A 72,089-nucleotide genomic window follows, 5' to 3' on the forward strand; every position below is an offset into this window, starting at 1 on the left:
AGAAAAACGCCAAAAGTCATAAGACTCACAATAAAGCCATATGATTTGGCAACACTGGTATTTGTTTTTCTTAGCCTGCTTTCAGTTAATACTTATTCTGTATTTTCTGTTCTCTGCTATTAAATATCCCTTTAAAAGTCATGATTCTACTGCAAAGTATTAAGATAAAATTCGCTGTTGGGGGGTGATGTTGTCAGGGACTCTAACCCCCAGACGGCAAAGTTCGTTGTCTGACCGTGAGAGAGACAGGCAACACCAGCAAGGTCCGATCAAAAGCTCTTTACTGACAAGTGCACGCATCAATAGAGAGCAGCTCATCTCCCGAGAGAACCAGCCTGCTCTTTACATCTTAGTATAAGCCTATATAGACAGTTCCGTCGAGTCATAAATTATTCACTGGAGCAACCTACCCCCTTCTTTTAACAACTAGAAACTAGACACCTTTAGTATACATGCATGCCTAAAGTTAGAAATGTAGGGGAGTTAAAAACAAACAAAGAACAAAACCAGGGAGTGAAAACAAGGAGGCTGGGAAACTAGGGCTCTTATCAGTTCTTCGAAGGAGCTGCCCTAACACAGCACATCTGGTACTATGCCAGGAATGCAGCTTCTCTCTTATTCCACTTTTTCCCAGTGCTTGTGAGACATGCTGCTGCTTCTCAGTGTTTTCCACTCAGGGATTACCCACAAACCTCTGTTTGCCTGACTTTGGTCAGGTTGGCATACCTGGTTTTGTCTGCTATATCTTTATTCAGGCCTAACAATGTGGAGAGAGAACCTCAACTTTCTTTTATGAGAAGGATGAGTCAGCAGTGGAGTGGAAGGCATGAGCACCTGGCCAAGGAGAACTGAGGTTTATGCTTTATTCCTGAAAGGTTCCACTGAGGGGCAATCTGGGCACAGGGAAAGCCAAACAAGCTGGAGGGGGCAAGGCCTGTTCCAGTCATATGTATTTTTAAATACTTTTCACACTCTCTACAGCCCATTCCACCAAGTTTACAAAACTGTGTAAAATGTTCTAGCACAAATATAAACCTTATACTAGTAAAGAAGGTTATTTTCACTAGATAATGTTCTGGCATTTAACATTGTTAAAATGTATTGGAGTAGGCACTGAAATGGTATGGTCTGCAGGCCCCATCAAATATAACAGGATGGACATAGTGATAAAGAATGTTAACAGTATGAATTGCTTTCTAATTCTCCTGAGGGAAGCTGCAAGACTCTGCTCTTGTTATCTGAAGATCTTGTGTGCAGTACACATGTGAATTTATCAACAGCCAGGCCTGGCCCTAGATTGTTGTTTCTAAATGTGTGAACATTTTCCCTGATCTTTGAAAGAAATGACTTATTGCACTGGTTGCAGAAATAAAACCACAGTTCAGCAAGAGAGAAATCTTTAACACATTGCTTTTCTGAACTCTACAAGAGATTTCTAGCAAAGTTAGCATCCTGCTGCCAGTAATAATAGGTCCTGTCCATGCTATCCTTATTCCCCCTCTGGTCGATGCATTGAATACTTGCTACCATGGTAGTTACTAAGCTGCCAATGCTTCTTCCCTGCTTTGCACTGTGCCATGTGTTATGAAAGAGTAAATGTTTCCAGAGACTGTGGGTTGCACTCATTCTTTTTTGTTTTTATTTATTTATTTAAAATGGTGTACTTTTTATTGCTGTGATTCTTAAGTATCTGGCCTTGTCTGCACTAGAGACTCTATCATATGGCGTCTCCCTTGCATGTTTGTAATGTACAGTGCATCCCCACACAAAATCACTTCTAGATGTGCACAAAGGATCACATTATACTTTAGATTGCACTTGCTCTGAGCAAAGCTAGGTACTGTGTCATCCACTGCCATGACAGTGTCCACTAGTGCTGCTCTACTGCTGACGTCTTGTTGGCAAAATTAGTCCACTCATCATCCTTCCACAGTGCAATGTCTCCTTAGGTGGGTTTTCTGAGTTTCTGCAGTTTGGGGTCAAGTTTTCTGGAAGCGCCTTACTTATACAAATTGAGCTGTACAATTGCCCTCCTGTTCATAAAATCATAGGGCTGGAAGAGCCTTCAGAAGTAAAGTCCAGTCCCCTATGCTGAGGTAGGACCAAGTAAACCTAGACCATCCCTGGAAGGTCTTTGTCTAACCCTGTTCTAAAAAACCTCCAGTGATGGGGATTCCATAACATCCTTGGAAGCCTATTCCAGAGATTAACTACATTTATAATTAAAAGGTTTTCCTAATATCTAATCTAAGTCTCCCTTGGTGCAGATTTAGCCCATTATTTCTTGTCCTAACTTCAGTGGACATGAAGTACAGTGGATCTCAGTCATCTTTGTAATAGCCCTTAACATATTTGAAGACTGTTAACAGGTTCCCCGCCCCCACCAAGTCTTTTCTCAAGACTAAACACGCCCAGTTTTCTTAACCTTTTCTCAGAGGCCAGGTTTTCTAAACCTTTTATCACTTTTGCTCAGTTGTGGACTTTCTTTAATTTGTCCACATTTTTCCTACATTGTGGCACCCCAGAATTGGATACAGAACTCTAGCTAGGCCTCACCAGTGCTGAGTAGAGCAGGTCAATTACCTCTTACGTCTTACAAACAAGATTCCTGTTAATACACCTGTGATGCAATGTATAAACCCCACACTAGGGAACAAAGGGTTAACGAGCAAATCTGGGCCCAGAAGGCCCTGCCCAGCTGTGCCTGCTGGGCATGTTCACAACAGAGACAGGGCTCAAAAGAGAGTGGCCCAGTTCCATTAGGGTGGACAGAGCAGAGGAGCAGTCCTATGCTGGTGTCTCCTGCAGAGAGGCCACAGGAACTCTACACCATCAGGACCAGACCCCACTGCTGAAGACACCCTCCCCTTCTCTCCCCGTATGGAGACTGGGAACAGCAGGCTATGACCAATGGCAAAGACCCTGGATCACAGTCAGTGAGGACTCTTTCCTCCCCCACCTTCTGAGAGTCCATAAGCATACCCTGTGATGACTTGGAGGGTCAGGGGCTGTGGTGGGAAGTGACTCAAACAGGCTTGGAAGCATTCACCTCCAGTCCACATATCCGACTTGCCAGTCACAGGGCCCTGGCTTGGAATCTGATGGAGCAGGGATAGCCTAGGTTCCTCTATTGCTGGCCTCACAGACTTTCATCCATAGGCAGCATGGCCACAGACTCTCGCCACTGGGCAATACCGCTGGACTTTGGACACAAACCGTCTGACAATAACCCAGAATGATATTAGCCTTTTTCACAAGTGCACCACATAGTTGACTCATATTTCATTTGTGATCCACTCTAACCCCCAGATATTTTTCAGCAGCACTACCATGTTTTTTCTCCATTTTGTATTTGTTTTTTCCTTCCTAAATGAAGTACTTTGCACTTGTCTTTGCTGAATTCATCTTGTTGAATTCAGACCAATATTCCAACTTATCAAGGATGTTCTTCCAGCATTGACTTCTTTGCAGTTATGATGTTGTCAGTCTAGTTTTGGAGTATATCTCAGAAATTACCTCATAAAAATTCTACAAGCAGGGCTAAGACAGATACTGGGGCACTTGTGGACATCAGGGATGAGAAAAAGATATAGTCCCAGCTGAACTCTGTAGTTTGAAATGTTCTGGTCTATGTCCAGAACTCTGAGAATCTTGCTCAGCAGGGTATCACTCACTCTGAGAATCAGAGTTGGGACAAAAATAGAGGGCCTGAAGGCCCTCATAACAATACTTGGGATTCCAATAGTTGCTCCAATAAAGTGAAAAAGATTTGCCCCTTTTAAGAGGAACTCAGTCTTATTCAATCAGTTGGTAAGCATCTAGAAGATAATAAGGTGATTAGTAACAGTTAGTATGAATTAGTCAAAAACAAATCATGTCAGACCAACCTAACGTCCTCCTTTGATATGGCAACAAGCCATGTGGGTGGGGGGGAGCAGTAGATATAATATATCTCAACTTTAGTACAGCTTTTGATACTGTTTCACATGAACTTCTCATAAGAAAACTAGGGAAATATAACCTAGATGAACCTATTATAAGGTGGGTCCACAACTGTTTGGAAAACTACTCAGGGAGTAGTTATCAGTGGTTCACAGTCAAGCTGGAAGGGCATATCAAGTGGCAATCCACACGTACCTGTCCTGATTGTGGTTCTGTTCAATATCTTCATACATGATTTGGAAAATGGCATAAAAAGTACACTTTTAATGTCTGTGGCTAATTCCCTCCCTCTGTGGGAGGGATTCCAAGAACTATGAGTGTCAGGATTAGAATTCAAATGATCTGGACAACTGGAGAAATGGTCTGAAATAGGATGAAATTCAACATGGACAAATGCAAAGTACTCCACTGAGGAAGAAATAATCAGTTGCACAAATACAAAATGGGAAATGACTGCCTAGGAAGGAGCACTGCAGAAAAGGATCTGGGGTTTATAGTGGATCACAAACTAAATATGAGTCAATAATGTAATACTGTTGCAAAAAAGGCAAACATTGGGATATATTACCAGGAGTGTTGTAAACAACACACGAGAAGTAATTCTTCCAGCACTCTACTCAGCACTGATAAGGCCTCAGCTGGAGTACTATGTCTAGTTCTGGGCATCACACTTTTGGAAAGATGTGGACAAATTGGAGAAAATCCAGAAGAAAGCAACAAAAATGATTAAAGGCCTAGGAAAAAATGACCTATGAGGAAAAATTGGAAACACTGGGTTTGTTTAGTCTGGAGAAGAGAAGATTGGGGGAAGACATGGAGAAGGGGGACATGAGAAGTCTTCAAGTAAGTAAAAGGTTGCTATAAAGAGGAGAGTGATAAATTGTTCTTCATATCCACTGAAGATAGGACAAGAGCAATGGACTTCAATTTCAGCAAAGCAGATTTAGGTTAGCCAATAGGAAAGACTTCCTAACTCTAAGGGTAGGGAACACTAGAACAAATTATCTTGGAAGATTATGGAATCTCTATCACTGAAGGTTTTAAGAACAAGTTAGACAAACATCTGTCAGGGATAGTCTAGATCAGGAGTCTCAAACTAAATTTACCTTTGGGCCAGTGCCAGTCCTCAAATCCTCCCAGCAGGCCAATAATATTAATGAAGATGGTGTTCAGAAAATAAAATGTTTATATTGTATTTTTTATTTTGAATTTCTTAGAAATAATAAAACTATCATACAACTTTATACAATTCTTTGCCTGTCAGAGAGTTTTTAGTGTTTGCCAGACACCTGGCAACACTTCAGTTCTGACAGTTTGTTGATGTTTGGCCTCAGTGACTGAGCAGTTGAAACCTTTAGGATTGCAGTAAGGTGTGCATCAGATAGTTGTGTTTGGTATTTTGACTTGTTTGTATTCATTAAGTCATTGATGAAAAAAGTGACACTGACTCTGCTTGGCAACTAATGATGCTTCCTCCATAGCTGGCTCTGCCCAGTGACTAGTGATGGTATCTCTCTCCCTCTCACCCAGCCAATGGGATCTGCAGGGGGCGGTGCCTGCAGCAGACATTGCCGGCAGTGTGGCTGCAAGCATTTCTGCTCCGCGGTCCGCAGTGGGATCCCTGGTCTAGATAATCCTGCCTCAGTGCAGGGGACTGGACTAGATGACTTATCAAGATCCCTTCCAGTCCTACATTTCTATGACTCCCCGCATTTGGCTTTAGACTCCAGCTTTGCAGGTTTTTGACATCACAGGGGCATTCGTTAAAGAGTGGAGGAGCAAGGTTCAGGCTCAGAGTCAGGCTACAGACTAGAACAGGGATTGGCAACCTTTGGCATGCAGCCCATCAGGGAAATCCACTGGTGGGCCGGAATGGTTTGTTTACCTGCAGCATCTGCAGGTTTGGCCGATTGCAGCTCACAGTGGCTGCGGTTCGCCGTAACAGACCAATGGGGGATGCGGGAAGTGGCGTGTGCTGAGGGATGTGCTGGCCCCTGCTTCCCGCAGCCCCTGTTGGCCTGGGACGGTGAATTGCGGCCAGTGGGAGCTGCGATTAGCCGAACCTGCAGATGCCGCAGGTAAACAAACCATCCTAGCCCACCAGTGGATTTCTTTGACGGGCCGCGTGCCAAAGGTTGCCAATCCCTTGACTAGAACATCACCAAAACTATGCTGAGGTCTCCAGAATGTTTTGTGAAGGCAAAAGGTGAAAGGATGGCAGTGGAATTGATAGTTGAATGGGTTTGAAAAACTTAGAATTCTTAAAATTTGCCTAATCTTGACCCTTTTCTCCAAAATTCCCCATGGACTCCCAGAATCCCATTCAAAATCTCCCACAGGGCACTGCTTCAAAGAGCTATTCCAGGAGCTGTAGTATAGATACCTAGAAGGGCTATGTGCCTACAACATTTGCTGCAGTGCTGCTTGTGGTAGCGGGGTACAACTGAACATGAGCTACAACTGTTAGTATGGATGTTGTGTACAGTTGCTATTTAAACTAGTGTAATCCCACTGATTCAATTAACAATTCTCTAGTGCAAACACACCATGTTAGTATTATTGTTGACATATCCTCAGCGTGCAAGTGTATATTTCACTGTCCATCACTCTGTTACACATAATTGTGTTATAAATGTTTTGACTTTTCTGCCTTGTATGATTATTTTAACTATGTATTGGAGAAAGAGTATCATTAAATCACTACTAATCAGTTATTTGTTCTATCTCGTACAATTAATGATTTATTTTTCAGTGACTGCAGAATGTCAGAGTTATAGGCCTGGAAGCTCTGCTTTTAGCCACCAGACAATTACAGCAAGTGCAAGCTTCTGCGCATTGCCCAACCAAAATGCCTCATCCTTCTTCTGGAATGGCCATCTTCCAGCAATGAAGTATATGAGTTCCAACTCCATGTTCAATCAATCTGTGGCCTCCAGGCTGAGACTTCAAACAAGGTTTCCAATTACTGCCAACTGTGATGGTTGCTTTTATTGTGAGTGTACTAAGACCACTTACAGATTTGCTAGAATGTCAGCTGGAAGCCCAGTTGTGCAAGTAGGCAATAAAAAAAGTGATTCAGACCAAAGACAAAAATTTTAGGAGAGGAATAACTATTGGGCTCAGTACAGGGGTAATGGTGAAATTCTATGCTCTATGTATTCAGGGGGCTCATACTAGATGATCTAATGGTCTCTTCTAGCCTTGCAATCTATGAATCTGTGAATAAAATGTGGCCAGCAACAAGTCCCTTGTTGGAAAGGATGATTAGTACCCACAGGCACTAATATGTTGAAAGTGTATCCACTAGATTATAAGGTTGTATCTATATTACAGAACCTATGCCAGCATAGCTCCCTAGTGTAGACACAGTGTATATTGACAGAGGGAGATTTCTGTCCGTCTTCCCTCCAAATGATATTAGTTATGCAGGCAGAAGCATTCTTCTGTTGGGATAGCTACATCTGTGCTTGGGGTTTTGTTGCCATAGCTATGTTGGTCAGGGGTATGTTTTCACACCCCTGACTGACATAGCTGTGCTGGAATATAAATTTTAAGTATAGATCAAGCCTAGGCAAAAATCTGACCTGACTGAAATTCTCTCCTCTCCCTAGCCGTGCAGAACAACTATTCATACCGGTGGGAGTTTTGCACAGTTAAGCACAGCAGGATCTTGCAGTCAGGATTTTCCATGCACATCTGAACACAGAAATTTGTCCAGGGTCCATAGTACAGTTACATATTTTTCCTCTCTCTCTCGTTTTATTTTTTTTATTTTTTTTGGTATCTGCTCCCTGGTACTTTCCAGGTTTCTTCCTTTCATGCTCTGAGAGTGTGGTGTTGAATATAGATGACACAATAGTTAATCCAAACCCAGGCACATTTTTGTTCAGGTAATTACTCACAACCATAGCAGCACTTAAGAGCCCTTATGTCCCGGACTGAGAAACTGACTGATTGAAAGATTAGGCCTGGCAGGCATTTGCTGGCAACCTGGTAAAAAAGAAAGAAAAAAATATAGACATACTAGTAAGGAGTTTATTTCTGTATTTGGGGAGAAATCCTGGTTGTTGTGGCAAAGCAAAGTACATGTGTTTGATCTAGGCTGATTATGTGAAGATCAAGTATCAGAGGGGTAGCCGTGTTAGTCTGGATCTGTAAAAGCAGCAAAGAGTCCTGTGGCACCTTATAGACTAACAGATGTTTTGGAGCATGAGCTTTCGTGGGTGAATACCCACTTCTTCAGATGCATGTGAAGATCAGCAGGAGAGAGAATCTTTCCATCAGGCTCCAGAATGATATCAGAGCCACTCTGTGATTGTAGTGGCCCTTACCTTTCCTGGGACCAAATAGTGCTCCGCTACCTCAGAGTAAATCTGGAGTAGTAGAATTCTTCCTCCAGTGAAGTCACTGAGTTATTTGGCTTGATGTGTCACTTGTTAAAGACATTTTACATAAGAATGCCCATACTGAGTCAGACTAATGGTCCATCTAGCCCAGTATAGTGGCTCTGATAGTGGACAGTGCCAGATGCTTCAGAAGGAATGAACAGAACAGGGAAGTTTCTACTGATATATCCCTTGTCATCCAGTCCAAGTTTCTGGCAGCTGGAAGTTCAGAGACGTCTGGAGCATAGGGTTGGCCAAGAGTCGTCCATGAACTTATCTATCGGTAATTCTATTTTGAACTCATTTATATTTTTGGTTTTCACAACATCCCATATGCAATGCATTCCACAGGTTGATTCTGCAAAGTGTGACTGTTGTTTGTTTTAAACCTACTGCCTATTAATTTAATCAGGTGATCACTAGTTCTTGTGTTATGTGAAGGGGTAAGCAATACTTCCTTATTATCTTTCTCCACACCAGTCATGATTTTATAGACCTTTAACATATCCCTCTTAGTCATCACTTTTCTGAGATGAACAGTCACTGTCTTTTTAATCTCTCCTCAGATGGAAGCTGTTCTATCCTAGTAATTTTTGTTGCCTTTCTTTGTACCTTTTCCAATTCTAATATATTTTTATTGAGATGGGGTGACCAGAACTGCACAAAGAATTCAAGATATGGGAATGGATTTATATAGTGGCATTATTATTTTTTTATTTATTATCATCTATTCCTTTTCTAATGGTTCCTAAAACTTAACTTTTTTTAACTGCTGTTGCACATTAAGCATATGTTTTCAGAGAACTATCCACAATGACGCCAAGATCTTTCTCTCAAGTAGTAATAGTTAATTTAGACCTGATCATTTTGTATATATAGTTAGGATTATTTTTTTCAATGTGCATTATTTTGCATTTATCAGCATTGAATTTCATCTGTAATTTTGTTGCTCAGTCACCCAGTTTTGTAAGATCCCTTTGTAAATGTTCACAGTCTTCTTTGGACTTCTCTATCTGGAGTATTTTTGTATTGGCTGCAAATATTGCCACCTCGTTTTTCACCCTCTTTTTCAGATTATTTATGAATCTGTTGCACAGCACAAATCCCAATATTGATAGTTGGGGGACCTTATTTACCCCTCTCCAGTATGAAAATTGACCATTGATTCCTACTCTTAGTTTCCTATCTTTTAGCCAGTTACTGATCCATGAGAAGACCTTTCTTCTTATCCCATGACTGCTTAGTTTGCTTAAGAGTTTTTGAAGGGAGACCTTGTCAAAGGTTTTCTGAAAGACCAAGCAGACCACATTGACTGGTTCACCCTTGTGCACATGCTTGTTGACCACTCAAGGAATTGTAATAGATTGGTGAGGCATGATTTCCCTTTACAAAAGCTGTGTTGACTCTTCCCCATATCTTCCACATATTATTTTTATCTATGTATCTGATAATTCTGTTCTTTGCTGTGATTTCAACCAATTTGCCTGGTACTGAAGTTAGGCTTACTGGCCTGTAATTCCCATAATTGCCTCTGGAACCTTTTTAAAAAAATCAGCATTACATTAGCTACCTTTCAGTAACCCAGTACGGAGGCTGATTTAAGCAGGGGTGAAAGTAAAATACAGCTGTTACCAGAAGAAGCGGGGCATCAGACAGAAGGGGCAGGGCCAGGGTGGAAGTAAGTTACATTTCTTATCCGTACAGTCCAAACACAAGCAACCCACCTCCCCTACATACTTCATGGATCCCTCCCCATTGCATGACTTAGATATAGAAAATAAAGCTACTATTACTTCTACCACCAGTTGTCATAAACAGATAGCTAAGGGTTAATGTCTTTTTCACCTGAAAAAAAAAAGTAACCTGAAGCACCTGACCAGAGGACCAATCAGGAAACAGGATTTTTTCAACTCTGGGTGGAGGGAAGTTTGTGTGTGAGTCCTTTGTTCTTGGTCTTCTGCCTGTATGCTCTCTTGGCTATGAGGGGATTTCTATTTCTTGCTTTCTAATCTTCTGTTTCCCAGTTGTAAGTACAAAGGATCAGCTAGTGATTTATATTTTTTTTTTGTATTTACATGTCTATAGTTGCTGGAGTGCTTTGAATTGTATTCTTTTTGAATAAGGCTGTTTATTCAATATTCTTTTAAGCAAATGACCCTGTATTTGTCACCTTAATACAGAGAGACCATTTTTATGTATTTTTCTTTCTTTTTATATAAAGCTTTCTTTTAAGACCTGTTGGAGTTTTTCTTTAGTGGGGAACTCTAGGGAATTGAGTCTGCAGCTCACCAGGGAATTGGTGGGAGGAAGAAGTCAGGGGGAAATCGGTGTGTGTTAGATTTACTAGCCTGACTTTGCATTCCCTCTGGGTGAAGAGGGAAGTGCTTGTGTTTCCCGGCTGGAAACGGGGGAGGGTGGAATCCCTCTGCTTAGATTCACGGAGGTTGCTTCTGTGTATCTCTCCAGGAACACCTGGAGGGGGGAAGGGAAAAGGTTTATTTCCCTTTGTTGTGAGACTCAAGGGATTTGGGTCTTGGGGTCCCCAGGGAAGGTTTTTGTGGGGACCAGAGTGCCCCAAAACACTCTAATTTTTTGGGTGGTGGCAGCTTTACCAGGTCCAAGCTGGTAACTAAGCTTGGAGGTTTTCATGCTAACCCCCATATTTTGGACGCTAAGATCCAAATCTGGGACTAGGTTATGATACCAGTACTGTCTGTAATAAAACTTTAGTATTGGAATAAGCCTGAAAAACTGAAAACTCACTGTCACATTTTTCTCCTTGTCTTCCCTCCTCCTCCTGCTGCTTGCATAAGAACAGTTTAAACTTAGCCGTTCCTGGGATTCGGGGCTATTTCTGGCATCCTTGTTAATTTCACTCACGGTTGTTGTATCATAGATTTGAACTTGGAAATGGTTCCTGATTTTGATTGTATTTTTTGTGTATTATATTATTGAAGATCGCCTCATCCAGGGGGCAGAAAACAACTGCCTCGGTTTTGGTCACCCCGCACCCCCAACAACCATGAGTGAAATTAACAAGGATGCCAGAAACAGCCCCGAATCCCATGGTTCAGACCGTGGAGTGAACAACAAAGTTTAAACTGTTCCTATGCAGGCAGCAGGCTACCTAGGGAGGCTTCTCCCTCAGCCAGTCCCCCTGCTCCCTGCTCCAAGTTAGGGGGAGCCCCTGCAGCCCCTGCTGAGTGGGAAGGTCAGGGGAACGCAGAGCCTAGCTGCGTCGGGCAGCCTGGCTGGAGGAGGAGAGGGAGAGAAACAACAAACAAATGTGACAGTGAGTTTTCCCTTTCCAAGCTTTTATTAGCTTTGAGTTTGAACTTTGTTATTTAGCCAAAAGAGGTGAAAGTGAGCCAGTACTGAATGTTCCACTTATTTGCCGGTACACTACTGCACCTTTTTTTTCTTTACCAGTACTCTGTACTGGGCCTTAATAACTTACTTTCACCTCTGGATTTAAGTGATAGGTTACATACCACAATAAGTAGTTCTGCAATTTCATATACGAGTTCCTTCAGAACTCTTGGGTGAATACCATCTGGGCTTGATGACTTATTGTTTAATTTATCAGTTTGTTCCAAATCCTTCTCTATTGGCATCTCAGTCTGGGACAGTCCCTCAGATTTGTCACTTAAAAAGTGGCTCAGGTGTGGGAATCTCCTCCATTATCTCTGCAGTGAAGACCGATGCAAAGAATTCATTTAGCTTCTGTGCGATGGTCTTGTCTTCCTTGAGTGCTCCTTTAGTACTTCAGTTGTCCACTGGTCCTATTGATAGTCTGGCAAGCTTCCTGCTTCTGATATACTTATTTTCTTTCTTTCTTTCTTTCTTTTTAGTTGTTGTTGCAGTTTTTGTGTCTTTAGCCATTTGCTCATCAATTTTTTTTCTTAGCCTGCCTTACTGTACACTTATACTGGACTTGCCAGAGTTTATGCTTCTTTCTATTTTCCTCAGTAGGATTTGACTTCCAATTTTTAAAAGCTACTTTTTTGCCTCTAACTGCCTCTTTTGCTCTGTTGCTTAGCCATGGTGGTATTTTTAAAATGTTTCCATGTAATTTACAGGCTTTTCACTCGTGACAGTTCCTTTTATTTTCTGTTTAAGTAGCAACTTCATTTTTGTGTAGTTGCCCTTTGTGAAGCTGTACCAGTAATGGATTACTTTCCCCTTCCATGCCAGCTGAGCTGATCCATGTTTCAGATGTTTGTGTGGAACAAAAGCTCCATCTATTGCTGATGCGCACCTGCCCTCCCCTGTGTGCGTACTGGGGGGTAGAATCTCTGTTGAGGCTGCTTTTCTTCCTCCTTTATGCTGTGACCTTGATGCAGGAAGCCTGTACAAAGGAGCAGGAGTGGGCAGGGCACCCATTTCCTCCTTGGCATGCTGTTATAAGGGTAACTCACAACCCTCCCCTTTCTAATTTCATTGCCATCAATTTTTTCTTGTTTTCAAAAATCTGTTCAATCTTTTGGAATGCACAGATGTGAAGTTATGAGTAAGGCTAAGATTATGTCATGGAGGTTACAGAAGTAATGGGATCTGACTTCCAGAGACCCTCCCATAACATTTGTCCACTTCAGCCCTGAGGTGGCAGGGCTGGAGCTGTTATTCGGGGCCCTCCTGCACAGGGCCGGCTTTAGGAAGTGCGAGGCCCAATTCGAACATTCGGCGGAGCCCTGGCAGGGATGACTTAAAAAAAAAAGTGGAAAAAAAAGCCTTTCATTTCTTTCATGTATTATTTACTTTCCATAACTATATAAATAATAAAATTATAAAGTATGTACATTGCATCATATATGCTGTTGATTGGTTATTAATGACTGCTGTTTCACATGTGTGGGTCCCAGCTGCTCCCTGCCCACCTCATTGAAGCAGGTGTTCAGGGTTACTGTCCTGGAACTGCAGGGCAGCAGTGGACATGGGGCTGGCTGAAGGCAGGGCAAGGGGAGCGGGGTTGGTTGGAGATAGGGGGTGTGTGGGGCGGGCTGGCTTCAGGCAGGGCCGCGGGGGGATGCAGCAGGGGTTGGCAGGGCTGGAGACAGAGGCAGAGACTGGCTGGCTTCAGGCAGGGGGATGCAGCAGGGGTTGGCTGGAGACAGGGCAGGGTGTGCAGGTCTGGTGCGGGCAGCAGTGTGTGTGGGGCTGGCTGGCTTTGGACAGGGCCACGGGTGTGTGGCAGGGGTTGACTGGAGACACGGCAGGGGGTTTGACAGGGACTGGCTGTGGGCACAGGGTGCAGAGCTGGCTGCAGGCAGGGGGAGCGGGGCTGGTGTGGGCAAGGCAGAGGGTGCAGCAGAGGCAGCTGGAGCCCCAGCCCTTTAAATAGCCCCTAAGCTCCCTGCTATCCCAGGGCTTTGGGGGCTATTTAAAGGGCCCAGGGCTCCCCAGCTTCTACCCTGCCCTGGACCTTTTAAATAGCCATGGGAGCCCTGGGGAATGCATGGGTGGCGGGGCTCTGGCGGCTATTTAAAGGACCGGGGTGGCAGAGGCAAGCAGCCGGATCCCTGACCCTTTAAATAGCCCCCAGAGCCCCTCACTACCCCAGGGCTCTGGAGGCTATTTAAAGGCCCGGAGCTCCCACCGGGAGACCAGGGCCTCGGGGCTTGCGCTCCGGCCGGGGCTCCAGCCGGGAGAGCGGGGCTTGCCGTGCTCCGGCTGGAGCCCCGGCTGGGAGAGCGGGGCTTGCCGCGCTCCAGCCAGGACTCCAGCCGGGAGGGCGGGACTTGCCGCGCTCCGGCCGGGGCTCCAGCCGGGAGATCGGGACTTGCCGCGCTCCGGCTGGGGCTCCAGCCGGGAGAGCGGGGCTTGCTGCGCTCCCGCCTGTGCTTTGCTCAAGGGAGTGGGACCACGGAAGACCCCTGAGCAGATCGCAGACAGGGACCTGGGGTAAGTTTAAAAAAAAAAATGTCTAAGGTGCGGGGCCCTCTTAGGCGCGGAGCCCGATTCCTGGGAATCGGGCGAATCGGCCTAAAGCCGGCCCTGCTCCTGCAGCTCCCAGCCACTAGGCAGACCTTGCAGACCCCAGGTGCTGTGAGCAGCAGGGAACCCTGGAACTGCAGAGCAGTGGGTGCTGGAGCCCCTGCTTCTCCATTTTGTCACAGTTATTTTTAGTAAAAGTCAGGGATAGTCACTGGCTTCCAAGAATTAGTGTTCATTGCATGTGACTTTTACCAAAAATAATCATGACGAAATCTTAGCCTTAGTTAGGAGATGAAGTTATCACTTCTCCTGTATACTATGTAGAAGGAACCCTTGTCCATGCAATCTGGAGAGCAAAGAAAGGCATCAAGCTTACAATCATATGAGCAAAAATGGTGCAACATAAATTTTCAGTATACCCCTTTTTGTAACCTTATTAAACGGAGTTAGTCCCAAAGCTATGGCATGCATTGGATCAGTTATACAGTTTTAATACTAACCATCATGAAACCGAAGCTTTATCTTTTCACTTCTTCAAACTACTAAATAACTTGGAAGCAACATTTGCTTCAAAAAGACAAGCTCTCCTATAAATGACTATTAGATGTACAAATTATGACAAATGGTCAGAATTGTTTCAGTTGAATTAGAACACTAGTTCTCCAAAAAATACTGAAGAAATGGAAAGCAGGAATGGTACAAAGAACATAAAGATTTCCAATTTTTATCTTAGCTAGCAAGTGTGAAAGTCTGTTTCATGCTACCCACCATGATACCCAATTCCTATTTTAAAAAAATCAAAACACACAGCAGAATGCCTGTAAATAAATAAACATTCCCAAACCTTTGTTTTATATCAGTCTCAAGAAAAATCTAGATGTGACTGGTGTGGAGACAGTAAATACAGAAGTGTTATTTACTCTCTCATAACACAAGAACTAGGGGTCACCAAATGTAATTAATAGGCAGCAGATTTAAAAGAAATTATTTCTTCACGCAACACAGTCAACCTGTGGAACTCTGTGCCAGAGGATGTTGTGAAGGCAAAGACTATAACCAGATTAAAAAAAAAAAGAACTAGGTAAGTTCATGGAGGATAGGTCCATCAATAACTATTAGCCAGGATGGTATCCCTAGCCTCTGTTTGCCAGAAGCTGGGAATGGGTGACAGGGAGTGGATCACTTGATTACCTGTTCTGTTCTTTCTCTCTGAAGTGCCTGGCATTGGCCACTGTTGGAAGATGGGGTACTGGGCAAGAAGGACCTTTGGTCTGACTCAGTATGTCCGTTCTTATGTTTATCTTAGGTTAGTAGTCACACACTTCACCTTCTAGTCTTAGCCCAAAACAGAAAAATATTTGATTTTTATCTTTTAAATCTATAACAACAAGGGGAAAAAAAGAAACTTCTTGAGTCCTTTGTTTCCCACTGAATTATATAGCAACTGCTCTCAAGAAAAATGTTTAATCTCACAGCCCTTCACTTTTCAGTTCTTAACTGTGTGGATAAAAAAAAATTCTACAATACTAATAAACATTCCCCACCACTACCTTATTCTCTAGACTTTATGCAAAGTATATCTCTTCTCCATGCTTAATTCATGAAAAGGTTTTAACCAGTGACAGAGGTAGGGTATAATTCAGTTTTGTCTAAAAAAAGATATTAAAAGTACATCTCTAAAGCAAATTCAAATGTTGTAACTGCCCACTGTCTCATTGTGTTGGACTCAGACAAATTGTACAGTGTTTGTTTAAAAACAATCACAAAAAAGCTGTTTTGTCAGTGGATGACTTTTGGAAATATTTGTCAGTGGATTACTTTTGGAAAGACCCTGTAATGGTTAAGTCTAATTTCTAAGGGCCAGATTCTGATATCCTTACTCATATGAATAGTATTTTACTCCACAATAGTTGCACAGTGGGAGTACACATGAAGTAAGCTGCTACCAATAAGAATAACAGAATTTAGCCCTAAAGATTTTATATTTTATTACTTTTGAATTGCTATTCAATTAAAACAAACAAACAAGCTCACAATGATGGCTGATGGGAAAGGCACTTTAGTTTACCTGATCAAGAAAAATTCTGAACCAAAATACACAAACATTCTCACCAGATGTCAGTTAGTACCTTATCTTATCATCCAGTCTAAGATTCTATACAGATATACCATCCCAGACAGATTTCACAAAATGGATGCGGAGATAGTGATGTGGAATTCCTTTAAGGAAAACTTCTCTCATTAAAGAGAAAAATAGTTTCTATCTGTCTATGTAGGCTGTTTTACGGCACTCAGCCTTGAGGCAGGTAAGTGTCTCTCATGTAGTAATTTTCAGAAGCCATCCTATGGGATTTAATAATTGTATTCATGCTATAGAATTCTGCTGGATGGGTCAAAGATTTGTTTAAGAAAAATGAAGTGCTTAGAATTGGAGAATGTCTCCTGACCAAAAACACTGTGCGGGGAGAGTCTCACTCCTGCTTCAGTCTTCTTATGCCAATTTAAAGGGCCAGAACAAAGTTAAAGGGCCTCAAAAGCGCAGGTGCCCACTGGGGTTGATAATTGTCAGGCCACCTTCTGAGAACCCTCTTGCAAAGAGGCATGGGGTGTGCTGGGGGCAGGGCTGAGAATGGGAGGGAGTCTATTGGGGAACAGTGCACGGAGCTGTATAGATTCCAGGCAGAGCTGCAGCCCACAGAACAGCCTGGGGAGGCTACCATAATGTGGAAGTCCAGAACAGAATGTCACCCTGCAGCCAAACACTCCAGGTTTTGGGGTAGTGGTTCAGAACCTCGATCAGAATGTCATATTTAGCTATGTATCTCTATAATGGGCTGAACCAGAACCTCAGATCTGAACACCCCTGAAAGTGAGGCTGTGTGTGTAGCAATCAGGACTGAAATCTGCAGGTCAGGCTTATCTCTACCTAGAATGTTATTCTGTTAATTATTTATTAAGTCTGACAATGTGCTTAGCACTGTACAAGATGAGAGAGTGTGTCCCAGCCCCAAATGTCATACAGTATAAACAAGATAGGGAGAGGAGGGAATCGCTAGGAATTTTTTTTCACATGATGTGTCCTTTGTAGCAATGGAATGGGTTTCATTGCTTTATAGTATTATCTAAAACTACAGCCCTGATTTTCCAATTAGTTGTGTATGTTTCCTTGTGCAGTGTGTGCCACTGGCAAAGTAAATGGGACCAGCACTAAACATTACTAAAAGCTGCAGCTGGCTGACAGTTGCAACTTTACACAAACATATTTTTTTTGTAGAGTACACACGGATATGGGTTTCAGCAGTACTTGCCTGCAGCCTGTTTCAACTTTTCCATTTAATTAAAAAACTTAATTGGGAGTAATAAAAACATCCAATTAAGCTTTTTAAATAAAAACTAAAAGCTTAAAGTGGCTGTGGTTTTAGATAGCTGCTATTGAAATCCATAACTGGCAATTTCTCTTGCAGAAGGCTTTTGTTTTACTACATTAAATGTCGTGGTTGACTATGACTTTACACCTGTGAATTAGAAGAACTGGACTTTCTAAGGGTATGTCTACACTTAACATGGATCAACGCTGGGGCGATTGATTCACCAGGGGTTGATTTAGCCAGTCTAGTGAAGACTGGCTAAATCGACTGCAGATCGGTCTCCTGTTGACTCCGGTACCCCACTGGAACAAGAAGCATAAGGAAGTCGATGGGAGAGTTTCTCTCGTTGACTCAGTCTGTTGTAGACACGGCAATAAGTCGACCTAAGCTATGGCGACTCCAGCTACATAATTTAGGTCAACTTAACCCCCTAGTGTAGACCTGCCCCAAGTCTCACAAAAGCAACAGCACACATTTGTGCTATATCCCAGCCTACTTGTGAAATAAAGGAACACTTTTGTTAAGTGCTCTGCAGACATTTGTTTCCACATAGCACTGTGAAAATACGCTCTTGAGGCACAAGCCATATGCTTTTATCACTAGTGAAAAGTAATAGTAGTAGTGATATTTGGGCTCTTTATTTTCTTTTGAATTCATGTGATTTTAAGAGCACAGGTAAAGACAAAGGAAAAGGATGCTAATGAAGAAGAAAGGAGAACTCCTCTAGTCTAGTCCATTATGTTTAACACATCTTTGTGCCAGCATGGTGACTTAGTATGGTATGGCACCATAAGAGCAAAAAAATATTGTGAAATATACCTGTGACACTGCACCCCATATTCTTCACTGTGATATTATTATATATGATATGATTATGGCATAATTATGAGGCATTTTGTACAAGACAGGTCATATGATGTGCCATTGGAAAAGTTATTTGTGCTGATGGCCCATCAGCAAAGACAATGGACACTGGAAGACCTTAAGCTTTCTGTGAACGTTCCAGATAGCCTGTAATTAATGGCTGCTACGACTCAGCAAGGTATGCAAGAGCATGTAACTAGGCCACATGACTCTTGGGATGTCAGTGTTTTTCCACAAACTGAGTTTGGGACAAAGGGTTGCTGTCATATACTAAAGCTATATAAGGCAGGGAGTGACATCATCTGTTGTCCTTTACTCCACACACAAGAAGACTCCTGGAAACACCTGAGGAACAAAGTCTGAACTGGGGGAAGAGCTTAGACACAGGCTAAAGGGATTTCTAGCCTATGTATGAAAGACCTGGTGATTCCAAGGTGTAAAGTTAGTGCAGCTTGTCCCTTAAGAATCTGCAGCCTACTTATATCATCAACTGGGGTGAGAATTTGCTAATTCATATGAACTCTATCTCGTATGTTATGCTTAGTTTGCATTTTTGTTTATTTGCTAGGTAATCGGCTTTGATCTGTCTGCTATCACTTATAATCACTTAAAATCTATATTTTGAGGTTAATAAACTTATTTTTGCTTTATCTAAACCAGTGAATTGGAATGAAGCGTGCTGGAAATCATAGCTCAAGGGGCAAAGACTGTTGCATATTCCTCTCCACACTGGGGGAGAGGGGGAGAACTCTATGAGCTTACGCTGTGTAGTTTCCTGTGGAGCTGAGAGTTACAGTGGCTTTAGACTTTCTACTTTTGGTTCATGCAGTGACTAGTCAGAAAGCCTGCATGTACCCAACTGCAGCTGGGTATGTCCCTACCTGGGTGAATGCTGGTGGAAGTGTAGCAGTACAGTGAGAGAGGAAGCTCAGACTGGTGGGTGAGAAGGCTTAGTGATACCCCAGTTCCAGGTGGCACCCTGAGGGGAACCCATCATAGTATCTTCAAAGTCCACAACAAAGCTTGTGAAGTTGGTATCCTTCATTATGCAATCAGAGCCACAGCTACAACACCTTTGTGTGAACATCCATTGGTGTGGTTAGAAAGAAAAGACACCTGATATTTGTTTCTGATCCCTGGAGGGATGAATGTAACTTTTGCAGTCAAGTTTCTGGTGTGGCTTTTCACGGAAGAGCAAGTAAAATTTGTTTCCTGATAGCATGTCCGGTAGTAATGCTCAGTTGCATGGATGGGGTGTGAATGTGGTCAAGGTAGATTCATTTTAAATTCTAATGAGTATTTGTGGGAAATGTTTTGCCTTATTTGCCCAGCTCTATTTAAAATTCATTGCTCTGTAGCAGAACATTTGGCAGAGCTATAGAAGTTATTAATCACAATAAACTAGGAAGAAAATGAAGAAGCAGCTGGTGAGAGTGAAGCCATTCCAATAAAGAGAGAGAAAGAAAGCTCCAAGTGCATATTGCAAGTCACTGCTGCATGCCAATTCCAATGGAAGTAGAGAATGGAAAACAATTTTGGAATGGAATGAATATTCTGTCCGAGTTCATGTTGATGCAAAATCTCAAGCCCATATACAGCAAAAAAGGGTCTATCAGAAAGTCATGGATAAATTTTGGACAAAGACCTCCTCCACTAACGCCACTCATCAATATGGGTTTGACCAAGCCTTAGGTCAACCAATTTCTGTGGCCGTAACCCAGGACACAAGGCCACAGCAGCAGACATTCTGCTGGAGGAGGATGCCCTCAGTTCTTGTTCAAACATAGGCTTGTAGCTGCAGAAAGAGCAGAGTGGAGCTCCATGTGACAAGTCAGCTGTGAACCACCAGTAAATGTTCCAGGGATGGTCCATGGAACAGTTTCAGAACTAAAAAATATATACTCTGCACTGGCTGAAGGGATAGACAAGAAAGCTTAATATGTTTTTTTTTAATGTCTAGCTGTTTTTATGATTCTATGGAAGTATTATTTTAACATTAAATTGACTTCAGCTATAAGAACTGCATTCATAATTTTTGTTTTAAGGATAGCTTTTTGCCTTGCATTTGATTTGCTGTGTTTTCCACTGTTTATTCTGATCTGAATTTGGGATGTTTGGCCATGCTGATTGTGTCTGCCTTGCCCAGGGCTGCTTCACCGTCTGCTTGTTGGCTGCCTCCCAACATTGGTGGTGATTTTCTTTTAATTTATTGTTAACCGATTTGTAGCTCTGCTCTATTTTTCAAAGTGTACTGTTGCTGGCTCCAGTTGCTGTTCACATTAGCTTCACAGACCTTTATCATCAGTTTGCTGGATCCCAGTGCCCTTGTCTTTCATTGCTGTTGTTGCTTTTGTTTCCATTTCCATCTGTTTGACAGGAACAAGTTTCTGAAAAGGAATTGATAACGGCGGTGTACTTTAGGTGGTCAGTACTTGAACAACAGAGGAAACATAAAAAAGCTGTTAGCTATCATTGGACATGCCTGTGTGTAAACTGTTAGCAACTGTGTTCTTTGCTTTTTACCTATTAATATTGACTAATTTATCTCATTTATTACTTGACTAAGAGTTGGTTGCACTGAAACATTTAATTTTTTTGTTGGACCACTCCCCCTACAAAAAAAAAGCCCTCAAAAACAAAACAAAACCCAAACGTTTTTTCAAATTTCAGCCAAAACCTTTTCATTTTTTGGCTTAAAACTGGAAATGTTTTTACCACATTACAAAATTTTAGGGTTTGGCTGAAAAAATTAAGTTTTCGGGTCTTCCAATGAAATATCCAATTTTTTCCCCAGGAAAGCAGACACTTTCCATGAAAATTTCCTTTTAATCACAAAACCCAATTTGCCATCAAAAAAAGTTTCAAAGTAAAATTTTCAACCAATTCAGTTGACTAATAAAGAAATACCTGATAGCTGATGTGAACAATTTCTTAGTGTTACATAGTGTCTTGTGTCACTAGGTTGCACTTCTGTCCTGCAAATTTTATTTTCCTGACACGTCAGCTAGTAGAGATTTGGGACTTCAAGAGATTTAATGGTATGCTGGACTTGCTTGGCTAGATTTAACACACTTGGAGATACCAAAATGGAATTTCTGAAGCAACAGGATTTCTGTGAGTTTTTGCTGTGTCTATTGGATCCTGGTTCTGGCTAACAGTTTTGTTCATGGAGTTCTGGCAGTTTGAATTACAAGAAGGAAAGAAATTATATTTGAACAGTAGAACTCTTTGTTTTTCTGGCTCCTTTTGGAAGCATTTTCCAGAATAGCTCACAATATCTAATAACTCAGTGAGGCATTTTAAGAGTGTATCAAGGACTTATTGAATTGTGTTATCTACCATTTCAAATCCTCTTGAAGTTATATACAAAGAATAATAGCTATATACTCAGTCTGAAGACGCTGAAGATTTTACCGACTTTGGATTAACAGAAAGATTTTCAACTATCAATGTTTAAGCTTCACCTCTCCCTCAGTCTTTCCTGACGAGGCCAAAATAAGGCACTAATGTCAGTGACTGCAGAGAGGGTGGTTTTTCATTAGTTTAGGCAGAATGTCAATTAAAAAGGTATTGAGATAAAGAAACAGCAATTAGATTAACTTTACACTCTTCACAGATAAGAAAATCCATTTATAGGTTCTATTTCACTCTGAATACACTACCCAGGGTAAAGGCTTCTTATATTACAGCCTCTAAAAGACTACTGTCAATTTCTGAAAAGATTTAACAACTGTTATGTCATAAACTTGGATGATCAGTTTTTACTACTGGAAAGAACTATTATTTCCCCTTAAAATTAATTTAAATCTTATTTCAAGGACTTTCTTAGGGAATATCACCACCTTGCACCTTTTCCATCCCTATCGCTTGACTGAATATTGTTCGCCACCTGTAAAAATTAACGAAGGCCAATAAAAATTAAAAAAAGTTGCCCTTTTGTATTTCTTCCTGCAGGTTACAAGCTGTATGTGATTTCCAGCTAAGGAGTGTGGGTCACTAAGAGAGTTGTGTGTGCTATTTCTTAATATTCCTGATTGTGTTGAACCTTTTGGCCTTGTCTAAGGTATACATTTAATTTGAGGTAACTAAAGTGCACAAGCTATCTTGAGGTTAAAACACAATGAAGACAAGGTATTTCAGTGAGTTTACCTTGTGGAGAAACCAAAGTGACTTGTCTTCATTGTGTTTTTACCTCAGGATAGCTCATGCATGTTAGTTACCCTGAGTTAAAACATCCTTTTTCTTAGCAGTGAAGACAAAGCCTTAGTACAAGGGTGGCCAAATCCGGCCTATCTAACATTTCTGTCAGTCCTGCCAGGCTCTTTGGCTGCCCCCTGGCAGTCTCTGGGCTGCTAAATGTTCTGCAGCACCCAGGCAGGCCGCTCCCACAAGCGGCTGGCTGCTACTGGCATGTCTGTGTGGGGGAAGGGGTAGCTGGCTCTGTGTGTTTCCCCCATCCCCAGCACCATCCTCGCAGCTCCCATTGGTCAGAAACCAGCCAATGGGAGCTGTGGGGGCGGGGCTTGTGGACGCTGGCAATGCACAGAGAATTGCTGCCGCACTCCCTGCAAGGGGTGTACAGAGACGTGTCAGTGGCAGCTGGCTGTAGCCGATTCCAGGAGTGGCGTAGGGCCACAGCCTGCAGGCAGCCTGCCTGAGCCCTGCTGCGCTACTGGATGAGAGCTGCCTGTGTTAAGCACCTCCCAGCCAGAGCCTGCACCTTGCAACCCCTCCTGCACCCCAACCCCCTGCCACAAGTCAGAATCCCCTCCTGCACCAAACTCCTTCCTGGAGCCCACACCCCTCACCCTCTCCTGCACCCCAACACTATGCACCAGCCCAGAGCTCCCTCCTGCACCCAAACTCCCTCCCAAACCCTCCACTCCCTCCATTAATATAGTAGAAATGTGTGTCCTTTGGTGACTTACCAAAATTCATGGAGTGGCCCCCATGTGAAAATTATTGCCCACTCTTGCCTTAGTAGGACTTTGTGAGGTCTCAAAACATCACAAATAGCACTAAACTTGAAGTAGAAACAGGTAAGGTCTGAATGAAGGCAAACCAGTCCCCTACAATCCCACTCCCACATAGGTTATGTCTATACTGCAATAAGTAGGCGTCTCCTAGCCTGGGTAGACAGACTCACACTAGTGGGGCTCAATCTAGTGCACTAAAATAACGATGTGGATCCTCTGGCCTGGGCTGGAGCTCAGGCTCTCAAGCCAATGGGGTTGGGTTGACTTGAAATCCCAACCTGCAGCCCAAGCTGGAATGTCTAGATTGCTATTTTTAGCGTGCTCGCTCAAGCCCCACTAGCATGAATCTGTCTATGCGGGCTGAGGTGCTCGCTCCCTGCCGCAGTGTAGATGTACCCATAGTATCCCACTGCTGGGATGTGTCCTTGCCCCTCCTTGGCGAGGAAGAGTGGACTTCAAAAGTAAGATGAATGGGACAGCTCACCCTCCCTGGAGGTATTATTTCAGGCTGTCTGCAAACTCAAGCAGGGTTTACTTACATTGGGTTCACATTTTCAAGCTTTTCTTTGCATCCATGAGGGCTAAAAATGTTCTTTTCACTGAAAGTTGGGATCTTGACTTCATCATGTGACTCCAGGAACTGTGGCCTTGGGAATGTGCCTAGGGTTCCTGTGACTTAATCCATCCCAGCCTTGGCCATCTTAAATAAGTAACTGATCAGTCCAGTTATTCTGTTTTTCCACAATAGTTTGAATATAGTATAGTTTCAGTATAGATGGATGTATAAAAAACCCCTCTACTGAAGTGGGGCAAATCATTCATTATGAATGCGTTATCTAAGGAATTTATCCCTTTAGGATTCTCGAAGCATTTAGGAACTAATCCTGAACAGACAAACCCAGATTTTTCTGTTTGGAAATGTCTTTTTGGGGTCCTTCTGCTGATCAGTGTTGCATTACAATAAAAATCAAGAAGTAAATGAGTGAACAGGCAACAAAATACCCACCTGCACAAACGTTGGTGGCAACTGTCATCCAAAACTGCATAAGAGACCAGCAAATTCCCTGCTTCTCCTACACTATTTATACTTGCTGACAGAATGAGTCACATTATGCTATTTTTTAATAACATTTTCACCCTCCTGGAATGAATTATATGCTTGCAGAACAGTGATGGTAAACTAGAATTCATAGCTATCATTATTAGCTTAGCAACATTTTTAACACAGGCATGACTGTTTGTATTCAGTATCAATTAATCAATGCTAATATATTTGAATAAATAATCTCTTCAGAGGGACATCAGCACTGCAGATGAAGAATAGCTAATACTAATCCTGCAGTATTGGACTAGGAAGTTGGCATTGCATGTGACTATTTGAAACAGAGATGCTAGTATTATCAGTAAGCTTTTCTTAATAAACAAGTTAGAGTACAATTTTCAAAAGCACTTAAGTGATTTAAGAATCCCTATTGGGACCTAGGTGCTTCTGAAAATTAGATTCATAGTCTAATAAATAAAGTTAGGATTGTAAATGAAGCTTTCAAAATGTAAATCAGTGAAGTATTGTCTTCCTGAGACTTCAAATGGACATGCCGCTACACTACCTGTGAAAGGTGTGAACTAGCCCAGTCTGTTAATTCTTAAACCCAGTGATGAATGCCAACAATTTTGACTGTTTCAGTGCTGACTAGATAGCAGAAACTTTCAGCTAATGTGTTCATCCCTTTTGGATACACTGGTGCATAATGGGGCAGAATGAAGTGCATGACTGGTTGCCATCAAGAGGTGCAGGTGCAAAGAACGAGTTCAAGCTCTTCTCTTCCTCTCCTGCCTACGCAGGGATGGAGAGAGGAGATGCATTCCCTCCCCATTGTTCAAGACTGAACTGCTTCCCAGGTGCACAAGAAGCTAAGACACCTACCAAATGCTTCAGCAGAACCCCTCCTCCCTCTGTTTAAAAATAAATAGCATGGAACAGTGGACTAATTGCATTAGTCTTTATATGTAATTCAATAATAACCTCCATTTCTGAATTCACATTAATCTACTGCAGACAATCCATTTGCCACAGGAAAAATGTAGGTCCAACTTGCTTCAGAACAGACAAGACATTAAATATATGCCACTGATCAGCCACAGTTGAACAGCAGAGGCAGGGTAGGCTGGCTAATAGGTCTCTTGTCCTATACCCTGGGTTCTATTTCCAGGTCTGCACTGTGACCTTGGGCCAGTTCCTTCTTCTCTTGGTACCTCTGTTCCCACTTGCCTCCCCAACCCTTTGCCTATCTTGTCTATTTAGATTGTAAGCCCTTTGGAACAGACAGACAGACTCATACTCTATGTCTGTACAATGCCTAGCACAATAAGTACCTAGCTGCTGCCTCTGGTATTATTGAGAAATGAGATAAATAATATTACTGTACAACTCTCATTTAGATCTCAAATAGTAAGTGGGATAAAATCTTCTGGACTCAACTCAGTGAAGAATGCTACACTGATGAATGAAAAAGCTTATAGACTAAGATAAGGAAACCTCTGTCAAATATGTGAGTTCACAAAATAAATAGATTTTAAATGCAAAGGGCGTTTATGTTGTTGAAATAGTAAAAATAATAATATGATGTGATGGCCCATTTGCAGAATAACATTCCATTTCTTCCAAGAGAGACCAATTTGTGTTCTGCTCTATCATTTGGATGGCACCAGTAGCCTTGTATATAATGGGATATTTCTTTTCCAGTAAATATACTGCTATTTAGCCTTAGAGAAATGATAGATTTTCAGATTTTCGAATTATATTTTATTTCTGATTTTTATAGCTTTAAAAGTTCTCTTTTTGCCCGTACCTAATGATGACAATACTTATTCTTGGAAAATTGCATCTGGCAGTATGTGTCAAACACAGATGTTATAGAATGTATTTTCATTCAGTTGCACAAGAGACTAGTTCAGCATGTGTTCTATGAAAATTTTAAAAAAATTGGCTTAATTTGTTTTATGCCGAATGATCATTTGTGTTTCTTTTATTCCTCTTAAAAGGTTAGCGATTGACTTCACTGGTTATTTGATTGTATGGTCTTCATGAACTCATTCATATTATACCAAAGAAAATGGAACACACCACTGCAAGTAGTAGCACCTCTCTAATGAGCCATACAATACAGATATAACTGCATATGCATTCCACAAATGGACCATTAATTGGGAAAAGGGTCAAAATATGGAAATAAGACTTTACAATGTATAACTTGGGAGGTGGGTGCCTCGAGGACTTAGGAACATTTGGGCATCTTGTATCAAATACATCTGTGGTATAACTCCATTGAAGTCAAGAGTGTCTCCTGGGGCCATAGAAATAATTGGTATAAAATAAATTCCCTTTTTGCCAAAATAGTCCATCGAGCTCCCCAGCATGCAGGAGGACAGTGTCCTCTGCTACAACCTTCCAGGTGTGAAGTCTGCTTTCCCTCAGTGTTCATCCCATTGCACAGGCGTCTGTGCGTGCATGTGTGTGGCCATCCTTCTTATCCCTTCCCCTTGGTACAATGCGTATTCCTGGAGAGAACGAGTGAGTGTGTGTGTGTATGTGTGTGTGTATGTATGTATATAAAGATAGAGCAGTCCCTGGACTTCATAAAGATTGCAACTCTGCCTGTACCTTATACCTAAAATGATTTGTTTTCCTCAAACCAAGAAGAGAACAGGTGAATGTTATCTGTATTAAAATACAATTTATGCATAAAATTCAAAATTTTGCTCTTAATTTGTGTTATTTCTGTTCCTTAATGCTTTTCAAAAAGTCCTGTACAAATTAAAGGTTTGACCTGGTTTTGCCACCAGAAGTTTTACTACTGTGAGTATTATCTGTGATAGATTGGGGGATGTGTCAGCTTATTCATTCCATTGTGGTTTTGTGAGCACCAGGCTATATGGGGGATTGGTCCTGCTTTGAGCAGGGGGTTGGACTAGATGACCTCCTGAGGTCCCTTCCTTCCTGATGTTCTATGATTCTATATTCCAACCTCCATTTTAAATATAGGTTTCAGAGTGGCTTTGAGCGTTCATTCTGAAGCAGAAAAGTGACACCTACTGGAGATACTATGTCTGAGCAATTATGACAGTTAAGAAGTGTCAGCACTGAATGACTCTACCCCACTGAAACAATATTTGTTACCAGCATTGTCATAACTGCCATTGATTTTGAACAACTGCCTAGAGCAGATGGGGATTGGCATCTAGAAAATCCCCAGAAGTAGCACAGGAGCAAGAAAGGTGTCAGAGGCTGTTTGAAAAAGGAATTGTTGCTAAGCCAAGAACACCATTTCACTGCCTGAAGCAAGACAAACAGACCAAGGAGTCTGGAAGGGTTGCCTGGCCTAAAGGATTTGGGCCAAACCCAGGACTTACAGGGGTTGGGAGGTCAGACTGGTGAGGGGTGTGCTTGTGGTAACTGAGTCACTGCCACATTATCCCTGAAGGGTGTAACTAGGAATCCAATGTTTTCACAGCCAGGTGGACTCTCAGAAAAATGTGTCAAAGCAATTGAAGACTCAGGAGGGCTGTGGAACTGGTTCTGGTTTTTAGCCAACAGGAGTGCAAGGTCCTACTGACCAAGAAGAATGTCAGACATGGGGTCTGACCTGGGAGAGTGCCTAAGAGGGCCAGAAGTAAGAACAATGACCAGTCACTCCCCAGACCTAGGGGGCTTAGAAACACATGGGCTACAACTGTTGAATCCAATCAGAGTAGACTGATGTCCATCTAGAGAGTAGGACTGATGTGACCACATTGTTGGAACTTATCACATATTAACTGATACAATCAAACATTGAGGCCTCAGTCCCTCATACACTTACTACTACACCTGGCAGTGTTGGCAGGATCAGGTCCTAAGACTGATTAAATCAGTTCCTACATACAGTTTTGGGGAAAGATTCTGCCACTCTCACTCAAGCTGAATACTACCTTCCAATCAAGCAGTCTTAGGGCAGAATCTGACCCTTGGTGAGGTGAACTGTTAGCTAGACAACAAATAGAAAGGAACTATGACATTGAACAAAGCTTTATAAGCACAGTCACACAATCACTTCCTCTTTCACCTTTAGAAGCTAATGATAGGGACTATCAAAAGCATTCAATGTTGGCCTAACTCTGCTCCCATTGAATTCAATGATCAAACTCCCATCAACTTCAATGGGAATAGAGTTAGGTGAACACTGAGCACATTTGAAAAATCCTGCTCTCGGTATACAATATGTACACCCATGCTTTCATTAAAGCCTGTTTCACATGACATGAAGAACAAACTCATTTTAAAAAATCTACATTTAAAAGTAAATTATTTAAATCAACCATCGATTTTATAACCATGTATGAAATTTGTAATATTTGCCACATTTCATGCATTTTTAGAAACAAGCGAGACTAGAGCAGCATTCTATAAATTTCAGTACACGACGGAGCAGCGCGGAGCCCTCCTGGCAGGTGGGGCGGCGGGAGGGGCCGCATGGCGAGCGCCCCCTTAAGGAAGCCCTGGCTGCCCCCTTCTCTCCCCCCCCCCCCCCCGCACCAGCTGGGGTGTGCAGTCCGCTCCCCGGGGTCTGCAGGGCTGGAAGTCCCCCTGCACCCGCCGCCCTGCAGGTATTTTTTTTTCTTTTTTGTTTTTTCTTCTCTTCGTTGCTCCGGCCGGGCGGTTTGTTTCACGCACGTCCCCCAGTCGCTCCGGCCGGCAGGTTTCACGGCCCCCGCCCCCCTTCGCTGCTCCGGCCGGCCCGGCGGTTTATTTCACGCGTGCCCCCTAGTCGCTCCGACCGGCAGGTTTCACGCCCCCTCCCCCTTCGCTGCTCCAGCTGGCATGTTTGTTTCACGCCCCCCCCCCCCCCTTCCCTGGTCCGGCGGGCAGGTTTGTCTCCCCCCGCCCCACTCTCCTTTGCTGCTCTGGCCCCCGCGCAGGTTGTTTTTTTTTTGCTTGGGGCGGCAAAAAAGCCAGAGCCGGCCCTGGATAATAAGATATGATTATTCCCACCAACAGAGCAGGTACGTTTAATTTTAAGTCCACCAGCCTTGACAAGAGTCCCTTTAATTTATCCTAAAGCATCTAGTACATCTTAATTATCCTTCATAGTCTCATAGGATGAATTTGATCAAGGTAAATAGGAACTATTAATTTTCAACCTTATGGTGTTAAAATAATGGATGAAGCATGGAATGAAACAAAGGAAAACTAGTTATCTGTAGTGGCAAAATACAATGCTCAGTGTCTGATGAGCATTCAGTTGAGGGATTGTACTCTCTAGCAATCTTCAGATTTTTAAATCAGTAGGAAAATGACCTTTACAGGAGTACAGGATATATGAAAATGCCTGGGAGATTTGACCTGCATAGTAGCAGCTTGCTATCAACTTTTTCCAACGTGTGTTTAAGATAAGTTCTTGCTCTATTAAATTATGTAATTTTATATATTTAGAGATAAACACATGGTATGTTATATAGGAGAAACAGAAGGTATTGTAACTAGTTAACCTACTTTATATTCTGCAACTATGTGCAACTACTATATATCCTGAAAAATATATTTATCCTTCATCTTACTATGCTGCAGAGAAACAGCATAAACAAAAGCAATAAGGTAAAATGAGCCCTTTTCTCAGACTGTGCTTGAGTTATGGCCATAAATATATATATCTGTAAAGAAGTAAGAGAGATCATGAGTGATCCATTACAGTTCTTTTGCCTCATGGGCAAGTTATAATTAGGCTTGAGAGGGTTAGATTTTATCAGTAAATGTCAGTGAATGTCAATTTTACCCTCACACACAATGGATGAAAAAATATTTCCATTGATAATAATCAATATTTACAGGTAGGGAAAGAAAGAAAAATGCTGCTTGAGAACTTATTAGAGTTTGATTTAAGGATATTTGTGTATTTTGACATGTAATGTTGACAATTTGTGTTTTAATGGTTATAAAGCTTTTTTTAAATTTAAATTAATTACTAAGCCTAAGATGTATACAGTCATTAAATAATTGTCTGAGCCCTCTCATTATGCAGGGTGGGCATCAGACAATTTCCTACAACTATGAAAATTTAAATGGATAAAAATAAAAAAAGACATAGATCCATATTATCCATCAAAATTAATAAAAATGTATTTTGACAAGCCTAGTTATAATACACCGAAAGTCTAATCCAACTCCCACGGAAGGCAATGGCAAAGTTTCCTTTGCCTTCACGTTGCAGGATCAGCCTCTTAAGAGATGAACTTTTGAAAAAGAGGTAAGAAAGGAGACTTCTGAACCATACTCTGCAATATGCATGTTTGTTAGTTCAAACCTTAGCAATGATTCACTGAAGAGAGAGCTTCATACTATGTGAACCTAAGCAGCAGTTTCTTATGCAGCAATAAATTATATATACCATGATCATTTACTTGGCAATTCAGTCAAAAGAAATCATGCTTACATTGACAACCTCTGTTGTGATATTGATAACCAGGAAAGCCAGTGACAATTTAGGATAAGATATTCAGCTGATGTAAATTGGCATGCCTGAAGTAAAGTCAATGGATATATGCTGAGCACCTAGTTATGAAAATATAGGTGAGATGATCACCCAGAACAACAACTTTTCAGTTCAGTGCTGCTAATGTGCTGTTAAAATATTTAGCCTCAGAAGCGACTGCATTTTAGAAGTGGATACCGTGCACTCTCCATCTCCTTATACTTTCTCATGAGGAGAGAGTGAGGGTTCATTGTAAAGTGGGTTGTTTGTAAAGTGTTTTTTGATCATCATCATTTTTAAAATGTGTTACTCCATAAGACAACTGGTTTTGGCTTTCCTGTCAAGTACACCCTGAGCTGAGTCCCTTGGTAAACTGATATTGCTGGCCTAAACAGAGAGCATAACTAGATGATATTCCATAATTACCACATAACTGGCATACATGCAGTCAGTCTCAAGCATAACAACAGCATCATAGAAATTAGAGATGGAAATATCCATCTCCTCAATGTTGCCTAAAATGTATCATCAATTACTTTCCTACTGTACAACAATAAGATTATGTGGCTGCTTTATTAGGATCTGGGGTTTGTTGTTGTCTTGTCAATAATTATAAAGTAAAGTAGAGATTTCTGAATTTTCTTTCAGTTAGGCAGATGGGAGGATGATGGAGGAGATGTGGACATGGAGGGAAAGGGATGAGTTAATGGGAGCACAGGAAAGGAGCAACCTGGAAATGGAGATGGAAAGTAGAAAAGAGATAGGGGAGAAAAAGAGATGTGATGCATGTTGAACAGTGGAAAGTGAGGTTGTGTTGGTGAGGGAGGGAGAGCAGGATGACAGAACTATTGACTTACATGTCAGTAATGACAGAATTCAACAATGTTACCAGAATTAAGATATAGAAAGTTTGTGTTAAAATTTAAATGACACCAGAAGGCTGACGACTTCCCCTTTGAGCTGAGGGAATCCACCATTTGGAATAGCCAAATGCTTGTAAATATGAAAACCCCTACTATTCTTTCAGTATGTATGCGAACTAAACTCATTTTGGTGTATAAACCAAAGTATTTTGTATCTCCAAATTAGTGCTCTATAACTATCAAACAGAACAGTTATTTATACTTAGGGTGAACCATCGTGAGTGATCACATGAAAATATATGTAATCAGAGTAATATGTACAGTGTACAAATGAAAGAATATATGTAATCAGTGTACATTACTTTGACCATGTTGACCTATGGGAGAATTGTGTCCACATGTTGAGAGAATGACCCCTGTGACTAACAAAGAACACTTGTTACCACAGCTGTGTGTGTTTTGATGAACAGGATTGTTCTGTGACTGATAAGGGATATGTTATTGCAAATGTTTTCTGTGATTTATGAAATGACCTGTTGAAAGATGTTTTTAACTTACTAGGAATTGCTTGTTGCCACAGATGTTCTTGCTAATAATGACTGCATTAGAAATCTCTTTAGCTTATCAATCCAGAAAACTGTGATATGATAAAAAGAGTCCTATAAATAATTAGGTAAATTAAGATATCAAAACCAGAACACATAGCGAGGTCAATTGTGGGAAAGTAGCTTCTCTGCTTCACACAATTTCTTTGTCCGACACCCTATAAAAGAGAAGAGTTTTTGGGAGTGAAGTTGGTAGTGAACAGGCTTCTATTGCTTCACCAGTTAGAGGTCTTGGTAAAGTATGCTTTTCTTTCTGTATTAATCTTTGACCAACAATCTTTGATTAAATAATTCCAGTTGTACAGATTGTCAGATGTTTTTGTCATTAATATTATCATTAAAAAATCTGAACAAGCAGCACAATGTTTTTCCAATCATTGTCCCTGAAAAGGAGAGGGTAGTGGTGGGGCAAGAATTCCAGTGTCAAGAAATGGTTCATTAAGAAACTTTGGTGGATCTCCATATGATTTGCACCTTTAAAGCTACAAATAATAGCACCGCAGGTATTCTACTTGCTTTAGCCAACCACAATGAACAGGGATGAGCACTGACATTGTTCAGTTTCAGGGAAAGCCAAAGATTGACCATGCGTTACTAAGTTGGTGACTGGGGGACATTGCAGGTGTCTATTATCTAGGTAGGACTCAAATAATTCAATAGGAGTCAACTAGTGGTAATAGAGGTGTGTCAATGAGGAATATGCAATGTGACCTATCTCAAAAGAGGGGGATAATTTCTAAATACATGATACAGTATCATCAGTACACATTCATCTCTCTCTTGTGGCCTCTGAAAATTCAACCTCTGCCCTGGAGGAATGCTGGTTAACACTACCAGCTGGTTTCCCAGAAAGACCTCATCTTCCATTCTGGGGAAATAGAAGTCTTGCCCCTGGGCAGAGATCATTGTTAGAAACATGCTTTCTCTTCAGGTTCCTGCTTATTGAAAGGAGTTAAGGTTCAGACTAGGATTTCTCTATGCAAATATATGACTTACACCCCTTCCCTGAAAAGGGAGGAATATCAACTTCAGGGTCTCTACTAGCAGATGTGTAATTTTTTTTATCTGTACTATATTTTTCCACCTTGCCATCATTGCTAAAAATATTGGTGGCAGTTTCAGGGGTATATTGCAATGATGTAGATATCTTTGAGTACTCCTGTTAAGATGTTTGCAAATGCCTACCATTTTCTCTACGTATTCTTCAAGTGGCATTCATTCAGTTGGTGATGCAGTATGATGTGAGAGAGGCAATATGGTCCTGATGGTCTCCATGTTATGAAATGCAGTTTAATTTTCTCAGCAAGGTGAAATGTTTTACATAGTGTGACACACCTACTTGGTTTTGATTCCATTGACCTATTTTCTTAAGGACCATATGATAAAATTCCACACAACCTTCCTTCACCAAACCTCATCTGAAAAAAAGCAACAGTGTTTACATGATCCAAAGAGACTTTCATTTAGACATCTTGAGCTGGACAGATGATGATCACTTGTGCAGTCTTAAGTAGGAGTAGGTGATTTACGAGAAGAAAAATTAAAGGGATTCTTTGGGCAGCATCAATAATTTAGGGGATACTCATGGAGAAAAACTCTTACTTTAGGAGTTAGTTACTTGTCTTTCTGTTGTTCTCAGAGAAAGTGGTACTCTTCTTAAAGAAATATCTAGTGTGAATTAACTGATGCACTGAAAATGACCTGAAGAAGAGCTCTGTGTAAGCTTGACTCTTTCACCAACAGAAGTAGGTCCAAATAAGGTATTATTTCACTTACCTCATCATACTGAAAATGTGCATTTAGGGTTAGAGTTGTGTGTGTGTGTGTGTCTGTCTGTCTTACACTAAATACTGTTTCCTTCAAGAACCTGTCGTCAGCACTGCTCATTCTCAAAGGAGAAATTTGAACAGTATGGATTAACAATTGCTCAGTAGCCCTGGAATAAGACAAGGGGAGTTATTTGTACAGGTAGGAATGAAAAGGGAGATAGTGTGTGACAGTCCCCAGGGTACAATCTGGATGGCTGAACAGTGGTGTCTCCTGAACTCTATAGCTTGGGGTGCCTTTTACTTTGCTTTACTGCCAGAACAGCCACTCCTGGTCTTCTCATGCAGCCTTCAGCATGCAAATTCACTTCCAGCTAAATACATGAATGCTCTCCCAGCCCTTCATGAACTACATACAGGGTGACACCCGCAAATTCTTAGTCCCAGTCTTGTTCCCCAGAAATGTGCATCTTGTACCATTCAGTATTCTCCTGGACAGTGCAAACTCATTTAGTCCATCATTCCAATCATTGTATTCTCAAGCAGAAGTTCCCCAACACTGCAATCCAAACACACTGGATTGGATAAAAGAATAAGACACATTGAATAACATTTACTACATAGATTTTCAGTGATTACAAGTGATAAGGCATACAAGTCAGAATTGGTTACAAAAGAAAAAAGATAAACACAAGTTAATACCTACATGAACTTAAAAGCAAAAAATGTCGCACAAAAGTGCAACAGTTCACAAGCTGGATTTCTTTTTCAGTCAGGGACCTTCCCTCTGTTAAGAGTTCTTTAAATGCTCATTGATGTCATGAGCAGAGATTGTGGGGGGAGTGGAGGCCACTGTTTTGCATACTTGTACACCTCTCTCCTCTTTGAGAATTATCCCATGTACGTGAGGACAATCATAAAACACAAGAATGGGCAGAAGAGTGATCCATCCCCTGTTGCTCATTCCCAGCTTCTGGCAAACAGAAGCTAGGGATACCATTCCTGCCCATTGATGGGCCTATCTTCCATGAATGTATCTAGTTCTTTTTGAACCATGTTATGGTCTTGCCTTCACAACACTCTGGCAAGGAGTTCCACAGTTTGACTGTGCATTGTGTGAAGAAATACTTCCTTTTATTTGTTTTAAACCTGCTGCCTATTAATTTCATTTGGTGACCCTTAATTCTTGTGTTATGAGAAGCAGTAAACACTTCCTTATCCACTTTCTCTACACCAGTCATGATTTTATAGACCTCAATCATATCTCCCCTAAGCTGTCTCTTTTCCAAGCTGAAAAGTCCCAGTCTTATCAATCTCTCCTTATACGGAAGCTATTCCATAGCCCTAATAATTTTTATTGCCTTTTTCTGAATCTTTTCCAATTCCAATACGTCTTTTTTGAGATGGGGCGACCATACCTGCACACAATATTCAATATGTGGGCATACTATTGATGTATATAGAAGCAACATGATATTTTGTCCTATTATCTATCCCTTCCTTAATTATTCCCAGCATTCTGTTTGCTTTTTTGACTGCCACTGCACACTGAGTGGATGTTTTCAGAGAACTATCCACAATGACTCCAAGATCTCTTTTCTGAGTGGTAACAGCTAATTTAGTCCCCATCATTTTTTATGTATAGTTGGGATTATGCTTTCCAATGTGCATTATTTGCATTTATCAACATGAAATTTCATCCACCATTTTGTTGCCCATTCACCCAGTTTTGAGAGATCCTTTTGTAGCTCTTCGCAGTCTGCCTGGGTCTTAACTATCTTCAGTAATTTTGTATCATCTGCAAATTTGGCCACCTCACTGTTTACCCCTTTTTCCAGATCATTTATGAATATGTTGAAGAGGACTGGTCCCAGAACAGACCCCTGGGAGATACCACTATTTATCTCTCTCCATTCTGAAAACTGACCATTTATAACTACCCTTTGTTTCCTATCTATGAGAGCACCTTCCCTCTTACCCCGTGGCATCTTACTTTGCTTAAGAACCTTTGGTGAGGGACCTTGTCAAAAGCTTTCTGAAAAATCTAAGTACACTATATCCCCTTGGTCCACATGCTTGTTGACCCCCTCAAAGAATTCTAGTAGATTGGTGAGGCATGATTTCACTTTACTAAAACCATGTTGACTCTTTCTCAAATTATGTTAATCTATATGTCTGACAATATTGTTCTTTATTATAGTTTCAACCAGTTTGCCCACTACTGAATTCAGGCTTACAGGCCTGTAATTGCCAATTTTTAAAAAGGTCTACAGAGGTGGTCCTGGCATCACATTAGCTATTCTCCATGCATCTGGTATAGAAGCTTATTTAAATGCTAGTTTACAGATTAGTTAATAGTTCTTCAATTTCACACTTGAGTTTCTTCAGAACTCTTGGGTGAATACCATCTGGTCCTGGTGACTTATTGCTGTTTAATGGATCAATTTGTTCCAAAACCTCCTAACAATACCTCAATCTGGGATAGTTCCTCAGATCTGTCACCTAAAAAGAATGGCTCAGGTTTGGGAATCTCCCTCACATCCTCAGCCGTGAAGACCAAGGCAAAGAATTAATTTAGTTTCTCTGCAATGGCTTTATCTTCCTTGAGTGCTCCTTTAGCACCTCAATCATCCAATGGCCCCACTGGTGGTTTAGCAGGCTTCCTGCTTCTGATGTACTTGAAAAAAATTTGCTATTACTTTGAGTCTTTGGCTAACTGTTCCTCAGATTCTTTTTTGGCCTTCCTAATAGTATGTTTACACATCATTTGCCAGTGTTTATGCTCCTTTCTATTTTCCTCACTGGGATTTAACCTCCACTTTTTAAATAATAAAACATCTGAGATGAATTGTTAAATTTATTGTGTACACTGTCCTGGTGCTGAAGAACGGCTGCTTAAGCCGGTGATAATCTTTAACACCTTTTTGTCTGTCTTCGAAAAACAAGTTTGGACCGGCTTGTCCTAACCATATGATAAAATGATATATAGTAGAATCTAATAACTTCTCATACAATGTTAATACACATTTTACCAGAATATTAATCTGATTGAGTTTTCAAATTATCTCTCACAAGGCATACTTTGTGCGAAATTTATCATAATCTTGTAAAAGTGATGACCATAATAGTATGGATCATCATAAATGGATATTTGTGTAGTCTGATGATATAAACCCTATTTTCAGTTAGTATTATAGTATGTCTGCATACATTCCATAACCCTTTCAGCACTTCAGAAATTTACCCAGCCACTGAATGCACACTAATCTAATACTCTTCATTTTCATATGCTTTCTGTACTACATTAAGAGTGTTTAGCTTTCATAGTTTATTTTGTTACTTTCAACAGTGCTATTAATCACACTCTCACTTTCTTTCACTGTTGGGATTTGACAAGGATTTTCTTTCACCTTGAAAAGCTGTACATAATTTCTGTGCTATTCTCCTGTTCGCTTAACATATCCTACTGAGTGAATGATTGGTTCTGCTTAGTACTTCTTTCTGAAGGATGGTTTTAAAAACCATGAGTTTGATCACTCTCTTGATATTGAAAAAAACTCACAAATAAATAGAGCTCCCAAATTATTTTTCTATTACAAGTCTTTATGATTCCATCCAAGAGACAATTGGACTAATTCAATATGCAATGGACCATAATTTAATGTTAATTTTTATTGTTAAAATTTTTTTACTATTCCAGATCAAGATGCTACCCATTTTTTATGATCACCTATATTTCTGATTACACCAGAAAAGCTTTCTAATAGTACCCTGTGACATTGCACCCCATATTCTTCATAGCGATATTATGATATGATTCAGGCATAATTATGATGCATTTTGTAGAAGATGGATCATGTGAGGTGTCATTGGAAAAAATATGATTTACTGCATATGATTATTCTATTTGCATATGTAACAGGTCATGACTCACCACCGCAGCACCTCCTTCTGGCTGTCCAGAAAATTAGCTTAGTTCACTAGTGTGCCTTCCTCTGGTGACATCTCACCACTGTCACTTCTGCTCCAGGACCCATGTCACTCCCAGGACTGCAGCATCCTCTTCCAGACATAGCTCTTCAGCTGTGCCCCACTCAGTTCCCTCCCTTCTGGGGGACCAGCACATCCACTGTCCAGCCACCTCCTCTTCAGTGGCAAGTGGCAGCAAGAGAGGGGTGGGGGAACCTGGTCTCACCCACTACTCTGGATCCCAGCCCAGGGACCCTATAATTGGAAGCCACATGCTGCATCCCCTCCAACCCTGCAATCTATTTCCCTGGGCCACTTCCCCACAGCTCTAGCATGTTCTCCACCCCTGTCTCAGGGCCTTGGTCTGTCACTGGGCAGCCAGGAACTCACTCCCATTCCCCTGATCCTACCCAGCACTGCTCTGTCCTAGGTGTTGTCTTCCTTCCACAAGACAGCCAGTTCTCCCTCCTTGAGCTCCAGAGAGTAACTGAAGCTGCTCTGCCCAGCAGCCCTTCTTATATGGCACAGCCTGGTCCTGATTGGCTGCCCCATAAGCCCTTTCCTGGTTGGCTACCTCCTGTACAGCCTCCAAAGGATTGCTTTACCTCTTATGCGCCAGTGTGAAGCAGACACCCCAGCACAGTATGCATGTATCATTTTTGTATATAAAGTTAGGAATATTGGCTATGTAGCTGTATTTCAAATGTAGTTACACCTCGGTGATGCCTGCTAGGTAAGAGGCTTTCAGTCTAGATAGCTGATTGGGAAGGGCCTATTCAGGGTAATGAGCCATTAGGGGAAAGCAGTAGGCTTAAGAACTTATCTCCCACCTGGTGAGCCTTCTTGAGAATGCTCCTGACAGCCAATAAGTAATGGTTGCTATGACTCTACAAGGGCATGTGACTAGATCACATGCTTTTGGATTCCATTTTGGGGTGTCTGTATTTTCCCGGGAACTGGTTTTAGAACAAAGGGTTCCTCCCATATGCTAAGCTATATAAGGCAGGGAATGACATCGTCTTTTCTTCACTCCCCACACAAGAAGACTCCTGGAAACACCTGCAGAACAAAGATTGAACTGGGGGAAGTGCTATACCCAGGCTAAAAGGATTTCTAGCCTGTGTATGACAGACCTGGCGATTCCAAGCTGTAAAGCAAATGCAGCTTGTCCCTTAAGAATCTGTAGCCTCCTTGTACCATCTCTCAGAGTGAGAAACTGCTAATTCATATCCAATCTATTTAGTATGTTATTCTTAGTTTGTTTTTTTGTTTATTTACTAGGTAATCTGCTTTGATCTATTTACTATCGCTTATAATCACTTAAAATATATCTTTTGTAGTTAATACACCTGTTTTATGTTTTAAGCTAAACCCAGTGTGCCTTTAAGTGAAGTGTCTGAGGAAAAATCTCAAAAGCTTGGTCTAGCAAAGGCTTTTGAATTTCCTCTCTAAATTAAGGGGGAGGCAATCTGGATAATAAATTCATACTGCTTGGGGTTTTGACCAGGGCAAGATGGTACATCTCTGGGGTCCTGTACTGGGAAGCTGGTGGTTATTTTGGCTGAAGCCTCTCTATTGTTGTTTCATGCAGTGGCTGGTCAGAGAGCCTGCATGTATCCCTCCCTGTGTGAATAGTTGGAGGAAGTGTAGGACTGGGAGTGGTTTTGCAGCTTGTCACAGCAGTACAGTGTGAGAAGGAACCCAGGCTGGTGAGTCAGAGGACTCAGTGGTACCCCAGTTCCAGGTGGCACCCTGGGGAAAACCCATCACATACCCATGATTGAAACATGTTGACTATAGCAACATCCAAGACAGGAGATATAGCAGGTATACCATGCCGAATTACAAAGTAGGAGATCAAATGAATTGCAAAGGACTTGCTGGGGAAAGAAAAGAAATTGTTGGCTAGAATTTTCAAACAGCACAGCTGTCTGATTGTCCCATGAGCAGGCTCTGGAATGATCTTGGAAGATGGATGCCAAATGCTGATGAAGAAGGGAGTAAGGGATGTGAATTGTTAGAAACGGAAATGAAAATAACAATAAAGTTCATTTGTGGTAGGGACCGAGGCGCTAGCTATGTGTATACCTTTGTGTAAACCCTTGGTATCTTATGTTGGCATGTTATATTTTACTCACTATGGGTAGGGAATGAATTGTTTGCCCAAAGTAGTACAGTGTCTAATGCACTGAACTAGGAGTTGAGTGACCTGCATTTCATTTCCAGCACTTTACCTGCTCTCTGACCAGGAGCAAGTCTCTCTATTGCTGTGTGCCTCAGTTTCTCATCTCATCTTTGTTTCTCTTATCTACTAAGAATGTTAGGACTTCTTGGCGGGGACTGTCTCTTATTATGTGTATATAAAGTTCCTAGCAGAATGGGTCCCCGGTTTTGATTGGAGCCTCTAGGTTCTACTGTACTATTGTTACTACAAATAATAATTGATTGATTATCCGTTAGCAAGGTACCAATTTAATTGATTATAAATTCACAGTTTGGTTTGTTAAACATCACTGAATGTGAATATATAACCTTCTCCATCAGACTGGATTAGGTCCATTATCCTGCCTCCAGCAGTTGTTTTGCCTTGATGTTTCAGAGGAAGGCAAAGAACTACCATAATGTAGCTTGCCAGTTGTGCAAAGGTTTCCCATATGGGGAAAATTTGTTTTCTTATTCCTGTGGATTTAGCTGTTGCTCAAAAGCATGAAGTTAGAGTACTCCATTTTAGTAGAACAAAGTAAAATTTTTATTATGGATCAGGAAAAATTATCTGCCCTCTTTCAAAGTCCAGTATTGAACTATGATTTCCTGCAGTAGCAAATTTTGTAGGCTGGCAAGACACTGCCTGAAGTTTGTCTTTATGCTTTAAAATAGCTATTATATAATTGCTGGGTTATTTTACATTTGAGACTAAGTATGGAGGCTCTCTAGGCCAAATTCTGCTTTCAGCTACACTGGCATAAATCTGAAGTAACTCTAGATTTATACCAGGGTAACAGAGAGAGGAATTTGGCCACGTGTCCTACATTAGGAGACTTGGTTGAAAATAGGATAATTATCCCTGATGAAGGATTTTGCAAGAAAAATGAGGAGGTCAGAGGGATGGATTTGTGAAAGATGCTCAGTTCCTGGACCTTCTTTTAAAACATGTTCATCAAAGTGGTAGTCTGCACCACTGTTTGCTGGTAGTAGCTGAAAATTGCACTAGAATTTCCTCTTTGATACACTGCTAGTGAGTCATCCTACCAGGGAATTACATAACTATCAAATATTCAGTTTTTGCCTCTTATTCACAGTGGATAGTACCTTATTACATTCTGAAATGAGACTTCTCCTATAATAAGGTATTATCCTAACCTGATAGAATTCTATCCCATGGATGAAATTCACCCATGTTCAGAGAGAGGTAGGTTGCAAGACCTATGCACTATTCAGTATCACTTACCCAGGATTTTGATGACTTAAGTGATGCATTGGACTTGTGCTGGTCCTCTGTGCAGGGGTGAATTGCACCCTCAACAAGCCACTTAAGTTATGGAATAAAGAGTGGAAATAACACCACTGTCCTGCAGAAGTTTTTTGGGAATGGTACTCACGTTACTGATAAAAGCAGTAAAGAATCCTGTGGCACCTTATAGACTAACAGACGTATTGGAGCATGAGTTTTCGTGGGTGAATACCCACTTCGTCAGATGCATGTTACTGATGTACTCATCAGGAGTAGGCATAGTATTTTGCACATGTGCAATGGTGAAGTTTACAAAACGAACATGATTTTTGCTTTAATGCAAAAACTGGAACTTTAATACAGCTTTAAGACTTTCCTTAGTATATGGATTTTCAGACACCAGGTGAAATTAAAATGAATGAAGGACCTTACACATAATTTACAATAATTGGCCTTCTTTATAGTGAGACAGCCTCAAATTGGATTAAAGCTGTCTAGTCCATAAGAGCAAATCACAAAGATGTTTTTAACAATGTCTAGGATTTTACTTTTACTTGCTTGGAATACAAACTGCTGTAGTTTACTGACAGCCTGGCAGGATCCTTTAAACATATTATTTACAGCTGTTAAGTTTAAACACCATTTTCATTAATTTGTGCCACTTTATTTAATATCTTCTGTTGTACTGAGACCTCTTCCTTTAGATAATATTTTAAATTAATTTAACCAGTTTTATAGGTATTTAAAACTATCAAAGGTTAATTATTTATGCTGTTTCTTGTTAAAATGCTCTTTTAAATGGTGTATATGTGCAAGTCAGTTTTCCAGTTCCTCTGTCATCAGGAGCTTCACGAAGAATAACTGTTTCAGAACATCTGTTTTATTGTTCTTCTCAGTGAGAGAAGAGCAGCATTTTTATATCATTATAATCAGAAGGCTCCTAAAATATATTAAAGAGTGAACATGGGAAATATAAAAAGTAGGAGCTTGTTCAACTGATAGAAACAAAACTGAATGCAAGTGAGGAGGTAGTTTGAGCTTCATACTTCATAAAGGTTTAGCCTCTTTACTGACACTGGCAGGATGCCAGTTCAAATGGCCAAAGCCCACCTATTTAGCTGACATAATTCGGAGAACTGAGTGCTGACCTGGACTAAATTTGATCTAATGCCCTCCAAAGAGAAGAGGATCCATATCCCATCAAGTAATCCCCTTGAGGGTGTTAACAAAGTTAAATTTTTAACATAAACAAGGCCACAGTACTATAACAAGTGGCCAACACTGGGCCTAAGCCTGCAGCCCATGAAGTCAGGAGCATCACTCGCACACAGTTTTCAGTAGGTACAGGATCAGGGGTTATGTTCCTGTATAATGGGAAGTCAGGTATGTGATTCAAATGCTTCTATTCAGAATTTATTCAAATTTAAATGTCAAAGATAAAGAATCATCACAAGAGAGCATCAGTGAGGAGATTCACATGCTAAGCCCATAAATCCACTCCTTTATATGAAATCCAGTATTTCCTCTCTCCCACAGATAAAATTAAAATATTATCCATTCTAGTAGAAAGACCTTAATGACACAGAATAATTATTTATCATGGGATAATTTCCTTACCCTAAAAATGCCGATTTTTAAATCTATTTCCAAGACTAAATCTATTTTTTCTGATCAGTTCATTTAGTCTCATGTCCCTGGTCTCCTCCTCTGTGCCTTCATTTGCTTCTCACTTCAAGCCATTTTCAGGAGAAAGAGTGGGAATGGCCATGGAACCCACTTTACCTACCTCTGGTGTCTTGTGCCAGTGAAGGGAGAAATTTCTCTATTGTCTTGAAAGATGGAAATAAGGAGACACCAGTTAAGGGGTGGGAGCCACTTATCTCTTTGCTAGGATTTGCTGCAACAGTTCCCTTGAATTTGTGGGATGTATGTTTCTGAAACACTAACCCAATCAAACCACTGATGTTCTGGGCCTTCAGAAGCACATGAGACATGCTGGGGCACAGGATGCTAATACCTGTCATTAGAGGTGGAGAGCAGTAAATCAGGGATGAAGCAGTTTGCCATCCACCATCTCAAACAGGCCCATTCACATGGAGGATGAGAACACTGAACTAATTTAAGGCCAATGGCTGATCGATTCAAAAATTTCAGAGGTTAAGCCAGATGTGAAATTTTAAGGTTCAACCATCACTCATTATCATTTGCACTTTAACAAGAAGCTACTTAATAATTTCAGCCTAACACCATTACTGCTGTAGTGATAGAGCACAGAGAAAGAAAACAATAATAACTGCTGTGAAATGAGTTATAGCCTCTCTCTCTAATTTTATAAACATTATTGGTTTGTTACACACTACCTCTCTTGCCAGTTAAATTCATCTTTTCCACAAAAGGAATATAAATTTAGACTATATTTTCCAGATGACTTTACTTCCGTCTTATCCCCTTTCAGCACATAATGTACTGTAGCTCTAAGAAAATTAATGTTTCCAAGTGTAGATGTTTGTATGAGTCAGCAAAGCTAGTACTGAGTTGATGACACCTTGTATGCCCCAGGGAGCTGACATTCACAGCTTAATAAAGTTTTTTTCCGATCTTCTGGCAGATTATAGTGCTATAGATAAATGGGCCAATGAGTCTATTTGAAAACATTATTTTGTGCTTGCATAGCATTTATGCAAGAAAGAGCAAACATGAACACAACCCATTAAAGGCATGTCAGGAATAACCCTAGTAAATTCAGAATGCTGCAGTTTCAGCTGAACTTGTTTAACCTTTGCCAGCTTTTTGAAACAGCAGGTTTCCTCTTGCTGAACTGGGTCTGCAACTGATCCAAAGGCAGATTGAAATTGTCACAGTGAATTCATAAAGGAATTCTTTGTTTCAGTCATTCTATTTTTTATCTTAAAAGTTCCTATTATATAGCTAGCACAATATGCAACCTGGCACAATGCTGAGGTATTTTGACTTCTCTTAATATTTTCAGAACTAGTAGATCCCAAAATAAAAATCAAAGAATATAGATAGATCAAGGAATACCCACTTCAAAAAAACTCAACCCAAACCAAAACCACCAAAAATCAAACCAAACAATTCCTCCTGAACCCTAAAACTCTTCAGTGACTTTTTCATTGTTTTGTTACTGGAAGATGTGCATTTTATCCTCTGTGCAGATATTGAAATCTCAAGGATTTGAATTTTACTCCTGCTCTGGTGTGTGTGTGTGTGTGTGTGTGTGTGTATATATATATAAAATACATATCTTTGTTTTATAATTTTACTGTTATGTAGTTTATCAAGTCTAGAAGTCTTTGATATTTGGATGCCAAAGAGATCAGGACCGCCAGAGAATTCAGGGGGCCTGGGGTCTTCGGCGGCAATTTGCCGCTGAAGACCCGGCACTTCAGCAGCAGGTCCCGGGGTGGAAGGACCTCATACTGTGGGTCTTTGGGGCACTTCAGCGGCGGGTCCCGGAGCGGAAGGACCCCCTGCCGCCGAATTGCTGCTGAAGACCCGGCACTTGGGCGGCGGGTTCCGGGGCGGAAGGACCCCCCCGCTGCGGGTCTTCGGGGCACTTCAGCGGTGGGTCACAGAGCGGACGGACCTCCTGCCACCGAAGACCCGGAATGGAAGAAGCTCTGAGGGCCTGGGCCCCACAAGAGTTTTTCAGGGCCCCCCGAGCGAGTGAAGGACCCTGCTCCAGGGGCCCTGAAAAACTCCTGTGGGGGCCCCCGGGGCAAATTGCCCCGGCCCCCCCCGGGCAGCCCTGAAAGAAATTAAGCACTACTCTTATTTATCAGATCAAGACATTATGTAGTAATAAATGTCATTAAGGTCTGGCTTTAGAAAGTGGCATGCAGTGAGTGGCTACATAGGCCTTTTTGAAGAAAATATTAGATCTTAGAAATGTTTTGGAGGAAGAACCATCAAGATTTGAACACTGTCTGGGTGTGGGGTTCAAATGAGATATATAAATCATAGATAAGCCCAAGGTTTTGGGCTAGAGTGAAAGAGCGTATCTGTCCATCTCTGGAAACTGCCGTCTATGTACGTATGTATGTATGTATGGTTGAACATTTTCTGTCAAAACTGTTTTTCAGTGGAATCTTTTAGACTGAATTTTTGGCAAAGTGTCTGCTTTCTAAGGAAATTTTGACTTTTTTCAAAAAAACAAATGCCACATTTTTCCTTTTTGACTGAAAACAGAAACCTTAGTTCAGAAATGTTGAAACTTCATTTTTTTTCCCCATTTTTGATGGAAGTGAAATGCATTCACATTTTCAAATTGAGTATTTAATCTTGGGTCAGTTCAGCATTAAACCATGACCTTCTGAATTGCCACAGTACTTCAGGGAGTTGCAGTTTGGGTGCCACGTGCTCCCTCTTCCTCTATGGTCTCCAGTCCTTGGCTGAACTGTCTGTCCCAGGATGCCCTATAGCCATGCGACTCCCATGATGCACCACAATAGGTCTCCTAGAGGGATACTGTGATGCATCTTGGGAAATGTCATACCATGATGCATCCAGGAAGCCTGGTCTGGGAACATGAAGCACACAAACCATTCATCCAATGGGACACCATCGCAGTGCAGGTGGATGCAGTTGAATATTGAACTGCCCCAAAATAAAATGTTTTGATTTGGTTCAATCAGCTGAAATATTTCAATTTGGTTTGACTCAACCAGAGAAAAATATTTGCTTTCTATTTTTCTGGTGGTAATTTTTGGGTTTTGGATTAAAGTTTTCAATTTTTGGCCAAAAGTTTTCAGTTTTGGGATTTTAGATTAAAATGTCAAAATTTTCCACAAGAACAAAAAAACATTCTCTTATTCTTCCTGACTAGATGACTGAAACATCTAAAACAGGAAGATAATCATTATCAGATAAATAAATAGCATACTTTTGTTATGATTTTTAAAATTTAATAATTTATATAAAACTTATGAAATTTTGGTGATTGCATATATTTTGAATGGTTGTCTCCATGAATTATAAGAATACACAGCATGGTGCTTTTACTTGTGAAAACATTCATACCAGCATTACTCAGAACGTTGTGGGATAGGTAGCTTTCAAGCTGTATTAGATATGCAAGCAAATATAAGATACATTTGTTGTAAAAATTTAAAAAATCAGAATATACCCTTGACTCTAATCAGTCAAAAAAGCTATATACTGAGAATGAGTTTAAACCTGGACCAGAATGCAAACAGTTATTTATCACATTTTTATCAATTTCAAGGCCCAGAGAAACTCAGACAGATACACAGCTTTGAAAGACATACAAGGCTAGTCTGTCAAAGGTACAGAGAATTTTAAGTAGTTTGGCATTATCATAACTATATTAAACTGTGTTTGGTTTTATCATGTCATGTTCTTTGACATTCTGCTTCATGTGCGTATGCTGCCTGTCAGTCAGAAAATCAACATGTCATGAGGGATCTTCACTACAGAAACGGTGCTACTCAAAGCATTAAAATGAGCTGAAGTGAAGAGAACCAGGAATACATGACAGCTGAGGGAAGGATTGTCTGAAGTGAATCTCAATTCATTAAGTTAAAGTGCAGTTAAAATGCATATACGGAAACTGGATGTTTTACTGGAAATGGCTTTGAAATGTGGTTGAGATTCCTTGTGCTGAAAACACTCTCTCTTTTTTTTTCCCTTACAGATTTTGATTAGAGAGAAACGTGACATGGATAAATACAACCATCTTTTTTTACACTGAAAAAAAGAAAGTCCGCCATGTATAAGAGTTAAGTGTGTGTGCATGACCCAGTGTAAATTTTAAATTAAGTGTAGATAAAACTAAACAGAGCAATGGATTCCCTCTCCCAGCCCACATTAGGTAAAATTCGCACGTGCTGTGTATTAGTTTTCGATCAGCAACAGCACATGGAATAGTGCATATCTGGTATTGCATTTTGAATTTGCCAGTTACCCAGGTTCTTTTTTTTAATTGAAAGAGGGAGATCCCCACCAACGATGGCTTTAGAATTTGTTCATGTCTCCTGGAACTAGTTGTAACAATTCTCTATTTTTACTTGTTGAATGCACCGCTGCTTTCACTCTCTTTCCCTCCTGACATACTGAAACAACAACGTTGAGGGCCGGATTGTGGCTCTGACACTCCTACACAATGTAGTAAAGGGATACAAAACCTAGGATCTGGTTTGTAAGCTACTTGGGAAGAGACAGTTTATGCAGAGCTGCTACTCATCTTCAGACTCAAGTGGGTTGGCCAGGGAGCAGGTGAAGTCTTGACTCCATTTCCATCCCTCCAGTCCCACAATCAGGGAAAGTCTATAACAGGAATAGAACAACAGATGGGCGGAGCACTTTGAGGAACTCCTGAACAGACCAGCACCACCAAATCCACCAGATATCAACTCAGCTAACGAGGACCTCCCAATTAATTGCGATAATCCAACCAGAGATGAGATCAGAAAAGCCATCACCATGATGAAGAATAGGAAGGCGGCTGGACCTGATGACATCCCAGCAGAGGCCCTGAAAACAGACCTGGATGCTTCAGTGGAAATGCTGTACCCCCTCTTTGAGAAGATATGGGAAGAAGAAGTGATTCCGGTAGGCTGGAAAGAGGGATATCTCATCAAAATCCCCAAGAAAGGTGACCTTAGCAACTGTGCCAATTATAGAGGAATCACACTCCTGTCGGTGCCAGGGAAGATCTTCAACCGAGTCCTCTTAGAGAGAATGAAGGATGCCGTCGATCCACAGCTACGGGATGAACAGGCAGGTTTCTGGCAGAACAGATCATGCACGGACTAGATAGCAACGCTTCGCATCATAGTCGAGCAGTCTATAGAGTGGAACTCCTCGTTGTACATCAATTTTGTTGACTATGAGAAAGCGTTCGATAGCTTGGATCGAGAGACCCTTTGGAAGCTCCTTCGGCACTACGGCATCCCAGCAAAGGTGGTCAACCCGATCAAGAACTCATATGACGGTATACACTGTAGAGTGATCCATGGAGGGCAGCTTACTAACAGCTTCCAGGTGCAAACTGGAGTCAGGCAAGGATGCTTGTTGTCACCACTTCTCTTTCTTCTCATCATCAATTGGATTATGAAGACATCCACCTGCGAGCGTAGGAACGGAATCCAGTGGACGTTGTGGACCCAGCTTGATGACCTGGACTTTGCTGACAACCTTGCACTCCTTTCGCACTGTAAACAGCAGATGTAAGAGAAGATCAACGTTGTGGCAGCCACGTCATCATAGGTTGACCTCAACATCCACAAGGACAAGACCAAGATCCTTAGGATTAATTCCACTAGCAATGACCCAATCACACTGAATGGAAGCCCCCTGGAAGAAGTGCAGTCCTTCACCTACCTAGGTAGTATCATCGACCAGCAGAGTGGCACAGACGCAGACATCAAAGTAAGGATTGGTAAGGCAAGAGCAGCCTTCTTACAGCTCAAGAACATCTGGAGCTCTAGAGAGCTGTCCTTGGCAATAAAAATTCGACTGTTCAACTCCAATCTGAAATCAGTCCTACTGTATGGAGCTGAAACCTGGAGGATAACCAAAACAACCATCAGGAAGATCCAGACCTTTATAAATAGCTGCCTCAGAAGGATTCTCCAGATCCGCTGGCCAGACACCATCAGTAACATCCACCTCTTGGAGAGGATCTGTCAACTCCCAGCAGAAGAAGAAATCAGAAGGAGAAGGTGGGGTTGGATAGGACATACACTACGCAAGCAGCCAACTAACACCACCAGACAGGCACTGCGGTGGAACCCCCAAGGCAAGTGGGAAAAGAGGCCGTCCAAGAAACACCTGGCAACGTGACCTTCAGGCTGATAGCAAAAAAATGGGCTATACCTGTGTCATGGTACAATTCCCCACTCTGAACCTTAGCGTCCAAAAGATGGGGTACCAGCCTGAATTCCTCTAAGCTTAATCACCAGCTTAGAACCTGTAGCGCTGCCACCAACCAGGAATTCCAGTGCCTGGTACACTCTGGTCCCCCCCCAAACCTTGCCCGGGGACCCCCAAGACCCAGACCCTCTGGATCTTAACACAAGGAAAGTAAACCCTTTCCTTCACCGTTGCCTCTCCCAGCCTTCCCCTCCCTGGGTTACCCTGGAAGATCACCATGATTCAAACTCCTTGAATCACAAAACAGAGAGGACAATTCACCTTCCTCCCTCCTTCTCTTTCCCCCTCCCAGACTCTTCCTGAGAGAAAGTAATCCTGGCACAGAGAGAAATCAGCCTCTCTCTCCCTCTTCCCTCCTTTCTCCACACCAATTCCCTGGTGAATCCAGACCCAGTCCCCCTGGGATCTCACCAGAATAAAAAAACAATTAGGTTCTTAAACAAGAAAAACTTTAAAGAGAGGAAAATAGTAAAAAATAGCTTTGTAAATTTAAAATGGAATAGGTACAGGGTCTTTCAGCTATAGACACTGGGAACACCCTCCCAGCCTAAGTATACAAGTACAAATTAAAATCTTTTCAGCAAAATACCAATTTGAACTCCTTTCAGCCAAATACACATTTGAACTTCTTCCAACCAAATACACATTTGCAAATAAAGAAAACAAACATAAGCCTAACTCGCTTTATCTACCTCGTACTCACTATTCTGGATCTATAAGAACCTGTATCAGGGAGATTGGAGAGAAACCTGGTTGCACGTCTGCTCCCTCTGCGCCCCCAGAGTGAACAGCAACCAAAACTAACAGCACAGCGCAAAAACTTCCCTCCCTCAAGATTTGAAAGTATCCTGTCCTCCGATTGGTCCCCTGGTCAGGTGACAGCCAGGCTTACTGAACTTTGTTAAACCTTTACAGTCAAAGAGATATAAAGTACTTCTGTGCTATTAACTTTTCTTATCTGTTTACAACAACCTGGAACCAGTTAGAACGAATGGCCCAGGATAGAGGACTCTGGAGATCTGTTGTTGGCGGCCCATACCCCGATTGGGGTGACGGGCATGAGTGAATGAATGAGAGTTATATTCACCACTTCTTGTCAACTTTTGAGAATAGGCCACTTCCACCTTAATTGAATTGGCCTCATTAGCACTGACCCCGCAACTTGGTAAGGCAACTCCTATGTTTTCCTGTATGTATGTATGTATATACTACTTACTGTATTTTTCACTCCATGCATGTGATGAAGTGGGTTTTAGCCCACGAAAGCTTATGCCCAAATACATTTGTTAGTCTCTAAGGTGCCACAAGGACTCCTCGTTGTTTTTGCTGATACAGACTTACATAGCTACCACTCTGAAAGCTGAATATTTATAGGTTTTGCAATATTTAATTAAATTCCGAACTCTTAATAGGGGGAAAGTACGTTTTTCAATTAATTTCAGAGTGATCTGTGAGCAGGTCTTTAGTACACATGCTGTAAAACATTGTCTGTTCATTTTGTTTCTGGTTAGTCTTTCTACTTACCTGAACTGAAAACAACTTATCTTTACTTTAAATCCTCAAGAATGACTCATCCATTACTTTGCAGAGATTTGCACTGATTCATGTCACTGTATGTTTGACACTGTGACAGGGTGTACTTGCCCTGCACTGGACAAGAAGGGGTTAATCACACACTCTGGGCAGAGGAAGCCATTCCTCTTACCCCTACTGGGCATGCTCCAAGTGCTGCCTTAGTATAAAAAAGAGCTGTCTAGCTTATTCTAGGCTGACTGCTGGAGCAGAAGGATGCACTCCCCAGGCTCCAGTCTGGGAGCAGTCGAAGCTCCACACTGTGGGAGCCAGAGACACCGAGACCCAGGCAGACACCCAGAGATCTGTCACAGCTCATGCTTTTGGTTTTGGAGCTCTCTGGTTTAAACTCTCATGTAATGGCCAAGATGGCCACCATCACAAAACCACACATTAATAGGCACAAATCATGACAGGAGATCTGCATAGGTAGGCCTCTGCACCTGCCCAGAACTGCACTGAAGTCAGTGGGTCTCCAAGGGTGTATGCTGACAGAACAGCTTGCAGAAAGGGACTTCATAAAAGTAGCTAATTTAATTAACTTGAGTTTATAAGGGTTAATAGTAAGAGAAATATATTCAGGTCATCTAGGCCACACAAGTGCCAGGTGGTTGCTAGGCAACAGATATTAGGTCTATCTGCTTTGTGTTGCTAGGCAAAGCGTAAAGTGTGAGGGCAGAAGCAAGTCGTACAGCACCTGGATACTTATCTTTTTTACCTTAAAGATGCAGCTGGAAAAGAAGCTTCACATTTAGTATGAGGTTTTGATCATGGAGATTATGTCCTCATGTGGGTGCAATAACTAGGTAGTAAAAACCAAATGAATTGGCAGCTGGTATTTTACTGTGGGTGAGCTGATAGCTACAGGCCCTCACCAAAATAAACCCTTTCCCCTCATTTATACAGCTCAGGGAATCACTTCACGATACCAATCTGAATTGTACGAAAGCAGCTACCTGTAACAGTATATGGCAGAGAAGGAATTCACAGCCTCTTCCTTCCAGGGAGCACCTCAGAATTCCCTTCTGCTCTAGCTTATTCCTATTAAGCAGTATGGGAAGGGCAAGGTGGCCACAACCCACAAACATCTGTTTATGCCCTCAGGGTGGGGAACCCATGGTTTAAAATTTTCTTTAAAACTACTAAGTATGTTTTCTATCTCTACTAGTTCCACAGAATTCTGTCTGGTCTGGTAGCCTGATCTTCTTGATGAAACTTGAGGAGTTTTGTTGTTAGGGGGCCATTTTCCTCACCTTCACCCAGTCATTCTCAAATCAATGTTTTTTTAAAAAAATCTCAGTCCTATTAGATTTTGAAATGCCACAGTACAGAGAACCAGCTGGCCCTCTGATGCCCAGAACCTATCTCTGCTTGGGAGTCCTGTTACTCTATAGATTGTACATAGAGGGCAGAAGCAGACCTTTTGCACAGGAGCTGCTATGGGAATGGAGCAAGGGCTCCCCTGGTAGCTGCAAACTTTCTGCTCTCATGGTACTTGCAAAGGCTATGCTGGTGTGAAGGGGCCACAAAGCAAATGTAACCATGACATCTGGTGGAAAGTATGGCAGGGCAAATTGGCTGCAGGCCAGGGAGGGAGAATGCATGCCCAGCCTGTTCCTATGCCCTGGATATATCATGTTGCCTACCCTCATGATTTTATAGCATGTCTCGCAATATTTTTTTGAAAAGCCCTAGCTCCTGGAATCCTGTCATTATGAAAATATCTCAGGTTTCATTTAAAAAAAACCACCTTTCTGTATTTCTAACCCTCATGGTTTTGGAGAAACACCTGAAAACGTGAATCCCAAAGGCTCAACAACTAGAAGGCAAATAAAAAGAACCCCAAATATATAATTTTTTTTTAAAAAAACCATGATTTAAGCCAGTTTCATGATTTTTTGAGGTCAGACTCAATTTTTGAAAGCTTAAGTTTGGCAATATTTTTGGTGATGCCATTGAGACTGTTGCAGTTGTGCACAAATTAAGATAGTCCTGAGATCTATTCTAATGCACACCAGGGCTTGATTCATCCCTTGGCAGCTCGAGGTTAGGAAAGCTACATTACCTGCATCTTGGTCTCTGTGACAAGCTCAGTATTGGTGTAGGAATGACTCAGGAGTGCAAAATGTCTGTACAGGTCCTGATTTCTAAAGATGTAAAACTCCCACAATAAAGTGGTGAATCAGGACCATATTTTTAAAAATTTTAAGAGAATACACTGTGCTACAGGCAACTTGTGTAAGATGAATTACACCACTAGATCTAGATATTTGTGGCTTTGGGCTAATAGTGAACTGTCTGCTCAACATATCCCAAATGAAAAAGAGGCTTATCTTTCAACAGGATATATGCCTATTGCCAATACAGGGGATGTTTTATAGTTAGCAATGGACTCAGTTGATTTTGAAGAGGTTGCCTGTCTCCAAATATGGAGTTATTGGCCTACCCACAAGTATGTGCTATTTTCATACTATCTAGATACCAGGTCCGGTAGTAAAACTACTTTCAGACCTCTACCCCATAAATCCTGCTTTATAACATTTACATAAATCCCATGTGGTTTTGTTTTCAAAGCCAAGACAAAGACACATTCCAAAATGAATACAGTGCCAAACACAATGGAGCCCTAATTCTGTCTGAGGTGCCTGAGTGCTACTATAATATAGATAATAATAACTATAGACATTTTGATGGTAGTATACAAAGATATTCTTATTTACTAAGCACTAAACTGTATATGAGGCTTGGTACATGGCTCCTATTGTCTTCAGTTTTTTATACTCAAGTATCCAGTGGTAAAGTTTGACCAAAAGTCCTCAATGCTCCAAACATTTAGATATATGCTTAATTTGTATACATGAGTAATTCCATTGATTTCAGTGGGACTAATCTAGGGTGACCAGATGTCCCGATTTTATAGGAACAGTCCCAATTTTGAGGTCTTTTTCTTATGTAGGCTCCTATTACCGCCCCCCCCCCCCACCATCCTGATTTTTCACATTTACTGTCTGGTCACCCTAGACTAATCGCATATATAAATGCAGGAACATGTTTGCAAGATCAAGGCTTAGATTAGCCATGTAGGATAGCTGTTTGAAATCCACAAGTGTAAAAGATATGCATTAACAGTATGGATAGCTCTTTATAAAGAGAACAAAAGTGTTTTTTTATTTTGATGCAAAATTATTGCTTACTTTAATTTCCATAAGCTCTACAGAAATCAGTAGAAGAAAGACAGAAGAAACTGTCTCATTGTCTCATTTATCCACTGTACAATTACTTTATGCTTAGAATCAGTGTCTGGACAATATCTTTTCAGAATTGATGCTGAATCTTTTCAGAATTATGGTGGCACTGACAGTTAAAATGAGCTTACATATTACATGCAGAATGCATGAATAGAATTGCTATAATGTATTCCAAAAAATTACCACATGATCACTTTATTTACAATCGTTAGACTTTACAGTGTTTTCTAAAATTATATCCTATTACATGGTATGTTTTTCTCTCTGTTAAAGGTAGTACCTAATTACACTATAATTAAATGTGATTCATCAAATAGAACTAAAGACAAAACCAGTAATCAGTGATTCTTTCTCTATTCACAAAACTGTAGTGAAGGTGTATCTTGTAATTAGTTTACTGATGTTTACTCTGGAACAAGTAAAACAAAATTGTAATTATTTTTCTTCTCATCAGCTGACAGTGTATTTTGGAATTCATTTGCATAGTATTACAATGGCACTTATTACTCAGATCACAGGGCAACTATTAGAAAAGTACCAGCACAGCAATGGGATTTTAAGGGGGGAAAAATACTACCAAATTAAATAAACGAGTTCACATTTTAAGCCTAGAAATGGGAGCAAGCGGAGAACCATCATTTTTTCTGTTTGGTTCCAGTGCACATAATTGAAACACCTCTGTTTACTGCTTGGGCTGGTTGAGTATGCTGGTGTATTTCCTATTTGAAGCACAGGAAATGTCACTGGAAAGTCAAATACCATGATGCAGTACATGCCAAATTTTTAAAAATGCCACCCTGCAGAGTATACATATAAGGCTTAGTTTTCTTCCTTCACATATATTGTTTTAATATCAGTGTAACTCTGATTTCAATGGATTTACTCTGGCGTAACTGAGATAAATGGGCGATAGCCTCCTTTCATGGACAATGGTGTAAAACCCCAGAAGTTAAGCAGGTTCTTTGTCTGGATATATATTATATTGACTGAGCCAGATTCTGGGCTCAGGGGCCACAAAAGTCTGAGGGAATCACTGGTATAAAGCTGATAGAACCAGTGTCTACCACTCCGTCCTGCAGAACCCAATGGGGGAATGATGGGGCCATGAAGGTGTGGGCAAGGACAATGCCAAGAACACAGAGCAATCTGGCAGTCCCCAACTGGTGTATATGTTGATGATAGTTGATTTATGAAGATTAGATCAGCTCCCAGGTTGCTCTTACCTGCACCCAGAGCCAAGGATAGACAAAGAATCAGAGATTTGTAACCAGCTCCCTGACAGCCCTCTGCTGTGCCCAGAGCAAACTGCAAGCAGATAATTTGGCCCAATACACAAACTATGGCATCCTCACTGCTATCAAGGAAAAATAAATAGATAATTCGTTGTTTCATCTTGGCTGCTTGAAATGTACTCAGCCTAATCACATTCAAAATAGGTAATTATGGGTTTCTGAGCCATTCTATTTATTCATGCAAGCTGCCTTCTGACAGAAAAATTCTTTTTTCTCTCTGAATATGGGCCCTTGCCTATCCTACCTCCACCATTCAACATGTTGCCCATCAAGACATTTATCCATCCATGCAATCTAACTGAGACTGCAATCATTTGTAGCACAGATGATAACTCAAGGACTTTGCAGAGCAGACAATCTGAAAACAATATGTTTGGTAAGAACATAAGAACAGCTATACTAGGTCAGACCAAAGGTCCATCTAGCCCACTGTCCTGTCTTCCAACAGTGGTCAATGCCAGGTGTCCCAGAGGGAATGAACCAAACAGATAATCATCAAGTGATTCATCCTTTGTCACCCATTCCCAGCTTCTGGCAAACAGAGGCTAGGAACACCATGCTTGCCCATCCTGGCTAGTAGCCATTGATGGACCTATTCTCCATGAACTTGTCTAGTTCTTTTTTGAACCTTGTTATAGTCTTGACCTTCACAAAATCCTCTGGCAAGGAGTTCCACAGGTCATTGTACATTCTCTGTCTTTGTTCTTTGTTTAAAAGACATTTGGCTGAAAACTACTTTTTGCTCTTTTAGGGATGTTTCTGCCTCTTATTGCACATCAGAAATCAGAATCTTCACATTCTGTGACAAATTATTTCCACAACAGCCAGTCATCGTGCTACAGAGAATTATGGCTTCAGATGAGGGAAAGACAGCAGAAGCAGATCATGTCTTATAAAAACAGGACTTTTTTCTACCGATCCATATTAATAAACAACGAGGGAGGAGAAAAATAAGTGTATGTATAATGTCACAGGATTATTGCTAAGTGAAATGTTTTTCAAAGGCTTTGAGCTGTTTTTTAAAGTGAACAGCCTCTAGTACTTGTGCAAGATACCAGACTTACAGCACCAGGAACTGAAGGAACAGTTACGGCATAAGCAAAGGGAATGCACCACCTCTGTTGGGGCCTGATCAAATGCATACTGAAATCAACGGAAAGGCTCCCATTGACTTCAATGGGCAGACACCATGGTGAGGAAGACGGTATGAAAGCCTGGATGTATCTCCCACTCTGTTCCTCTAATGGACTCATCTCACAGGGATGACCTCTATGACTGGAAAGATATTTCAGCATTCAAGATAATTTAGTCCTTGACCCCTCTCCTCAGACTATGAACAAGGATGCCAGTTGTGATGGTATTTTTTTGAGTACCCACGTCTGCCCAATAGAAACAGGACCAGAACCACAAATGTATTTCATATAGGTCATTGAAAAACTATCTACCACTCCTGCACACTACTAAAGCTATTGCATTGCCCCTATATTCATGTCTGTTAAAGAAATAGGTCTGTTTAAAATAATACTCATTTTGTGTGACAAAGATTGTATATTTAATATTTCTTTCCAAACACTGTACATGCAGGCTGCTTGTTAACAGACTTCTATGTTAGGCAAATTGTATTCTCTGGAAGCCAAGCTATGAGTTCCATAAAGAAATGTACTGAGAATTTATGCAAATGATAGGCAAAGTAACACGTGGTTACACTAGATGAGTGAATTATATTACCTTTTTTCCAATTAATATGGTTTGAATTAATTTGATAGTGCTAATTAAATCTAAGTACAGGCTGCAGCTAAGCATAGTACAAGGAGACACCATGAAATCTGCCTATGCAGCTGTGTTAGTGAACCTCAACCCTGAACTAGAGCATTCCTAATGAAACCCATGTATATTACTCTTAAGAGTGAAAATTAAGGTGATGGCCTACGGTATCTCTTACATTGACCCATATTGACTTTAGAACATTTGAAATAGTAACAGCTGTAATTGTGACCTTGTACTGAACTACTTTACTTAAATTTGTTATCCTTTGATACTCTGTAAATAAGGCAACTCATCACAGTATTTCCATTATCTTTGGGGGAGGGCAATTTCCTATTTTATAGCATCTACTTGCTTTTTTCCTGTCTCGAGAGAGAAAGCTGGGGATTGTTTTCTTTGACCTGGTGTCAAAAGGTAAAGAAGTCATTTACTCTCTTTTGCAGTTCTGAATAGGGAACACACCCTACTGACTTACTACTGAGCCTACCAGGAAAGCTGCAGAATTGATTGTGCAAAGACAATGAGGACACACATTAATTTCACAATTAGCCTGTGAAAGTATCATAGGACATTCTGATTTGTAAGTGTTTCAAGTGGTTATGCTCCACAGATCTATGCTCAGCTGCACCACTGATACATACATTCACAGATTATAAGGCCAGAAAGGCTTATTATGATCAGGTATCAGAGGGGTAGCCGTGTTAGTCTGGATCTGCAATAACAGCGAAGAATCCTGTGGCACCTTATAGACTAACAGACGTTTTGGAGCATGAGCTTTCGTGGGTGAATACCCACTTCATCAGATGCATCTGACGAAGTGGGTATTCACCCACGAAAGCTCATGCTCCAAAACGTCTGTTAGTCTATAAGGTGCCACAGGATTCTTTGCTGTTGTTATGATGACTGATTTGTCACACAACTATGAACAAGCTCCTTTAGGCTTGCGTGTCCCTTTTATCCACCTGTAAAATAATGGTAATCAAAGCTAGTTAAAAATGTTTGAATCTTGAAATTTCTCCAGGGGTTTGGGTCTCAGAACCCGGGCTTTAGCCTGAGCCTGAACACCTACACTATAACGTCCAGCCCCACACTCCTAGCCTTGTGAACCTGAGTCAATTAACCCAGACTCTTATGACTTGGTCCTGCGGGTTTTTTACTGCAGTGTCAATGTACATTCCATGTCTCAACTTCCCCATTTGTCAAATGAATGCAAATATTATTTCTCTCTCCTATGCGTGTTGAGACCTAGATAACGTAGGTTTGTAAAGTACTCCACTATACCTGCTAGATCCTCAGCTGGTGCAAATCCATGAAGCTCCATTGACTGCCATTCATTGCTGATTTATAGCAGCTGTGCATCTGGCTCCAGGAACAGAAAATATCAATAAGATCAATTATTAGCAAAATCGGGGAACTGAGTTTGGGATTTTCTCTCCCAGTCCTATGATCATTCTGTTAGATCATGATACACATAGAAATATTTTGTGTCCAATTTTGTTAAAAAAAAAAAAAAAGTAAGCAAGTCTACAAATGTGGAAGTCTCACTGATTTAAAACCAGGCACATTGTCTCAAATAAACAACTCCGCCACCAACTCTCCCCCATTTCAGACTCTATTCAGCTATACTGACCAGCACAAATTCGAGGGATAAAATACAAACAAGTGAAAGACGTAAATGGTCCTTTAGATTTTGCAACATAGAATTTTAGAAAGCAGTTAGTTCACTCCAAAGTGATTGATCAGCAACCTATGGACCAGATTCTCATTTACCCTTCAGCCATTTTACACAGATCTGGCAATGTAAAGGGGCCTTAAAGTGATGCTCTTTTACATGACTAGAAAGGGCTTATTCTAAGTGAGACTCAGGTGTTATATGTTCCAAAGACAACTCAGGGGTGAGTATTATAAAGAAGAAAATTTGGTTATTCTCTTAATTAGTGAAAAAGAGATTCTGCATTTTCTTTCATAACAAATAAAACTAATAAACTGCAAACCTCAGGGACCTGTCAACTGAATGTAGGATGCTGCATTCATTTTATAAACAATTCACCAGCGTGTCAATGCTGCTAGTCTGACATGGAAAGAAATGAAAAGTACTTTTTCCAATAAAATCTTCTCCCTTCAGTGAAATCTTTGGCTAAATATTGTGTGAGAGCTGAATCAATGGGAAAAGAAGGCTATCCCTTGACACCCCCGCCCCCAATTGACTATTCATAAACATTACTTACAGCAATGATGTTGTATTATAGGAAAACATTTTTATTGAAATCTAAAATGCTATGGTGGTTATTACAATAAATACTTCTTTCAGGAAATAACAGAACATCTCAACTGGTTTATTTAAAACACTCTTTTTTTGACAAAGAAATGAGTGAGTAGACAGACCTACACAGACTTGCATTTTCCTCAGATGCTGTAGACAGAAATGGTAATATGAAGATAATTGCATATATTTACCAACAGAGATTCAGTTGTATGTGGTGAGAGTTGAAAACAGTTGAAAAACAATACACTACCTATGTTCTCTAGAAAATGACAGTACTGTTAACAGCCAGAGTCATTGGATTGGATCCTCAGCTGATGTAAATTTGGCATTGCTCTGTTGACATAAATGGAGCTATGATGATTCACAGCAGCTGAGGATCTAGCCCATAAGTGTATTGCTTTCAAGCTTGAGTTTTGTAAGATGTGGGCAATATTTTTAAGTGTTTCGGATATTTTAGTTCTTGTTCAAGACCGTGTCTTCATTCCTTTCTATACAACACTTAAAACACTCTTGGCACTATACAGATAACAAATTATTCAAATTTGTCTTTATACTTATAGGGGCTATCCTCTAATCCTTACTCAGGCAAAATATTGACTTCATTAGTCATTAACTTCACTGGTGTTTCAGACTGTGCATCAAAATAAGCTAGTGCTTGAGTATGTGAACAAATACGGACCCTGGTTATTGTTATTGTTTTCAATAGTATGGGCCAGATTCTCAGCTTGTGTAAATTGGCATAGCATCATTGACTTCAGTGAGATTAGGCTGATTTAAAGCAGCTGAGGATCTAGTGATCTGGCTGTAAAGTAAAATATATATAGAGAGAAATATCTGGGGCCAAATCTTTAAGTACTTTTAGACAGGGCCTGATCCAAAAGCCCACTGACATCACTAGGAGTCTCTCCATGAAATTTCATAGGCTTTGTACCAGATTTTTCGTCCTTGTTTTAGTAAAAACTGATGCCACATAAACAGGGATTCAGCTCCAGCTACTCTATGCCAAATGAAGAAGAGGGATGCAGACCAAAACAGGTAACACCAAGAAATAGAATAAAACTAATAACTGGACATGTCAACATTGACAAAAGTGACTTTTTATTTTAATAATAGGGGGTTATTAGTCCTATTCCTCTGAAACAAAAACTCTTAAAAATGATGAAACAAAAAATTTGAGTGGCCCAATCCAATTGTATTTTATTTTTTATTTGAAATTTTGAGATCTTGACTTTTCATCCTTGTTAGGATATAGATATTCAGGCTTATCTGCAAAGGCCTATATTTTAAGAATTTAGGTGTATTCTTATCACTTAGCTAGTTATAGAGGTATAAAAGAATCAAAGCTCACTGTCTGTGTAATAGCCTTCTCTTACTGTGACAGGCTAAGGCCTTCAGCTAAAATGTAGTTAGGCAGCCATAAGCTGGGAATTGTATGATCACATCCTCACATTCCAAACTGATCATATTGAAATAAGGTGCTATTGGGCTATTAGGAATACAATCCTGTCCTAATATTTCTATCACCTCCAGAGAAAGGGAAGAGCCTAGAAGATAGCATCCTGTCTGGCAAGAACTCACTTATCAATAGACACAGCTGGAAAACCCTTATGTCTGTATAGATGTGGTTGTGAAATCCTCACTTCTGTATTGTTTTGTATATTTATTTGCATGGTCTCTGGTTCTGTAATTGTTTCTGTCTGCTGTATAATTAATTTTGTTGGGTGTAAATGAAGGTGGTGGAATGTAATTGGTTAAATAACCATGTTACAGTATATTAGGATTGGTTAGTTAAATTTCAGTAAAATGATTGGTTAAGGTATAGTTAAGCAGAAATCAAGTTTTACTATATAGTCTGCAGTCAACCAGGAAGTAAGTGGGGATGGGAAATGGGAACAGGGACTGGGGAATTGAGATCATGTTTTGCTAAAGGGGGAAATGGGAACAGGGGATGGGAACAGAAACAGGGACACAGGCAAGGCTCTGTGGTGTCAAAGCTGGGAAGGGGGACACTAAGGAAGGAAACTGGAGTCATGCTTGCTGGAAGTTCACCCCAATAAACATCGAATTGTCTGCGCCTTTGGACTTCGGATATTGTCGCTCTCTGTTGCGAGAAGGACCAGGGAAGTAAGAGGGTGAAGGAATAAGCCCCTTAACAATTCTGATTTGAAAAGGGAGAAAAATTTGAAATCTCAAATTCTCTCAGGACTGTAAGACCATTTCCTGTCCAATTTTAAAAGACAATTGGCAGGTCCTGTGTGTAATGGTCAGCACTCAGGTCTCTGAATTCCAGCAATTTGTGTTTAGATCTCAGTGGGACCTCAACATGACATTTTATTTGGCCTAAATTTTTTAATAGTGAGGGTAATTAACCACTGGAACAACTCACCAAGGTTTGTGGTGGCTTCTCGATTACTGGCATTTTTAAAATCAAGATTGGATGTTTTTCTAAACGATCCGCTGCAGGAATTATTTTGGGGAAGTTCTCTGATCTGAGTTATACAGGAGGTCAGACTAGATGATCACAGTGGTCTCTTTCTGGCCTGAAAGCTATGAATTGTGTTGGCCGCTTTCCAGTACAAGCATTCTCAAGCCTTGCTCTCTGCACCTTTGGAACTGTGCAGTTCTGATAATTAAGCTAATGGAAAAATCTGAAGCTGTAGAATCTATCATTCATATATATATATTTAGTTACCCAGATGATACATTATATCTAATTTCATACAGCGTGAGGGGAGGAGTTAATACACCTTAGAACTAGAAGCAGTGGGAAAGAAGTCTGATTTTTCCTTCTCATTGTAATAGCTACCTGCCGTATTTCTTCTGATGGCCTGCATGCTACTCAGCAGCATCTGAGTTATCACACACCCTTTTTATTAATGTGTACCACTATAAACCAGCTGGAGATGGGTTAACAAATGAAGAATTATATTGTATCAGCCCATTTTTATTTTCCTATTATAGCGTCCCAAAAGTCAGAAGATTGTAGAGCATCAAAGCTGTTGATCAGTATAATTTCTGGAAGAAGCATAAATTGATGAAGAATAAAGTTGTGTTGGACTTGGTGGATGGTTGATATCTCAAGCAAGTCAGATTTAGGATATATATTTATGGACAATGAGTACTTTACCTTCTTTTGATTAAGCTTTCATGCCTCTGGATGTCACTGTTGCTTTGCAGTAATATACATGATAACTCATGATAAAGTATAAATTAAATTGATACAAATGTCAATACCTCAGGTTCGTTAGGAGGTGCAAGGCTAAAGATTGTATTTTTTGAGCTCCCAGTAGGTACTATTATTCCGTTACAAATAATGCATTCTTGATTTGATAAAATATTATGAAACTTTAGTACAAGAAATTGTGTGTGTGTGTGTGTGTGTGTGTGTGTGTGTGTATCATTCTTTTCCAAGCCCCGTTAATGTAGGAGCAAGCAGTGAGGAATCATGCCCTATGCAATACAATTATTCTTTTCTTGTGCTGCCCCTTATACAGGACAAAGTGCAAATATAATAGGTTTGAGGAAGGTAATGTGCTAATGTCAGGTATTTCTTTCCTCTTCCTGTATCTCAGTTTATCTTCCTGTTGTGGTAGAAACCACAGCTTAATCTTTTCAGGACTTTGATATATAGATAGATGATACAGAGTTAAACCTGTGAGAGAGGAAGAGTGACAAAACTCTAAAAAGAAAACATTTACTAAATCTGGCTTTGTGTATAAACATGTAACAGTTTACTTATAACCCTTGAAATAATTGTGAACAACTCTTTAAAAAACACTTTCAAGCCTCTCCCCCCCGCACAAAGCTTTTCTACTTATTACAAGTTCAGTGCAAAATCTATTTATGCCTGCACATACAAACACTCCTTTGAATTCTTCTCTAGGACAAATTACCCTCTTCAGTCTCTGCAGAAAAGTGCCCAACTCCCTCTGTAGGGCACACCAACTCCTGAAAGTCTGGGAAACAAGTGATAGTCTCACAGATTTCTCCAAACTCCATTTGAATCACTGCAAGGGAGCCTGCAGTGTAAATTCAACAAAACTGACAAAGTCGCTGGAACACATTCCTTACAGGAGTCCCTTCTGATCCTTGCACTATTCCACTACTGAGTTACTCAGTGTGGTTCCCACTCCTGCTATTTATAAACGCCCCCTCCCCCCGTGTTAATTTAGATGGAATATATGGCCCCAAAGAGTCAAAGTTGCTAATATGACCCTGAAACTGTTCAACATTAAACAGTTTTAAACAAGGGTTAGGGTTTGGTTTACAGAGACCTCAGACTGGTCGGTACCATGAGAAACACACCATTCAAAATCCTTGTATTAAAGATACAGAAGAGAAAGAAAAATGTTTGAAATGCAAAGTATTAAGTAAAGTTTTCAGTTTAATAATTTGCCTTGTTCCTTTTCCCTTTCGCTGTAGAGGGCCTATAGAAAGAAAAGAACCTTTTGTGTTTTAGATGGTACCAGAGAAAGTAGTAATTGTCCTTTTTGGGGAAAAGAGCAGTTGATTGAGTTGGACTGGAGCTGTTTTTGTAGTTGAAGTCCAATCCCATTTCCTAAAGACAAAATAATAGAAACACACAAAAGATAGAAAATGTAGCTTCTGTCCCTAGTGTCTGATGTTCTCTTGCAATCTCACTGCTGGAAAGAAAAAGCAGACATGGTACAGTTTTATGAGATGTGGCTGACTTTTACCAGCACTGGGCTGTTTAAGGCATTGCTTTTAATTGCTTTTCTGGTCACAAGCTTTCATCAGTATTGGAAAATATGCACTTTTGGCCAGCTAGGCCAGACTCATTAGACAGAAGGAAAAAGAAGAGAGATAGGAATGAGAAGAAACAAGGTGGAGAAGGAGGAAGTTCACATCCCAGGTAGTATTTGAGATTCAGGCAGAGCTCACGAAGGTGGCAGTGTCATCTGTGTTTCTTTGACCTGGGCAGAACATCTCTCAGGATTAGGACTATGAAGACCCAGTAGAGTTATAGTAGATTCTGGGATCCCAGGGTAACACTTAGAGATGCTAATCATCGGTGGGCAGGATTGAACTGGAGACTTGTGTAGCTTAGTGCATGAGCCTCTACCGCATGAGCTAAAAGCCAACTGGCTCTTACCTCAGGCTGGAGAGTAGACTAATTGCTCTTTCTCTATCTAAGTGGTCTCTGTCTAGATGGGACAGAACACAACACCCAAGGTGTGTGTGGGTTACATACTTCCCCTAGCTGCGGAAGTGCATCCCAAGCTTCAGAGTCTTCCCAGTTGAAATCCCGGATGAACCCCTACTTGTTATGCCGAGAGACACCAGTCAGTGGGCGGGATCAAACCTGGAACTTAGTGCATGAGCTAAAAGCTAATTAGTTCTTAGTGAAGGCTGTAGAACAGACTCATTTTTTCTCACGCTCTAAGTGGTCTCGGTGCCACTAGATGTGATACAACACCACACCCAGAAGGTGTGTGGGTTACACCAGCATGTGATGGGGGTGGCTGGTAGCCATAGACTCATAGACTCTAGGACTGGAAGGGAGCTCGAGAGGTCATCGAGTCCAGTCCCCTGCCCTCATGGCAGGACCAAATACTGTCTAGACCATCCCTAATAGACATTTATCTAACCTACTCTTAAATATCTCCAGAGATGGAGATTCCACAACTTCCCTAGGCAATCTATTCCAGTGTTTAACTATCCTGACAGTTAGGAACTTTTTCCTAAAGTCCAACCTAAATCTCCCTTGCTGCAGTTTAAGCCCATTGCTTCTTGTTCTATCATTGGAGGCTAAGGTGAACAAGTTTTCTCCCTCCTCCTGATGACACCCTTTTAGATACCTGAAAACTGCTATCATGTCCCCTCTCAGTCTTCTTTTTTCCAAACTAAACAAACCCAATTCCTTCAGCCTTCCTTCATAGGTCATGTTCTCAAGACCTTTAATCATTCTCGTTGCTCTTCTCTGGACCCTCTCCAATTTCTCCACATCTTTCTTGAAATGCAGTGCCCAGAACTGGACACAATACTCCAGTTGAGGCCTAACCAGCACAGAGTAAAGCGGAAGAATGACTTCTCGTGTCTTGTTTACAACACACCTGTTAATGCTTCCCAGAATCACGTTTGCTTTTTTTGCAACAGTATCACACTGTTGACTCATTAAGCTTATGGTCCACTATGACCCCTAGATCTCTTTCTGCCATACTCCTTCCTAGACAGTCTCTTCCCACTCTGTATGTGTGAAACATGGTGGTCAAGCTCTCTCCTTCCCCTTCTTTTAATCATCGGTGGTTGTATTTGCATTCTCTTTCATCTCCTTCACCAGTTTTCCTCTCAAAGCCTCTTTCTTTAAGGACCCCAAAAGGGAGTGATGGGTGGAATAGCCCATCCACGCATTAGTTTATTCACCAGAAGCCTAATTTCCAACACACAATTTTTGTTCACTGATTTCTGATCCCAAACTTTTCTTTTTTACTAGGCTTTATCTTAGCACAGTCCTTGAGTTACATCAGCAGGCCTTTTTGTGTGTACTTATGCAGTCTTTGTCTCCCTTTTGTGCCTTTCCCCATAATTTGTTATAGGTTATTGTAATATTTAATGAACTTTCACTCACTTTTTACAGTTGAGCTCACAATTAGGGTGAATTTGTAAGCCTAGTTATCATAGTACTACCTCTGCTTGAGTTCCTATTGGTTCCTTTCAGAGGGTGACTCTAGGTATGTCCCGCCAGGCTGCTTGTCCCCAATGGAAATAACCCAAATAACTTCACTTAATGAGCATATCAAGTGCCCACCACACCCAATTTTTGGATGATTCTCCCCCATACAGAAGTAATGCTGCCTGGATCCAGCAAGTCTGCAGGAACATAGAGTCCCCAAAACAAGAACAAGGACTCTGTATCCTCCTGCTGTTTCTTCTCTTATTTACACCACTAAATGTCGCAACGCAAGCATGTGAATTACACAAATACATGATCTAGGCCTGAGGAAATATTGCTGTACATAAGGAAACAAGGCAGAGTATTTAAGAACTTTAAAAATAAGTTTTAATGATTTAGGAGGAGATTTTTAAAAGCACAAATTGCAGCTAGGCTACCCCGCTCCCAATGACTTTCAATAGGAGTTGGACACTTCACAGTGACTTGTATCCATGAAAGTTCCCCCATTAGACATCTCTCGTTTTGTTAGAGGGTTGTAGGGAAAGCAAGGAAAACAGAAGAGAAATAAACATTTGGTATTTTCTAAATCTCTTCGACCTGCAGATTTTTATTAACATTTTAATGAGTCGGAAGGAGTAAACCTTGTCTGGGAGATCTTTGTGGTAGAGGGAAGGACCAATTCTGAATGAGGATTATAACAGACAATATTTATATTCATAAAATTGTTGGGGCTGATCTTGCCTTGACTTTATTAGGAGTTCTGCCTATATAAAGTCCATACGATAAGACATTTACTGAGTACCAAATGGTTAGGAAATGCTGAGGATGAAATCCTGGCACTGTTTAAGTCTGGGAGTTTTGCCATTGAGTACAGTTGGGCCATGATTTCACAATTAGAAATAGCTCTCCAAGGGCCCAATCCAATGCTCATGGAAATGAACAGGCTCCCACTGACCTCGCTGAGCAATGGATCAAGATAATGGGAAAGCTGTATCTTTAGAAGTAAATTAATGTCTCTGCCTGGGTATTTCAAATGCACCATTTGCCATGATGTCTTAGTTAGACCCGTGGCAAATGTATTAAATCTTTAATATGCTGTAAGGAAGGTGATCTCATTCTGTTTCCTCCTCCTCCCAGTAGCGGGGTGTTAATGTAATTAAAAAGATATGTAATCTTATGCTATGTGGGTGGGTTTCATTCTTTTATCTATTTTAAGCCTGCAGACAAACATCTCACATGCTTCTCTCATGGTTTCAAATTGATCACACTCTAAGCCTGATTAATAAGACTTTATGAGCCTAATTAATATGCCTTTATCTATAGAGCTTTTATCTTTATGGGCCCAATTACTACAATAACTCTTTAGAATTACAGACAGCTATTTATTTTTAAATTACTGATATGTCATCACGACCTTTTGCCACATAGACAAGTCAAGGATTTGGCCTCTGATACATGCAGTAAAATAGGGTTGCTCAGGATGCTCAGTGGGGGTTGTAAATTAGTAACTAGTAATAAGGTGTGAACTCTCTCCCTTGATGTGTATTCAGCACTCTACTCTCAGTAATATAAATGATGACAGACTCCAATCCTCATATGAAAAAAGGAGGGAAGCAAATATCTTTCCAGAGAATAGTTTCTATTTGGTGTGTGTGTTTATAACCAATGTCTAGTCTGCATACCATTTAAAAGAAATGACAAACACTTATTGCTGAAGGGCCTCTAATACTGTAGGCCTCAACAGAGATTGGTGTTCCACTGGAGTAGACACTGTACAGACACACAATAAGAGAAGGTCGTTGCCCTGGAAAGCTCACAATCTAAATAGACAAGAAAGATGAAGGGTGAGTAGAGCTGGCTGGAAGATAATTCCTTTTTGCAATAGCTTTTGAGGTTCTGAAGCTTGTTTTTGGTCTGCATTGAACAAAACTAAAACATTTAGAATGTTTTTGTAAGATGGAATTGTGTCAAAACATCTGGTTTGGGATAAAAAAGGTCAGGTTTTTTATTCGAGTGTCTCTCTCTTTCTCTAGAAGTGACTGGAGAGTCCACACTGGACCTCAGACGCCTTCCTGGCAAAAACTCTGTTGAAACTGATAGATTTCTGGAAAATGTTTCGGCTTTGATGAAACAGCATATTTTGATTGAAAAAAAAACAATGTCAAAAAGTGCAGACTAGTTCTAGTGATGTGGCCACAAGGAAGTACAGTGACTTGCTCAGGGTTTCAGAGCAGGCTCCTGGCAGAGCTGGGGCAACAGAACCATGAACTCTTATGTTTCAGGCCAGTGTCTTATCTACGGGACCAAGTTGCTTCCCAAAGAGACATGCTTTTATTTTACTGTCTGTGCAATAGTTCTGCTTCTAACTAGTTCATGGCTGATCTCGCTTCACTTGAATTTGAGAGATTCTGTTAGCTTTACTGGTAATAATAGGAAAAGCCATTCTCTAGAAAGAGATCTACATCTATCCTTGCAAACCCCCAAAATATTGCTATTATCATTTATTATATGTATTACTCTAGCATCTAGGAGTCATAGTAGTGGGCCAGGATCCCATTGCGCTAGGTGCTGTGCAAACACAGAAATACCTGTCCTTAAAATATTTATAGCCATTACTGCAGATAAAGTGCAGTTAATACAGGGGAGCCTTAAATTACAATTCTAATATATCAAGGAAAGAGTGTTGATAAAAAAGAAACAAAATGTGCTTTTCCCTTTTTTGACCATTCAGTAATTTCAAAATGATAGTTAAGTAATTTTAAAATAGCGGAGTGAGTGAAAAATGAATGCTGGTGCTTTATTTCAGATATTGTAACAGTGACAATCAGACAGTTTTTTATTTATAAATTTCTCTTTGTTTTACAGGACATTTTGATTTGAATTTGGCAAATGCTTTTTCAGTTGAAGCTTGTACTCAAAACCAGATTTCATTTAGAACCAGCACTAGAATCAAATTTTCTACCAGTAGTGTTACAATATCAAGTTTTGAACCATTACACCAAAGGATTAAGAACCCTAGTTTATCTAGGGGAAAACATTTACAATAGAATGGAAGTGAATGTATGTGGTATTTGTGTGATTATCATATGTGCTTTCAAAGGATTTCAAGATTAGTTGAGCATAAATTAATGGACTGTTAAAGTATTACCCAAAGCTTATTATGCTAGACTATAGGAGTCTTCTTTAGAATGTTTTTTAATAATATCCACTACAAGGTCCCTGAAGACATAATATATTTCTAGGCTTAGTATTTCTTCATCAAATATTAAAATAGGTCAAGCAATTTTGCTTCAGTTCCTTTTCTGCTCCGTTTACTGCTGTAGGGTGCATTCCAAATAATAGGAGCATAACATGGATTTACCAACTGTTGATTTTCCTGATTTGTTCCATTATTTATTTATTTATTTTGGTAATCTCTGCTGGGAGTGGAATGATTTCAATTATATACTGAGGAAATCTGATAGTTATTAATTTAGTAAATTTTAATAAAGTTAGTCATTTTTATTTCAATAGAGAAATAAATTAGTGGTTTCAGGGTCCAGTCTTGCAAACATAGTGGTATTACTCACATGAAAACAGATTACAGTGTAAGTGCTTGCATGATTCAGTCCCTAATAACTGATTTTGTGAATAACAGATCTTCTGATTTGCTGGCGATTCTGAAAAATTTAAAACAATTTTTTGGGATTGAACCAAAAACAATTGTTAATTAAATTTTTACCAATTCCAAAAGGAAATAAAAAGCTGACAAAATGGAAGTGTTTCATTTTGATTCCAATCAGCTTTTTGACTGAACTATTTTTTACACCTCACATTTTGTTTGAGCCATAATATGGACAGCTCATTTTATGGTTCAGTTTTATGGCCTGATCCAATCAGATTCTCACTATGATCAATATATTTTTAGAACAGTGCAAGGCTTTATTAGAATTAATCATTGGCTTAAACAAAATGCAGTAATATAAACTCAACATATTTTTATAGGGAATGTGATGAATCAGATGGGCTTTATTTTATGATTGTAGAGATCAAGTTATTTATTATGAATGATCCATTTAATGCATATGTGTGGAAGGATGGGAAAAAATCTCTATAGGTTTCAGAAATGAACTTTTTTCCCAAGGTATTAAGGATATAATCATTGATATGAACAACTTGTTCTTACTATGTAAACTACAGCGATGGCATGAAAGTGTTCAACTACTCTGAGGCTTATGGTTAGAACTGTGAAAATAATGGATTTTTTGGTCTGACAGCAATTTAGAAAAACAATCAGTTTGGGTCAAACCAAAACCAAAATATTTTGAAATGTTTGGCAAAATGTGGCGGAAAATGTTGGGGTCAACCAAAATGTTTTGTTTTGATTTCAAGCATGTTTAAATTAAAAATTCTCAACAAAAATCATTTCAAATTGAAAAATAAAAATGTTGGGGTTTTTTAGAAAATGTCAAACAAAATGTTTAGATTTTTCAGAATTTTATTAGGGTTTTTTCCTGACTGTAACAATTTGGCGAATTCTACATACATTCACAATGTATTGGTTGACCCAAATTTGCGTTTGCTGAAAAAGTTTTGGTCACAAAATTTCACTCAGCTCCAGCTGAGGCCTGACTCACCAATAGCTGAGGCATTGCTGACACATTTTGAACCTCAAATGGGCCATAGTCCTATTGGTATGGTGGGCTGGATCAAACCAGCATGGTCTTGGAGCCTACATGGCCTTGTGGCCTTTGTGGTCAAGCTAGGGCCCATGTAAAACTAAATGGGCTGTAGGGGCCACAGTCTAAGACCATTTGTCATTGATAGAGCTGATATAGTGAATAGCAAAGACTGCCCTTCAGCTATCCAATTATGTAGGAATAGAAACATGTGACTGAATCAGCTTGTAGCTCCTGGCAACTTCGGTGAGTGTGTCAGCTACTTCATTATTTATCTTTCGAGGCTAATTTTTTTTCTGTATCTGAGTCTCTATCAATATAAGGCGATGTCTACACCATGAACCTTAAAGCGGCATATACTGCTGCAACTACGCTACCGTCAGGTCTCCTGGGAGCTCTCCTTCTGGCATAATTAACCTCCCTCCCCCAGTGAGCTGCAGTGGCTGTGTCGTCAGGAGATGCTCTCCCACTGACATAGCACTGTTCACACCGGCGCTTTTGTCGGTGACATTTATGTTGATTGGGGATAGGATGACCATATTTCCCTATGCTGAATACAGGCCACCTGATAAAATTACTTGTAGTCAAGTGAGTTCAACAACAATCTGTAAGAACTATGCGGTACAAATGTTCAAATTAACATCAAGCTGAGTGATCCTCTGTTCAAACAAACAAACAAACAAACTGCGTAAGTGAATTCTTTTTATTTACTTTCTGATCTTTAAAGGCTTTAGGGTTCACATGGGGTGTGGTGACCCCCCCAACCTCCCTCCCCACATGGGGAGAGGTGACACACACTCCTGTACACCTCTCTTACATGGAGGGTGACCGACTGACCCTCCCCTCCCTGCCCAGCACTCTCCACACTCCATCCTGTCTGGGCCCGTGGGACGGATCCACCTCACCTGGTGCCATGTCTTCCTGAGGCAACACATGGAGGGGCATGTTGAGTCACATGCCCCCCCAAGTTTCTGCCAGGGTTCACACCAGAATGTGGCCAACAGCAGCCTTTTGGCACTCTGCAGGAGGGAAGGGATGGGAGCTTCTTCCAGCCATGGGAGTCGGGGTGGAGGGATGACCTGGCCCATGTCTTTGCAGAGCTCATCTTTTCTT

Source organism: Gopherus flavomarginatus, chromosome 2, assembly GCF_025201925.1.
Source record: "Gopherus flavomarginatus isolate rGopFla2 chromosome 2, rGopFla2.mat.asm, whole genome shotgun sequence".
NCBI classification, from domain to species: domain Eukaryota; kingdom Metazoa; phylum Chordata; order Testudines; family Testudinidae; genus Gopherus; species Gopherus flavomarginatus.